We start from the raw sequence: 72,089 nt of genomic DNA, 5'->3' as shown, positions 1-72,089 counted from the left end.
CACTCACACTTCTTACACGCTACATACCACAGTCTCCAACACCACACTCACACTTCTTACACGTTACATACCACAGTCTCACACAACACACTCACACTTCTTACACGCTACATACCACAGTCTCCAACACCACACTCACACTTTCTTACACGCTACATACCACAGTCTCCCACACCACACTCACACAAATCTTACACACTACGACTTACCACATTTCACAGTCTCCCACAACACACTCACACTTCTTACACGCTACATACCACAGTCTCCCACAACACACTCACACTTCTTACACGCTACATACCACAGTCTCCCACAACACACTCACACTTCTTACACGCTACATACCACAGTCTCCCACAACACACTCACACTTCTTACACGCTACATACCACAGTCTCCCACAACACACTCACACTTCTTACACGCTACTTACCACAGTCTCCCACAACACACTCACACTTCTTACACGCTACATACCACAGTCTCCCACAACACACTCACACTTCTTACACGCTACTTACCACAGTCTCCAACAACACACTCACACTTCTTACACGCTACTTACCACAGTCTCCCACAACACACTCACACTTCTTACACGCTACTTACCACAGTCTCACACAGTACACTCACACTTCTTACCACGCTACTTACCACAGTCTCCACACACACTCACATCTTACACGCATACAGTCTCATACAACGCTAAGACTACACGCACATTACCACAGTCTCCAACACCAAAACTCACACTTCTTACACGCTACTTACCACATTCTCCAACCACAATCACACTCACCTCGACACTTTCTTACACGCTACAATACCACAGTCTCCAACACACACACTCACACTTCTTACACGCTACTTATACCACAGTCTCCAACACCACACTCACACTTCTTACACGCTTACATTCTCACACAGTACTCTTACATACTTCTTACACACTACTAACCACAGTCTCCCACAAACACACTCACACTTCTTACACGCTACATACCACAGTCTCCCACACCACACTCACACTTCTTACACGTACATACCACAGTCTCAAACACAACACTCACACTTCTTACACGCTACATACCACAGTCTCCCACACATACCTCCACTTATCTTATTACTTGCTACACTACACTCATCACACGATCTTACACCTACATACCAAACACACTCCCACACGATACACACTCCTACAACACACTTCTTACACGCTACTTACCACATTCTCCAACAACACACTCACACTTCTTACACGCTACATACCACAGTCTCCCACAACACACTCACACTTCTTACACACTACATACCACAGTCTCCCACAACACACTCACACTTCTTACACGCTACATACCACAGTCTCCCACACCACACTCACACTTCTTACACACGCTACATCCACACTCTCCCACACTCACACTCACACTTCTTACACGCTACATACCACAGTCTCACACATACCACACTCACACTTCACTTCTTACACACTACATACCCACAGTCTCCCACAACACACTCACACTTCTTACACGCTACATACCACAGTCTCCCAAACCACACTCACACTTCTTACACGTTACATACCACAGTCTCACACAACAAACTCACACTGCTTACACGCTACTTACCACAGTCTCCAACACCACACTCACACTTCTTACACGCTACTTACCACAGTCTCCCACAACACACTCACACTTCTTACACGTCTACATACCACAGTCTCCCACAACACACTCACACTCTTACACACGTACATACCACAGGTCTCCCCAACAACACTACTCACACTTCTTACACACTAAATTACCACAATTGCTCGCACAACACACTCACACTTCTTACACGCTACATACCACAGTCTCCCACACAACACACTCACACTTCTTACACGCTACATACCATAACAGTCCCCATCAACACACTCACACTTCTTACACCTACTTACCACAGTCTCCCACAAACACACTCACACTTCTTACACGATACAAGTACCACAGTCTCCACAACAATTACACTCACACTGCTTACACGCTACATACCACAGTCTCCAACACACACTCACACTTCTTACACGCTATACATACCACAGTCTCCCCACAATCACACTCACACTTTCTACACGCTACATACCACAGTCTCCTTCACTCCAAACCACACTCACACTTCTTACACGCTACTTACCACAGTCTCCCACCACACACACAGTCTCCAACACCACACTCACACTTCTTACACGCTACTTACCACAGTCTCCCACAACACACTCACACTTCTTACACGCTACATACCACAGTCTCCCAACAACACACTCACACACTTCTTACACGCTACTACATACACATCTCTCCAACACCACACTCACACATTCTTACACGCTACATACCACAGTCTCCCAAACACCACACTCACACTTCTTACACGCTACATACCACAGTCTCCCACACAACACTCACACCTCTTACACGTTACATACCACACAACGTAACACAGTCTCCCACAACACACTCACACTTACCACAGTCTACATTCACCACAGTCTACCAACAACACACTCACAATTCTTACACGATACAATACCACAGTCTTCTACAACACACTCGCACACTTTCTTACACGCTACATACCACAGTCTCACACACACACACTCACACTTCTTACACGCTACTTACCACAGTCTCCAACACCACACTCACACTTCTTACACGCTACATACCACAGTCTCCCACAACACACTCACACTTCTTACACGCTACATACCACAGTCTCCCACAACACACTCACACTTCTTACACGCTACATACCACAGTCTCCCACAACACACTCACACTTCTTACACGCTACATACCACAGTCTCCCACAACACACTCACACTTCTTACACGCTACATACCACAGTCTCCAACACAACACACTCACACTTCTTACACGCTACATACCACAGTCTCCCACAACACACTCACACTTCTTACACGCTACATACCACAGTCTCCCACAACACACTCACACTTCTTACACGCTACATACCACAGTCTCCCACAACACACTCACACTTCTTACACGCTACATACCACAGTCTCCCACACACACACACACTCACACTTACTTACACGCTCCTAACAACACGCTCACACAGTTACACGCTATACCACAGTCTCAACAGTACACTCACACTTCTTACACGCTACTTACCACACTTACCCACTCAACACGCACACTTCACACACTTACTCACGACTCACTACATACCACAGTCTCCAACAACACACTCACACTTCTTACACGCTACTTACCACAGTCTCCCACAACACACTCACACTTCTTACACGATACATACCACAGTCTCCTACAACACACTCACACTTCTTACACGCTACATACCACAGTCTCCAACACCACACTCACACTTCTTACACGCTACATACCACAGTCTCCCACAACACACTCACACTTCTTACACGCTACATACCACAGTCTTCCACAACACAACTCACCATTCTTACACGCTACATACCACAATCTCCAACACCACACTCACACTTCTTACACAGCTACATTCCCACAGTCTCCATACCACAGTCTACACTCACACTTCTTACACGCTACATACCACAGTCTCCCACAAACACACTCACACTTCTTACACGCTACATACCACAGTCTCCCACAACACACTCACACTTCTTACACGCTACTTACCACAGTCTCCCACAACACACTCACACTTCTTACACGATACATACCACAGTCTCCTACAACACGCTCACACTTCTTACACGCTAGATACCACAGTCTCCAACACCACACTCACACTTCTTACACGCTACTTACCACAGTCTCCAACACCACACTCACACTTCTTACACGCTACATACCACAGTCTCCAACACCACACTCACACTTCTTACACGCTACATACCACAGTCTCCAACACCACACTCACACTTCTTACACGCTACTTACCACAGTCTCCAACACCACACTCACACTTCTTACACGCTACATACCACAGTCTCCAACACCACACTCACACTTCTTACACGCTACTTACCACAGTCTCCAACACCACACTCACACTTCTTACACGCTACATACCACAGTCTCACACAGTACACTCACACTTCTTACACACTACATACCACAGTCTCCCACAACACACTCACACTTCTTACACGCTACATACCACAGTCTCCCACACCACACTCACACTTCTTACACGCTACATACCACAGTCTCCACACACACACTCACACTTCTTACACGCTACATACCACAGTCTCCACAACACACTCACACTTCTTACACGCTACTTACCACAATCTCCACAACACACTCACACTTCTTACACGCTACATACCACAGTCTCCCACAACACACTCACACTTCTTACACGCTACTTACCACAGTCTCCCACAACACACTCACACTTCTTACACGATACATACCACAGTCTCCTACAACAACACACTCACACTTCTTACACGCTAGATACCACAGTCTCCAACACCACACTCACAACACGCTCACACTTCTTACACGCTACTTACCACAGTCTCCAACACCACACTCACACTTCTTACACGCTACTTACCACAGTCTCCCACAACACACTCACACTTCTTACACGCTACATACCACAGTCTCCAACACCACACTCACACTTCTTACACGCTACTTTCCACAGTCTCCAACACCACACTCACACTTCTTACACGCTACATACCACATTCTCACACAGTACACTCACACTTCTTACACACTACATACCACAGTCTCCCACAACACACTCACACTTCTTACACGCTACATACCACAGTCTCCCACAACACACTCACACTTCTTACACGCTACATACCACAGTCTCCCACAACACACTCACACTTCTTACACGCTACTTACCACAGTCTCCCACAACACACTCACACTTCTTACACGCTACATACCACAGTCTCCCACAACACGCTCACACTTCTTACACGCTACATACCACAGTCTCCCACAACACACTCACACTTCTTACACGCTACTTACCACAGTCTCCCACAACACACTCACACTTCTTACACGCTACTTACCACAGTCTCCCACAACACACTCACACTTCTTACACGCTACATACCACAGTCTTCCACAACACACTCACACTTCTTACACGCTACATACCACAGTCTCCCACACAACACACTCACACTTCTTACACGCTACATACCACAGTCTCCACAAACACACTCACACTTCTTACACGCTACTACCACAGTCTCCAACACCACACTCACACTTCTTACACGCTACTTACCACAGTCTCCCACACACACACTCACACTTCTTACACGCTACATACCACAGTCTCCAACAACACACTCACACTTCTTACACGCTACTTACCACAGTTCTCCAACACCACACTCACACTTCTTACACGTCACATACCACACTCTCACACAGTACACTCACACTTCTTACACACTACATACCACAGTCTCCAACAACACACTCACACTTCTTACACGCTACTTACCACAGTCTCCCACAACACACTCACACTTCTTACACGCTACATACCACAGTCTCCCACACCACACACTCACACTTCTTACACGCTACTTACCACAGTCTCCCACAACACACTCACACTTCTTACACGCTACATTACCACAGTCTCCACAACACACACTCACACTTCTTACACGCTACAAACCACAGTCTCCACAACACCTCACACTTCTTACACGCTACATACCACAGTCTCCAACACACACTCACACTTCTTACACGCTACATACCACAGTCTCCCACAACACACTCACACTTCTTACACGATACATACCACAGTCTCCCACACCACACTCACACTTCTTACACGCTACATACCACAGTCTCCAACACCACACTCACACTTCTTACACGCTACTTACCACAGTCTCCACACACCACACTCACACTTCTTACACGATACATACCACAGTCTCCAACACCACACTCACACTTCTTACACGCTACTTACCACAGTCTCCAACACCACACTCACACTTCTTACACGCTACTTACCACAGTCTCCAACACCACACTCACACTTCTTACACGCTACATACCACAGTCTCCAACACCACACTCACACTTCTTACACGCTACTTACCACATCTCCACAGTACACTCACACTTCTTACACGCTACATACCACATTCTCACAACACACTCACACTTCTTACACGCTACTTACCACAGTCTCCCACAACACACTCACACTTCTTACACGCTACATACCACAGTCTCCACACACCACACTCACACTTCTTACACGCTACATACCACAGTCTCCCACAACACACTCACACTTCTTACACGCTACTTACCACAGTCTCCACAACACACTCACACTCACACGTTCTTACACACCTACATACCACAGTATACTCCCACAACACACTCACACTTCTTACACGCTACTTACCACAGTCTCCCAAACCACACTCACACTTCTTACACGCTACATACCACAGTCTCCCACACCACACTCACACTTCTTACACGCTACATACCACAGTCTCCAACAACACACTCACACTTCTTACACGCTACTACCACAATCTCCCACAACACACTCACACTTCTTACACGCTACATACCACAGTCTTCCACAACACACTCACACTTCTTTCACGCTACATACCGCAGTTTCCCACAACACACTCACACTTCTTACACGCTACATACCACAGTCTCCAACACCACACTCACACTTCTTACACGCTACATACCACATTCTCCAACACCACACACTCACACTTCTTACACGCTACATACCACAGTCTCCAACAACACACTCACACTTCTTACACGCTACATACTACAGTCTCCACACCACAGTCTCCACAACAACACACACTCACACACTCTTACACGCTACATACCACAGTCTCCAACACCACACTCACAACTTCTTACACGCTACATACCACAGTCTCCACACCACACTCACACTTCTTACACGCTACTTCAAACCACAGTCTCCACTACACACTCCACACACCTCACACTTCTTACACGCTACATACCACAGTCTCCACACAACACACTCACACTTCTTACACGCTACATACCACAGTCTCCCACAACACACTCACACTTCTTACACGCTACATACCACAGTCTCCAACAACACACTCACACTTCTTACACGCTACATACCACAGTCTCCCACAACACACTCACACTTCTTACACGCTACTTACCACAGTCTCCAACACCACACTCACACTTCTTACACGCTACTTACCACAGTCTCCAACACCACACTCACACACTTCTTACACGCTACACGTACTTACCACAGTCTCCCACAACACACTCACACTTCTTACACGCTACATACCACAGTCTCCCACAACACACTCACACTTCTTACACGCTACTTACCACAGTCTCCCACAACACACTCACACTTCTTACACGCTACATACCACAGTCTCCAACACCACACTCACACTTCTTACACGCTACTTACCACAGTCTCCCACACCACACTCACACTTCTTACACGCTACATACCACAGTCTCCCACAACACACTCACACTTCTTACACGCTACATACCACAGTCTCCCACAACACACTCACACTTCTTACACGCTACATACCACAGTCTCCAACACCACACTCACACTTCTTACACGCTACATACCACAGTCTCCCACACCACACTCACACTTCTTACACGCTACATACCACAGTCTCCCACAACACACTCACACTTCTTACACGCTACTTACCACAGTTCTCCAACACCACTCACACTTCTTACACGCTACATACCACAGTCTCCAACACCACACTCACACTTCTTACACGCTACATACCACAGTCTCCCACAACACACTCACACTTCTTACACGCTACATACCACAGTCTCCCACAACACACTCACACTTCTTACACGCTACATACCACAGTCTCCACACACACCTCCACTTCTTACACGCTACATACCACAGTCTCCAACACCACACTCACACTTTTACACGCTACTTACCACAGTCTCCACAACACACTCACACTTCTTACACGCTACATACCACAGTCTCCCACAACACACTCACACTTCTTACACGCTACATACCACAGTCTCCAACACCACACTCACACTTCTTACACGCTACTTACCACATTCTCCAACACCACACTCACACTCTTACACGCTACATACCACAGTCCCCAACACACACTCACACTTCTTACACGCTACATACCACAGTCTCCAAACCACACTCACACTCTCACACTCTTACACGCTACATACCACAGTCTCCAACACCACACTCACACTTCTTACACGCTACATACCACAGTCTCCCACAACACACTCACACTTCTTACACGCTACATACCACAGTCTCCCACAACACACTCACACTTCTTACACGCTACATACCACAGTCTCCCACAACACACTCACACTTCTTACACGCTACTTACCACAGTCTCCCACAACACACTCACACTTCTTACACGCTACATACCACAGTCTCCAACACCACACTCACACTTCTTACACGCTACTTACCACAGTCTCCAACACCACACTCACACTTCTTACACGCTACATACCACAGTCTCCAACACCACACTCACACTTCTTACACGCTACATACCACAGTCTCCCACAACACACTCACACTTCTTACACGCTACATACCACAGTCTCCTACAACACACTCACACTTCTTACACGCTACTTACCACAGTCTCCAACACCACACTCACACTTCTTACACGCTACATACCACAGTCTCCCACAACACACTCACACTTCTTACACGCTACATACCACAGTCTCCCACAACACACTCACACTTCTTACACGCTACATACCACAGTCTCCAACACCACACTCACACTTCTTACACGCTACTTACCACAGTCTCCAACACCACACTCACACTTCTTACACGCTACATACCACAGTCTCACACAGTACACTCACACTTCTTACACGCTACTTACCACAGTCTCCCACAACACACTCACACTTCTTACACGCTACATACCACAGTCTCCAACACCACACTCACACTTCTTACACGCTACTTACCACAGTCTCCAACACCACACTCACACTTCTTACACGTTACATACCACAGTCTCACACAACAAACTCACACTGCTTACACGCTACATACCACAGTCTCCCACTACACCCTCACACTTCTCTTCTTACATGCTACATACCACAGTCTCCCACAACACACTCACACTTCTTACACGCTACTTACCACAGTCTCCCACAACACACTCACACTTCTTACACATACATACCACAGTCTCCACAACACACTCACACTTCTTACACGCTAACAACCACAGTCTCCCACACACACACTCACACACCTTCTTACACGCTACATACCACAGTCTCCCACAACACACTCACACTTCTTACACGCTACTTACCACAGTCTCCCACAACACACTCACACTTCTTACACGCTACTTACCACAGTCTCCAACACCACACTCACACTTCTTACACGCTACTTACCACAGTCTCCACACACCACACACACTCACACTTCTTACACGCTACTTACCACAGTCAGTCTCCAACACCACACTCACACTTCTTACACGCTACTTTCCACAGTCTCCAACACAACACACTCACACTTCTTACACGCTACATACCACATTCTCCCAACACCACACTCACACTTCTTACACGCTACTTACCACAGTCTCCCACAACACACTCACACTTCTTACACGCTACATACCACAGTCTCCAACAACACACTCACACTTCTTACACGCTACTTACCACAGTCTCCAACACCACACTCACACTTCTTACACGCTACATACCACAGTCTCCAACACCACACTCACACTTCTTACACGCTACTTACCACAGTCTCCAACACCACACTCACACTTCTTACACGCTACATACCACAGTCTCCCACAACACACTCACACTTCTTACACACTACATACCACAGTCTCCCACAACACACTCACACTTCTTACACGCTACATACCACAGTCTCCCACAACACACTCACACTTCTTACACGCTACATACCACAGTCTCACACAACTTACACGCTACATACCGCAGTCTCCCACAACACACTCACACTTCTTACACGCTACTTACCACAGTCTCCCACAACACACTCACACTTCTTACACGATACATACCACAGTCTTCCACAACACACTCACACTGCTTACACGCTACTTACCACAGTCTCCCACAACACACTCACACTTCTTACACTTCTTACACGCTACATACCACAGTCTCCAACACCACACTCACACTTCTTACACGCTACTTACCACAGTCTCCAACACCACACTCACACTTCTTACACGCTACTTACCACAGTCTCCAACACCACACTCACACTTCTTACACGCTACTTACCACAGTCTCCAACACCACACTCACACTTCTTACACGCTACATACCACAGTCTCCAACAACACACTCACACTTCTTACACGCTACTTACCACATTCTCCCACAACACACTCACACTTCTTACACGCTACATACCACAGTCTCCCACAACACACTCACACTTCTTACACGCTACATACCACAGTCTCCCACACACACTCACACTTCTTACACGCTACATACCACAGTCTCCACAACACACTCACACTTCTTACACGCTACATACCACAGTCTCCCAAACACACTCACACTTCTTACACGCTACATACCACAGTCTCCCACACCACACTCACACTTCTTACACGCTACATACCACAGTCTCCCACAACACACTCACACTTCTTACACGCTACATACCACATTCTCCACAACACACTCACACTTCTTACACGCTACATACCACAGTCTCCCACAACACACTCACACTTCTTACACACACAACACACTCACACTTCTTACACGTCTACCACAGTCTCCACAACACACACACTTCTTACACGCTACATACCACAGTCTCCCACTACACACTCACACTTCTTACACGCTACATCCACATACATACACTCACAGTCTCCCACACATACCACACTCACACAACACTCACACTTCTTACACGCTACATACCACAGTCTCCAACAACACACTCACACTTCTTACACGCTACATACCACAGTCTCCAACACACACACTCACACTTCTTACACGCTTCTTACCACAGTCTCACACACACACTCACACACACGCTACTACCACAGTCTCCCACACACACTCACACTTCTTACACAGCTACATACCACAGTCTCCACAACACACTCACACCTTCTTACACGCTACTACCACAGTCTCCACACACACTCACACTTCTTACACGCTACATACCACAGTCTCCAACACCACACTCACACTTCTTACACGCTACTACCACAGTCTCCAACACCACACTCACACTTCTTACACGCTACTTACCACATCTCCACACACACACTCACACTTCTTACACGCTACATACCACATTCTCACACACACACACTTCTTACACTTTCTTACACACATCTACATACCACAACCATTTCTCCCACACACACACTCACACTTCTTAAACGCTACATACCACAGTCTCCCAAACACACACTCACACTTCTTAAACACGCTACTTTCCACATTCTCCCAACACCACACTCACACTTCTTACACGCTACATACCACATTCTCCACACAGTACACACTCACACTTCTTACACATACATACGTCTCCCCACACACACTCACACTTCTTACACACTACATACCAGTCTCCACACACACACTCACTTCTTACACGTACATACCACAGTCTCCCACAACACACTCACACTTCTTACACGCTACATACCACAGTCTCCCACTACACACCCACACACACTTCTTACACGCTACATACCACAGTCTCCCACACACACACTCACACTTCTTACACGCTACATACCACAGTCTCAACAACACACTCCCACACTCACACTCTTACACGCTACTTACCACAGTCTCCCACAACACACTCACACTTCTTACACGATACATACCACAGTCTCCTACAACACGCTCACACTTCTTACACGCTAGATACCACAGTCTCCAACACCACACTCACACTTCTTACACGCTATTTACCACAGTCTCCCACACACACTCACACTTCTTACACGATACTTACCACAGTCTCCTACAACACGCTCACACTTCTTACACGCTAGATACCACAGTCTCCAACACCACACTCACACTTCTTACACGCTACTTACCACATTCTCCCAACACCACACTCACACATCTTACACGCTACATATCACAGTCTCCAACACCACACTCACACTTCTTACACGTTACATACCACACTCTCACACAGTACACTCACACTTCTTACACACTACATACCACAGTCTCCAACAACACACTCACACTTCTCACGCTAAACACCACATACATGGGAGGTTGTACTTACTTAACCCTGGCTGTCAATAGGACGTTATTTTAATCAAACAATCAAACATTGATTACGCAAAATAAAATATCTTTTTATATAACTCAATGAACTCGTGGCATATCAATTTTTTGTTTGTCGGTTAAAACATTTTTAACTATCAACAAAATTTATTTCTTTGTATTAAGGTGTTAAGGGTCTAGGGGTCTATTGGACGGGCCTGGCCTACTCTAGTACACAATCAGCCTGGGTATGGAACGGAACTGCGAAAATTCTTCTGAACACCTCATACCATAAATTTGTGCCGACTATTCCGACTGAGCAAGATGACATGTGTATGGGTGTGCCGTATGACAATGGAAAATCCAACCGGACCTGGATCTCTTTCCCCTGTGATCACAAGGACATATTCGTGTGCCAGTACACGTAAGTCTTATAGTCATATCAATATTTCTACAACAGTTATATCAATTTATATATAACATATTATATACAATTATCGACCTATTTTCAGGTGGATAGGGTGAGTTATCAACCTAAGTAAGTGATATATCCCGAGGCCGGAGGCCGAGGGTTATATCGCTTTCGAGGGTTGATAACTCACCGTATCCACCTGAAAATAGGTCGATAACTGTTTTATTATATGACACTTACATGATATTAACCCGGCTCTTCAAAAAGACTTATCTACAAAAATGATGATATTTGCTAACTTTCTGTTTACAAAAGCAGTTACATGTAGCTTCTTGCTAACGGTGTAGACTGGTAGAACGGGAATATTGTATCAACTGCAGACCGTCGGGCATTCTTGAACGTTTTCCATGTATTGAAGTTTGCAGTTGATCACCGTTGATCGCAGTAAACTTGCTGCCTACCGCCATATATGTTGCCGACTATATAATGACGTCCCAATAGATTAATCCGACGTCATTGAATTAGGAAACTCCCGTTACGCTGTATTTGGGTACGATTCGACGTCAAAAGTGATTATGACGTCACAAATAAACGAAGTTTCCCTACATCTATTTTTGACACAGGTTACTGGACTCGCGAGAGGTATCTGAACTGAGTCCAGTAACCTCGCGTGCTTTTCGCCGCCGATTTCGGGTTTAATATCGCAGTTGATGAATACTTCTGAGAAACGATTCGGCCAATCAAAATACAGCAAAAGCACCAGTTATATAATAAATATAAATATCTCTATAACAGTTATATCAATATCTCTATAACATTATATCAATGTATATATAACAGGTATATCAATATCTCTATAACAGTTACATCAATGTATATATAATATTTTATCAATATCTCTATAACAGTTATATCAATATCTCTATAACTGTTACGTCAATGTATATATAGCATTATATCAATATCTCTATAACAGTTACATCAATGTATATATAACATGTATACTAATATATCTATAAAAGTTAAATCAATATCTCCATAACAGTTACATCAATGAATATATTACATTAGATCAATATCTTAAGTACAGTTCCATCAATGTATATATAGCATTATATCAATATCTCCATAACAGTTATATCAATATCTCTATAACAGTTACATCAATGTTTATTTAACATTATATCAATATCTCTATAACAATTACATCAATGTTTACATAACATTTTATCAATATCTCTATAACAGTTACATCAATGTATATATAACATTATATCAATATCTATAACCGTTACATCAATTTATATATAACATTATATCAATATCTATAACAGTTACATCAAAGCATATATAACATTATATCAATATCTTTATAACAGTTACATCAATGCATATATAACATTATATCAATATCTCTATAACAGTTACATCAATTTATATATAACATTATATCAATATCTCTTTAACAGTTACATCAATATATATATATAACATTATATCAATATCTCTTTAACAGTTACATCAATGTTTACATAACATTTTATCAATATTTCTGTAACAGTTATATCAATGTATATATATCAGTTATATCAATGTATATATAACATTGTATCAATATCTCTTTAACAGTTACATCAATATCTCTATAACAGTTATATCAATGTATATATAACAGCTATATCAATGTATATATGACATTGTATCAATATCTCTATAACAGTTACATCAACGTATATATAACATTATATATCTCTGTAACACGTATATCGATATTTATATAACAGGTATATCAATATATCTATAACAGTCATATCAATATCTCTTTAACTTTAATTATGTCAATTTGTCTGTAATCTTCATATCAATAAAACAGTTATATTATACAATTATTGACCTATTTTGAGATGGATACGACGATTTATCATCTGTACTTAATGATATAACCCAAGGCTGTAAGCCGAAGGCTATATCTCTATCGAGAGTTGATAACTCATCGCATCCACCACACAACAGGTCGATAACTGTTTCATTGTATGATATTTACATGATATTTATTTACATGATATGACCCCTGAAATTTTAAGTTAATGATTGTATCATCCTTTCACACAAGCTTTTCTTTATTGTCTTGGCAACAATTCAAAACGAAAATAAATAAATAAGTAGATATGATACAAATAATTATCAAAATGATAAAAAATATTAACTTGTCTTTTGCAGGTCACTAGACTTCTGGCCATGACTACAACAAAGGTTTCTGTTGTTACACAAGTCACAGCTCATTGCCATGACTACAACACCAGTCTCTAGGTGACAAAGTGACACAATTACTAGTAAACATATGACTTTGCATGGAGTAACAAAATATGACCAACATCTATGCTCAATAAAGTGCTTTTGTGGCAGATGATTGTCGACTTTGTGTTTTAAACAATTGATATGTGTTAATCAAAATTAGACACGACAAGCAATCGATATTTAGTAATCAAAATTAGTTATATGATTAGCAAACGATATTTATTAATCTAAAACAAATATATAATTAGCAAATGAATGCACAGATTAATCTGGAACAATTTTCAAAAGTTGGTGGTCAAGCTAATGTTAAAAGTCCTATTGAAACTGCCAACAGTCTTATTTCCTTATACTTTGCATATCGAAAGTACTACTAGTTGGCCCTTTAAAATAACACTACGTTTTTCCTTTTGTGATTTTCAAAAAGGCGCAAAGGGCCTGAAATAGTTTGTTGCCATGGTAACGAAATAAAGGCCCAGATTGGTCAAAATATAGATTGTAGCCTCTGTGGTCTTGGTATTAATTTTTATATCTTTTTTAGTTTAAACATAATTCATTTGATAATCAAATGTAATTCTGTTTCGCTCTTTAGTCTGTTTAATTCGATTTCAAATATTTGTTTATCTATGTAAGAGGGAAGGTAATATTAATTTGTATATTAGTTTGAGTTGCTTACGAGAATACATTTCCTTCCAATTATTATTTGATTTCTGGATATTCAAGAAAAAAGTATTTGTTTCATCTAAAGGCATACCTAGTTGTAAGACTTTGTTTTACTGTTAGGGAAAATGCAAGACTAAAACTGCAGTAATATTGTAGAATACAATGTATATGTTAGTTTATAAAATTCTATCACTAATTGTTGTTTTATCATGGTACCTATGGTAAATTTTAAATTCACAGTCACCAAAAGAAAATGGTGATTTTTCAGGAGACATTTCTCTGGTTATATTTAAGCCTTTCAAATGTTATTTTCCTGATTTCAATTGTTTGAAGAAGTGTCTGCTATAACATTATACCGACTGCATGTTTTAAAAACGACTTCAAAATAAGTCCAAATCTATAACATGCGAACTATTCCGAGTAAACCAAATACCATTAATTATATTCTGCTAAAAATTGAGATTTGTTTGCTTGAGAAATCAAATCAAAGTCAAAACACTTAGTAGATCTCATGATAAATGCGTATAAAATAAAGAATGAAGTTTATTTCATTAACAATGATAATTGAATAATGAAAAACATAATTTCAAAAAGTGGACACATACCAAGAGTATTATCAGAAAGCATCATATCAGTATTACTTGATTTCTGCAGGTATGTTTACATCTAAATGATAAAAATGCATAAGGCATAAAAATCAATAATTTTACATTAAAGAATTCTGTAATCAAATCAACGTTTCAAGGCATCAAACATGTTTATCTGTCCATTTGAATTATTTTCACGGCTTAATTTATCAAACCTAATATAAATTGTCATACTATTTATATTTATACTAATATCTCCTAAAAATAATAATTGAATAATAAAAAAACATTAAATTCAAAAGGTAGACACATACCAAGAGTATTATCAGAAAGCATCATATCAGTATTACTTGATTTCTGCAGGTATGTTTACATCTAAATGATAAAAATGCATAAGGCATAAAAATCAATAATTTTGCATTAAAGAATTCTGTAATCTAATCAACGTTTCAAGGCATCAAACATGTTTATCTGTCCATTTGAATGATTTTCACGGCTTCATTTATCAAACCTAATGGTTTCTAATACGTTAATGAAGCAAACAAAAATGTCAAACGTTTGTCCAGTTATCACACTTACTTTAAAATATGATCAACATCTATGCTTAATAAAGATTTTTTTTTTGCGGCAGATATTTGTCGACAAACGATATTTATTAATCACAATTAGATATTAAATTAGCAAACAAATTCACGGCTTAACTGATATATCACCATGAATTGAGTAAATCTATGTACATTATGTATTTAGCCTTGTTAAACCCATAAAATCGCCTGATTCTCTACTGAAGCTGTTGTTCGACGTCAGTCGCAATCCTAAACAGTCAGGCTCGGTACAAAAGCAATCATGGACAACCGCAACCACTGATATCAAACAGATATCGAATAAAATCCATCGACCGAAGCCGTTGACAAGTAAAATACATAGCTACTTACCTTGTAGTGCTGATTTTATCATGGTTGACGCTCTGTCAATAATATGTAACATAAGATAAAGGGCCTTCTTTATACTACATTTTATATACGACAATAGGAATGAAATGCATCGCTGGTCAAATTTTGTATGATCATAAAAGTTCGGAGTCAGATGGTTTCACTTCATTTGTTTGGTAGGTTTGTAGCACGCTCTTAAAATCGGGGTTTTCAGTAGGTCAATGTTCAGTTACCCAAAGACATGGAATTATTGGGAGATAATATCCAAGGGAGATAAGCCAAGCCACTTCATAAAAACTGAAGTCCAATTACACTCTTAAATATCACATATAAGATTACTTCATGGGTAATCTCACATAGAATTAAATACTTTAAGGTAAAACATTAATGAAGATTAGGCTGGCTTTTATCTGGTACATGTAGATTTATAGGGAAAAATATCCGCACAGTGTACGATGTGATGAAATATGATGAAAATTTGAATATTCCAGGTATGTTGATGTTAGCAGATTTCGAAAAGGCTTTTGACTCTTTCTCATGGAGCTTTATTGATAGAGTCTTGGACTATTTTACTTTGGAATAGACATACGTTATTTAGCAATAATATATATATCAATTATGGACTTTTGTGGAGGTCCATATAGTGTTTTATTATTTTTTCTGGATTTTTTGTCACTTCTCATCGGTCAAAAACACGCCATGTGATCACCGCTAAAAACTATATTGCACGATTTTTCCGGAAGTAGTTTATAAAAAAAGTATATTGCACGTTTATTTTTAGATAACGTTATTGTCTACTCTAACAAAACGCTTGGTGTTCCTGGCGCTTTGAAACAAAAGCTTTGATGACCTGAGTTTGAAGCGTACCACAAAATGTGACAGACGACGTTGATTGTTTCGGATTCTAACAAAGATGATGATGACTTCCAAATGATGACTACAGTTTAAGCTTTTAAATTTTTACATAAACACGGTAGGAGAGTAGAAAATAATTGAATAATATTAAATAAGCGTCTGGGGCCATTGAATAATGAATACGTTGGATGCTTATTTTCTTAAAATTCCACCTAGTACCAATATTTGGCCTAGGATAATCCTAGTGTGAAGTTATGTATACGATTTTTGTTTTACGGAATGAAGTACTAAGCATAAGAGAATGTATCTTAAAGTCAATCTGAATCTTTTGATATATGTTTGACGTCGAAGTGGATTATTTCAACGGAGAAGAAACTAAACATTTAACTGATTGTGTCCTTAAGACATCGAGCTACAGGTATATAATGTAGTACATGCACATGTATGCAACTTACAAACACGCATATACCGGGTGCATATAATAAAAGCGTAAAGTGCATAAATTGATACTGTTTTCGTATGTTGTTCTTAAATTAAACATGTTACAAAATCATAAGATTGCAACTGTCATAACAAAGCAGAATTTACAATGCGATGCTTATTTAGATTTGCACTCATTTCAAAATGTTAAAAATCCAGAAAAATAATAAAACAATTATAACATTTTGATTTCGGTCAATACATGATAATATCGACCACAGAAAAAATATCGCCCTCGGACTACGTCCTCGGTCAATATTTTTTCTTTGGTCGATATAACCATGTATCGACCTCATCAAAATGCTATATTTGTATAATATTCTCCGAGTAAAATAAATAATGACCGAGGGCGATATAACACCATATGGACCGACACAAAGGTCCTTAATTTTTATATCAGATATGTAGTTTTTTCAAAACATATATAACAATCTCTAAGATGCACAGTAATTATAAAAAAGCGTAAGTCAAAGAACGGCACCCTGAAGAATATGGCGTTTGTGCAATGAAGTTCACAAAGAAATATTGACTTTGTGTTTCTAAAAAAGGAAACACCTTAGTCAATATACTATATCCTCACGATATACGTAACGTAAACGTAGTTATAATAAGGATATGTATTTTAATCAGATTGTATTGAAAGAGGTTGTCGTCAAAGGATCCAATAGCTCCTTACATTTTTATTATATGTGCAGAAGTGTTAGTCGCAAGATTAAGAAATAATTCTGAAAGTGCAATATGCAGATGACACTGCTGCGAAACTGGATGGATTTGAGAGGTCACTTAATGAGTCTATATCTTAATAACTGTAGCATAATATGGAAATGTTAAAATTAAAAAAAAAATGTAATATATTATACCAATTTATATCAGTTAAAACAAGAATTAATAAGGTCATACGTTGTATTAATCTAAAAACAAACAACATACATGATAACAGAAAAAGTAACTCACACGAATTATACATAAAACTTAAAATAATAATACATTTACCTAAAAACTATTTGGCTTGAAGATTATCTCAAAAAAAGACTACCAATATGTCTGATCGATTCAAGAGGCTATGATATGGTAGCTATATATATAGAGAGTTATCTAAAAACTTTCAATGAGTTGAAAGTCTACGAAGGTAAACATCTTAGTAGTGTCTGACAATTAAGTACAGGTAAGTGCTGTCACAACGAAGGCTATGAAACTCAGTGAATCTTAGAAACCATCAATTATATTCATCTCAAAGAGTTATAACAGCTACGAGGGTAAAAGTTACTCAATATGCGAAAGACATATTGCTACAACGAGGGTTATGGAACTCTCTTAACGGATGTGTCTATAATAGTATAAACTTAACAAAATGATGAATCATGCTTCAAAGAGTTGTAACATCTACGAGGGTAAAAGTTACACAATATGTAGCCACATACTGCCACAACGAGGGCCGTGGAACTATCTGAAACAACAGGAATAGAAAAAAAACTTTAAATTTATATTGATTTGGGAAAATCATATATATATAATTAGGAGATGCCCAATGACAGATGTGTAAGATCTTATATATAGATATCTATATATATGTATATAGATATATGAACAGCTGGAAACCCCAAGTAATATAAAAAAAAATAATAAAAAAATGATCATCATACATCCATTGATTTCTTTTGCCATGATAATACTTACAGTTTACTGTTTACATAAGAATGGAGAATAAAAAGTAGCCGCCCCGATACGGAAAGAATGACAATTATACAGAAGATGATTGAAACCACACAAATTAAGTACCTGTCGAAGATGTTTTATGGAAGTAACACGCTTTAAAGGATTCCATTTTCCAACACGAAAACGGTATCCATGGGCATAGCACCTTCACGACGTCTAGACACAACATGCTTATCAAAAAGACACTTAGGACAAAGAAACTTGGAATTACAAAATAAATTAATATGAAAACTTTTACGGAAAGGATCTGTCTTGGATACCTTAAGTTACAGTACAGTCTGACTGTCTTCAACCTCAACATCCCCTATACAGAAATTTACATTAGGATCAAAGTTCTTTCTACGTGTGAACTCGCCACATCTAAAAAAACCGAATAAAGCTGCTACAGACACAGCTTCTAACATTTTATCTACGGTGGCATTTAGCACGTCTTTCTGCGGGCGCACACATATGGCATGTAGTACTGGAAAAGTCACTGGGTATCTGTCGATGCTTGTTAATTATCAATTTGCTTAATACCGTTCAAACCAACTGTAAACGTGCTAAATTTGCACTTCTTGAGTACACCGGACATGTTGTCGTCGATGATAAGAAGAAATATAGGACGCCGCGGAGGTATAATTTGATAGTAGAGTAATGTAATTTAAGTTGTTGATGACAGTAAACAGCAAACTGTATCAAAAGTTGTTCCGATACAGGGGGCATGAGGCTCCACTGAATATATATTGAGTAGAGTTAAAGTCCCATTATGCTTTCACCAAACTTTGCTAAAATATACATTCACATCCCTTATGAAAGGTTCTTCATTTGGTTTCTTTACAATGAAGATAATTACGCAATAATCAATTAGTAAAGAATTCTTAAAATAGAACGGGTTGATTTGCATAGTTAAAAATACCTCGTGTATACGTATATGTTCGATACCCGGATATAGTAAACAAAACAAGCATGGCCGAGACAGAGGGCAGTTTTGAGGAAACGGTGAGCAATACAATGTTCTATAATTGTTTTAGTATATGATACATATTAGATTTCACAGATTATAAATGTGTCCTGTCAAAGGTTACATATAGTTTATATAAAGCTTAATACAAAATACGTATTAATCGAAAAATAGTTGATGTAAATAGTGAAAATGCATACATGGGGCACCATATGGGGTATTTTATCGTACAAATATAAACACGTGGCCGTGTCAATTTTGGTGATGATCGGTTGATTTTCTTTCCTCTCCCGTGTAATAATTTGAGATAAATACAGTATTAATCCAAACTTATATATAGATAAATAAATACCATGATGCTACTAATCTATTCATAATTTGAGAGTAAGGAGAGCACAGTATATCTAAATACGTAGAACATACGTAAAGAGGTGGACTAATAGCTTACTATATACATGTATTATAACTGCTTTCTATTTATTCTTTGGGTATTTTATAACGATATTCGTCTATGAAATATGTGATAGTACATGCATGTACATATAGATGAAAGATCACTGGAATCGACGCTAGTCGAGATATATTAATCTGTATGTTGAGGGGGGCTATATACCGATACCTGTCGAGATTTCATTTCTGTATAATTAACTGATTAAATGTTTTTTCGATTACGTTTCGTGTATTTAGAAAAGGATCATTATATACATCAAGTAGTGATTACCAGGTGCATGAGTCTTAATTATCGTATGGGCATTTTAGCCCACCATCATCAGATGGTGGGCTATTCAAATCGCTTTTTGTCCGTGGTCCGTCGTCCGTCCTTCCGTCCGTCCGTCCGTCCGTTAACAATTCTTGTTATCGCTATTTCTCAGAAAGTATTGAAGGGATTTGTCTCAAAATTCATATGAAGGTTCCCCTAGGGCCCTAGTTGTGCATATTGCATTTTGGGACGGATCAGTCAACAAGATGGCTGCCTGGATTTTGATAGTTAAAGTTTGTTATCGCTATTTCTCAGAAAGTACTGAAGGGATCTGTCTCAAATTTCATATGTAGGTTCCCCTAGGGACCTTGTTTTGCATATTGCATTTTGGGACCGATCGGTGAACAAGATGGTCGCCAGGCAGCCATCTTGGATTTTGATAGCTTGAGTTTGTTATCGCTATTTCTCAGAAAGTACTGAAGGGACCTGTGTCAAATTTCATATGTAGGTTCCCCTAGGAACCTGGTTGTGCATATTGCATTTTGGGACCGATCAGTCAACAAGATGGCCGCCAGGCAGCCATCTTGGAATTTGACATTTAAAGTTTGTTATCGCTATTTCTCAGAAAGTACTGAAGGGATCTGTCTCAAATTTCATATGTAGGTTCTCCTAGGGACCTAGTTGTGCATATTGCATTTTGGGACCGACCGATCAACAAGATGGCCGCCAGGCAGCCATATTGGATTTTGATATTTAAAGTTTGTTATCGCTATTTCTCAAAAAGTATTGAATAGATCATTCTCAAATTTCACATGTAGGTTCCCCTAGGGCTCTTGATGTGCATATTGCGATTTGGGACCGATCATCAACAAGATGACCGCCAAGGAACCATCTTGGATTTTGATAGTTGAAGTTTGTTACTGCTATTTCTCAGAAAGTACTGAAGCGATCTGTCTCAAATTTAATTTGTAGTATATGTTTGAAAAAGTTTAAAAAGAAGAGAAAAGATCCATCTTTCCATTGTCAGACATAGATCATTCTTTGGTGGGCGCCAAGATCCCTCTGGATCTCTTGTTATATATAGGCCTACAATTTTATGTACACGGACCGAATTAAACTAATCAAAGACTCGCATTTATATTAGTACAAACGTCAGTATTGGAGTTAACTAAGGGGATATAAATATTGTCAGACTATTGGAGTTTCATCATTAAAAAGACACAACATATATGATTTTGACCCTTGATACTACCTGGTGGACTATCATTTGCCGTCGGTACGTAATTCTTACATGTAAGTAGTAAAAAGGAAAAGTGAATTGAAACTGAAATTTCTCTAATTTCACGAGTGTGCATTCCATTTTACGCTGAACGTGAATTATGTTTATTAGCATTCAGCCCATTTGTTTTCATAGGAAAAGTTCGATTTATGGAGCAAGTCTAAAAGTTTATGCGCATTTTCTCTTCTTTTAATGAAGGACTGATCCAGGTTTTCTTTAGCTTTTTTGTTAAACTTTTCCACCAGATCTTCTTCGCTTGATGAACTGTATAGAAATCATTAACGGACTGTTTTATACTCCATTTTTTAATTAGTACTATTCAATCAAACCAAACTATTCTACATTTTGTACATGCATTCCTTTTTCTGTCCCGTGCATGCAATGAATTATGAGATAAAAATGAATCACATTGGCCTACATATGTGGTTCATGCACTGGTGTTTGGCTCTATAGACATTTTTCTCTCTTTATATATTGACACAGTATTACATGCTGTATACATTTGTACATGTATATATACAACAACAAAAAGTCTTTAGAGCCAAACACATGTGGTTCATATCTTTACATGTGCATAAACATATATTATGTGTATATGTTTATGCATGTAGTAATTACCAAGTTCATAATAATGATCTTATGCTACAATGTGGATTGTACTCAGTTAGTAATATTCACGATCATGATCATTTGTCATTGATATATCCGATAATGCCGATATCGTCGTTGACCCTGTTGTCTCAAACACTGGTCTAAGTTTCATGTACATGTTCGCGATTGGTCTTCGATGGAGTAGAACATGTATGCTTTCCAGACTTCGTATGTATGTATACATCGCTGCATTATTATAAAAAGAAACAAAGTGTGATATCTATATAACAGGTAACGACATGGCGTGTTTGTGTTTACTTGTTTACGAGTTTGGCGAGTCATCCCGTGGGAGGCCTCATCAGGTAACACAAACGTACGTGTGTTCGGTTTCGATGTACACAAACGTGTGTTCGGTTTCGATGTACATTTCAATAAAGCTAGATTAGACACTATAAGCATCTATAAATCTTTATTACAAAATACATAAGATCAGCAAATACCATTGTAATTATAATTTTGTTCCATTCAAGAACAAACACATTTTGAATAGTTTTAGCCTAGTTTTATATAGAAACTACATGTAAATACATGCATGTACAACATGTATTTGTAGGTCCACGCGTGGAATGCGTGGGATCGTAACGTGCAGTCGATCGCGATCGAGCAATGCAACTTGAACGCTAAATTATCGTTGTTTGAAGGAACGTTCTCGTGGTGAAGAACGGAGCCATGTGTGTTCGCTGACACGTATTTGGCGAGTCTTCAGTGCGTTCGCCATGCACGATGTTGGAGTTTGTTAGGGAAATTCCACTTTTTTGTGCCTACGCATGCGTACTAGATTGTTTTGGCTCTGGGGCGGAACTACGGATTTCCCCCACTCCGAAGAGGGGTTTTCTATTGTTTTTTAAAAACATGGAAATGTTGGGCATTTCTTATTAGCGGATATTTTCATAAGGATATATGCTCTACTATTCAGCAAAGTTTGGTACTTTATGACGATATTTTTTTCACCCCAAAACATAATGGGGCTTACCGACAGTATGTATTATAAGACCCACCAGAAAAATATGTTCCTACCTTACCATAACCAAGAGAAAAATATGTCCCTCTCTTACCAAACCCACCAGAAAAATATGTCCCTACCTTACCATACCCACCAGGAAAATATGTCTCTACCTTACCATACCAACCAGAAAAATATGTCCCTACCTTATCAAACACACCAGAAAAATATGTCCCTACATAACCAAACCCCCCAGAAAAATATCTCCCTACCTTAATTTACCCACCAGAAAAATATGTCCCTACCTTACCATACCCAACAGAAAAATATGTCTCTACCTTACCAAACCCACCATAAAAATATCTCCCTACCTTACTTTACCCTCCAGAAAAATATGTCCCTACCTTACTTTACCCATCAGAAAAATATGTCCCTGCCTTTCCAAACCCACCAGAAAAATATGTCCCTACCTTACCAAACCCACCAGAAAAATATGTTCCTACCTTACCATACCCACCAGACCAGAAAAATATGTCCCACCTTACCAAACCCACCAGAAAAATATGTTCCTACCTTACCTTACCCACCAGACCAGAAAAATATGTCTCTACCTTACCAAACCCACCAGAAAAATGTGTTCCTACCTTACCATACCCACCAGAAAAAATATGTCTCTACCTTACCAAACCCATCAGACCAGAAAAATATGTCCCTACCTTACCAAACCCACCAGAAAAATATGTCCCTACCTTACCAAACCCACCAGAAAAATATGTTCCTACCTTACCGTACCCACCAGAAAAATATGTCTCTACCTTACCATACCCACCAGACCAGAAAAATATGTCCCTACCTTACCAAACCCACCAGAAAAATATGTTCCTACCTTACCATACCCACCAGACCAGAAAAATATGTCCCTAGCTTACCAAACCCATCAGAAAAATATGTCCCTACCTAACCAAACCCACCAGAAAAATATATTCCTACCTTACCATACCAACCAGAAAAATATGTCCCTACCTTACCAAACCTACCAGAAAAATATGTCTCTACCTTACCAAACCCACTAGAAAAATATGTTCCTACCATACTATACCCACCAGAAAAAATATGTTCCTACCTTACCATAACCAAAAGAAAAATATGTCCCTCTCTTACCAAACCCAACAGAAAAATATGTCCCTACCTTACCATACCCACCAGAAAAATATGTCCCTACCTTACTATACCCACCAGGAAAAATATGTCTCTACCTTACCAAACCCACCAGAAAAATATGTCCCTACCTTACCAAACCCACCAGAAAAATATGTCCCTACCTTACTATACCCACCAGGAAAAATATGTCTCTACCTTACCATACCCACCAGAAAAATATGTCCCTACCTTACCAAACCCACCAGAAAAATATGTCCCTACCTTACCAAACCCACCAGAAAAATATGTCCCTACCTTACTATACCCACCAGGAAAAATATATCTCTACCTTACCAAACCCACCAGAAAAATATGTTCCTACCTTACCAAACCCACCAGAAAAATATGTCCCTACCTTACTATACCCACCAGAAAAATATGTCCCTACCTTACCATACCCACCGGAAAAATATGTGTCCCTACCTTACCAAACCCACCAGAAAAATATGTCCCTACCTTACCAAACCCACCAGAAAAATATGTGTCCCTACCTTACCAAACCCACCAGAAAAATATGTCCCTACCTTACCAAACCCACTAGAAAAATATGTCCATACCTTATCAAACACACCAGAAAATATGTCCCAACATTACCATGCCCACCAGAAAAATATGTCCCTACATTACCATGCCAATCAGAAAAATATGTCCCTGCAATACCATACCCACCAGAACAATATGTCCCTACATTACCATGCCAATCAGAAAAATATGTCTCTACCTTACCATACCCACAAGAAAAATATGTCCCTACATTACCATGCCAATCAGAAAAATATGTCCCTACATTACCATACCCACTAGAAAAATATGTCCCTACCTTACCATAACCACCAGAAAAATATGTCCCTACATTACCATACCCACCAGAACAATATGTCCCTACATTACCATGCCAATCAGAAAAATATGTCTCTACCTTACCATACCCACAAGAAAAATATGTCCCTACATTACCATGCCAATCAGAAAAATATGTCCCTACATTACCATACCCACTAGAAAAATATGTCCCTACCTTACCATACCCACCAGAAAAATATGTCCCTACATTACCATGCCAATCAGAAAAATATGTCCCTACATTACCATACCCACCAGAACAATATCTCCGTACCTTACCAAACCTACTAGTAAAATCTGTCCCTACCTTACCATTCCCACCAGATAAATATGTCCCTACCTTACCAAACCCACCAGAAAAATATGTTTCTACCTTACCATACCGACAAGAAAAAATATGTCCCTACCTTACCAAACCCACCAGAAAAATATGTCCCTACCTTACCAAACCCACCAGAAAAATATGTCTCTACCTTACCATACCCACCAGAAAAATATGTCCATACCTTACCAAACACACCAGAAAAATATGTCCATACCTTATCAAACACACCAGAAAAATATGTCTCTACCTTACCATACCCACCAGAAAAAAATATTCCTACCTTACCATACCCACCAGAAATATATGTCCCTACCTTACCATACCCACCAGAAAAATATGTCCCTACATTACCATGCCAATCAGAAAAATATGTCCCTACATTACCATACCCACTAGAAAAATATGTCCCTACCTTACCATAACCACCAGAAAAATATGTCCCTACATTACCATGCCCACCAGAAAAATATGTCCCTACATTACCATGCCAATCAGAAAAATATGTCCCTGCATTACCATACCCACCAGAACAATATGTCCCTACATTACCATGCCAATCAGAAAAATATGTCTCTACCTTACCATACCCACAAGAAAAATATGTCCCTACATTACCATGCCAATCAGAAAAATATGTCCCTACATTACCATACCCACTAGAACAATATGTCCCTACCTTACCATACCCACCAGAAAAATATGTCCCTACATTACCATGCCAATCAGAAAAATATGTCCCTACATTACCATACCCACCAGAACAATATGTCCCTACCTTTTTACCAAACCCACCAGAAAAATATGTCCCTACATTACCATACCCACCAGAAAAATATCTCCGTACCTTACCAAACCTACTAGTAAAATATGTCCCTACCTTACCATTCCCACCAGATAAATATGTCCCTACCTTACCAAACCCACCAGAAAAATATGTCTCTACCTTACCATACCGACAAGAAAAAATATGTCCCTACCTTACCAAACCCACCAGAAAAATATGTCCCTACCTTACCAAACCCACCAGAAAAATATGTCTCTACCTTACCATACCCACCAGAAAAATATGTCCATACCTTACCAAACACACCAGAAAAATATGTCCATACCTTATTAAACACACCAGAAAAATATGTCTCTACCTTACCATACCCACCAGAAAAAATATATTCCTACCTTACCATACCCACCAGAAATATATGTCCCTACCTTACCATACCCACCAGAAAAATATGTCACTACCTTACCATACCGATTAGTAAAAATGTGTCTCTACCTACCAAACACACCAGAAAAATAGGTCTCTACCTTACCAAACCCACCAGAAAAATAGGTCTCTACCTTACCATACCGACCAGAAAAAATATGTCACTACCTTACCATACCCACCAGAAATATATGTCCCTACCTTACCATACCCACCAGAAAAAAATGTCACTACCTTACCATACCGACCAGTAAAAATATGTCCCTACCTTACCAAACCCACCAGAAAAATAGGTCTCTACCTTACCAAACCCACCAGAAAAATATGTCTCTACCTTACCATACCGACCAGAAAAAATATGTCCCTACCTTACCATACCCACCAGACCAGAAAAATATGTACATACCTTACCAAATCTATCAGTAAAATATATTCCCATGGTGAATGATTTTTTATGTGACTTTTTGTGGAATGGGAAATGCCATAAGATCAAAAGAGACGTTATAATTCAAGGATATTCAGACGCTGGGGTTATGATGATTAATTTGTGTGCTTTCATTCATTTATTAAAGTTAGGCTGGATTAATCTCTAGATTGAATCAGCTACAAGGTATATAATTGATTTGACTTTTGAAAAAAAATAAATGTCATATTTCAAGGTCATTATTTTCAAAGGCCAAGATTCTTGTTTGTACATTTCATTGTTTTATTTGTTTGGGGTTTGTGCGATATTATGAAGCAAATACTTGCAGAAATGAGAAAATAGTCGTCGGCCAAAGGTATTACTTAGTTTGGTTGGGTTAATTTTGTTTTACGTCCTACTAACAGTCAGGGTCATTTAAAGACGTGGCAGGTGTAAAAGGTATAGGAAAGCCGGAGTACTCGTGGAGAAAAAATACCGACCTCGGTCCAGTTCCTGGCCAATGCCCAACGTGGGACCAAGGCCAATATAATGGGGTCAAACTAAACATTTTATATTCATTGTGGCATTGATTAACTGACGTTGGCATTATGAGGATGTTTTAATTTCACAAAGTATACATCCAGGAAAAAGTAAAAGATAAAATGTATCGTTTAACGTTTTTGAATTATAACTGTTATTTGAAATGCATGTCCAATCTAAACGAAAATAGTAAATAGTATCTATACATTATGATTATGGGGTCACCGGACAGTTTCTGATCTACGAAAGTCGGATGGATTTATTTAAGTAGGACGAACATTCATTTCTCAAGTTATATGGTGATATTTGCACGTTAAATCGCTTAATTTACAAAAATCCGCGTGGGTACATCGGAAAATTAGTATTATCAATTTTTAAATCACTAATCGCTAGGTTGATATTTTCTATGTTGTAGGGCCCTCAGGTCTGATTATGTGCGACATAGTGCCAATGTATAGCAAATATCTTCCTTGCATTTCGCGAGCATTATTAATTACGTTTGTGGTAATTTTAATCTACGACACAAAGTATGCTATATTTGGTACAGATGGAAAGATTAGAGTACTTTCCTTAGAACCACCTATGAATTAAAAGAAAAAAATACTATTGATTTTTATTGATATTTATTGATAATTTTAATGATATTAGCATGTTTAAGTCTGGAAATTTCTCAAAGATCTCTGATCATGCACCGATCACTTTAAGAATGTAACGTATACCAATAAAAAGAGAGATGAAATCTATACCCATTTAAAAACAACTTGAATAATGATGCCTACATAACAAGTACTGGAGATCCAATATTTGAAGAATTAGACATAAAGATAGGCAAAGATAAAATAGTAGCTGCGATAAGAAATCTGGGGTAAATAAGGGGTTAAAGCTGTAGTGAAGACACTATTTTGAATTTTGTTTTTCACTATGTTTTCAATAATATAAGACCAAAAAATATATTTGTCTGTTTAGGGTTACATTGGCAAAAAATAGAGTCGGTATTTCGGCACATTTTATAGTGTCTTTCACTCTAAAATAATGGCCGGAACCAGAGTATGAGATCGAAATCTCGACCTTTATTTTTTTGTAATTAGGGTCGGTCGAGTGACCCTAAACAGACATATATCTTTTTTTGTCTAATCCCTATCTGGTTTTTCCCCAGAGTCTGTTCCAAGGCGAAATATTGTCACTGCTGTTGTACTGTAAAAGTTCATATGTCTATGATTGTGAAATGGAATTTAAAAGAGAGAACTCTCCATACTAATAGAAATTGGTTCATTTGTTTATATTTACATTTCCGTTTGCACCTTCTGTATAACCTTACTAACCGGGCAATCGTTTACACTTGCGTAAACGCAGAGGGGCTGCTGCACAAGAACACAAACCGAAACACTGACTTCCGCCCTTATGTGAATGCGCATCCGGTTAGGCCAAAATATATGCCATGACAAAGGTTCGATATCAACATCAGTTTGAATGCAATGGAAAGCATTGTGTCAATATTAAAACATAGAAAATGAAAACATATGGAATAAATGGATTAAAAACGCTACAGTTATTGTGGAACTATATTTTATTTACTCCCGGAACTTGACACATTTTCCCGCCAAATTGGAGCCAGCTGTTTCGCGATTCCATCAATTACTCAGCTGTTCCATCAATCGTATAACGTTGAAAAAACGAAGTTTTATTTCACCGGAACACTAAATTTAAATGAAATGGTCGGTCGAAATGTAAATATAAGGAATGTTTTTTATTTTGTGTTGTTTACTGGTGTTTAAACTGCATTTTTGTACAATTATTTCAACATGACGCGCGTCATTTAAAATATCTGTACAAAAAATGCAGTTTACACACCAGTAAACAACAAAAAATGGAAATCATTCCTTAATTAACCTTAATTAATTATGTATGTATATGATATAGTTCTACTTGCTGAGTCGCCCTAGTATATGCAAGAAATGATTTATACGTTTGATATATATATAACCAGGAGTGTTAGTTGACTTTAAATATTGATAAGACAAACATAATGATTTTAGACTTGGGGGTAGACTGCAGGATAATTAGCACTGGACATATGATAATACTACTGTTAATGCAATCGACGAATTCAATTATTTTAGAATGTTATATAATTACAATGGTAAATTCAGATTCATTTTGCAAATCAAGGTAGAAAAGCTTATTTTCCATAAGTGGAAAGTTGAAAACCATGCTTTTAATATTTAGACACAGTGCTTTAAACATATATAAATAGTATATTGGGATATGCAGGTGAAGTTTGGAGGATATTATACAGCTCCTGAAGTAGAAAAGGTGCAATCTAATTGCAAAAATGTACTTGTAATCAATAAGACGGCATGTAATGATTTTGTTTGTAATCAGAAAAAATGAGAATTTCGGAGTATAGGTATCATATGTCCAGTGCTAAAAGGTACCTTTAACTGCATTTCAAAATTGATGTGTAGATAATATAATTAAAACTAATGATTAGTTGATTATCTACATTAAACATGCACCAGAAAACTAGAAAAATGGATTAGCATACCTCTGGTATGAAAGTTACGCTGACTGTTATACATAAATTACTATTGAGAATAGAATTAATGATGTATATAAAAGAGAGGTTATTAACAACGTAATGAATACAACACGATGTATATTTCAAAAACATTTAGTAGATAATTTTCGTTAACAATTTCATTTATCAAAGCCTATTGACACTTAATTTAAAAGATATTTAACAAAAATAAGACTTTCGTCACAAAATTCAAATATTGAAAATGGAGGAAAACAAAATATTTCACTGTAGAGTATATTGTGGTAATGTTTTGCTTTAAGTGAACTTGAGGATGAATATTATTTTCAACTACAATGTTCATATTATGCAGATTTACGGCAAAAGTATTAAGAAATAGTATTAGAGAAGACCACGTTTTTAATTAGTAAATTGTTCAGCTTTAACAACGATTACAAAATGCGGTAAATTTATTAATTTTGCTTTTAAGAAAAGGTCGAAACTGTTAAATAGTTGAGCGCTATTTCTCCTAAGATCTATGGTATGAATCACATCCCCATCTCTTTTGATTTGTGTGTTTTGTTACTACTTAGGGATAGGACGTGTATAGGCATGTTGCAAGTTGTCCAATTCCATATGAGATAAAAATATTCTGAAATAAATTGTGCAATGGCGTATGTACTACGCTCATTTTTCAACAGACCATCGATTTAGAGTTTTCTGCGATCATTTTTTCAACGGTCATTTTTCAGCAGACCTGCCGATGATGATTGGCCCTCGAATCTATCAATTTTCAACAGCACGTTCCATTTTCAACGGCATTCGGGTCTGTTTCCAACGTTGTAAAATGACCCGAGGACAATTTTCAACTGAGGTCAATTCTCAACGTTCCACCGGCATTAACGTCTCTCCACTTTGAATAAGAGTATTAGGCGGAAACTGTCGCTACATTCTTCTAATGACTCTTAGATTAAAGAATCAAAGATCTTTTCTTATTTCTGGTTTTTTGTTTCTGTAGTTTTTCTTGATGAATCTGATGCCTCTTTTTCGTTCCAGTTGGTCTATATATATATATAGTATGCCACTTTGGTTCTTGGTTACCTAGAGGAAATGCTTTACACAAACATCGGGAAAATAGACAATGAACAAGCTGATTATTTAAGAAGGAATTTCATCAGATTTTTAGACGATTGTTTTATAATCTGGCAATCAGATAAAGATGTAAATACATTATTTCAAGAACTTAATAAGCTACATCCTGATATACAGTACACAATGGATTCTAGTACAGTAAAACTACCGTTTTTGGATATATCTGTACATAGTAAAAATGGTGAAATCACTACTGACTTGTATTGTAAACCGACGGATTCGCATAACTATCTTGATTTTTATTCAAATCATGCAAGGCATGTAAAGCTAAATATCCCATTTAATTTAGCGTCCCGTCTAATCACAATCGTAAGTGATAAAACTATTTTAGCTGAACGCTTAGAGAACTTAGTTTTTTATCTGCGCAAACAGCATTATCCGCAAGAAGTTATAGATTATGGAGTTGAAAGAGCAAAAAAAGAAGGACCTATTCATTTAAGGAAATCGAATAAAGTGGAATCCAAAAGCAATATAATACCTTTTGTCAGTACTTTTAATCCAAACAACTACAATATTTTTCCAATTGTAAAAGGTTGTGAAGATTACATGAAAAATAGCGACAGAATGAAATTGATTTTATCTAACAAGAAAATAATAAATTGCAAGCGTCAGCCTAAAAACCTTAAACGTATTTTATGTGCGTCAAAATTTGATTCGAAAATGCAAAATACTTCTGTCACTAAATGTATGCAAAAGCGTTGCAAAACATGTGATATTATTATAGAGTGTAAAAATTATACATTCAAAAATGGTTTTAATTTCAAAATTAAAACTAATATGAATTGTACATCCAAAAATGTCATATACGCACTTATTTGTAGCAAATCCTCAGATTTTTTATATTGGTCAGACAGGAATGGAATTGAGAAAGAGCGTTACATTACACCGACAACAAACCAAAACAGACCATCTCAGATATTTAACAGTAAACGAACATTGTCATATGTGTGCTAATGATAATTTTTTTATTTTACCAATATATCAAATGTCCAATTCAGATCTTTTAAAAAGAGAAAATAAAGAAATGTATTTCATTCAACTTATGAAACCTGTGCTAAATTCAGAACGGGACAAAGGAACTTCATATTAGTTTTTATTTCGTCCTCATGTTTTTGTTATTTTCTTCCAGAACCATTCACAATATCTTTATGTACCATGTCATGACGTAATCTTACTATGACGTCATTGTACTATGACGTCATTGTACTATGACGTCATGTTTTACAAATAAAAGAATTCAAACCCCTGAAGACCGGCATGAGCCGAGAAAGCGCTAGGGAGAAAAAACTGTTTTATAGTTGTGTTTTTTTATGTATATATATATATATATATATATATGTGTGTGTGTGTGTGTGTGTGTGTGTGTGTGTATAATAGTATCAAGGGTATGAACTCACCGGTAGAGAAAAACGGACAGAGATTTTTAAACTAGTATTGTTTATGAATTACGTATCGTTAATTCCTGGTTATTATATATCAACGTAAAGAGAAATGATTTATCTTTTCAACGAGTGTTCACACAAACAAATTGGCCAAGTATTGAGCAAGTTATGACATAATGAATTCGAAAAAATAGGTAGATTAAGCTAGGTCGACATTATTTTTCGTTATCTAGTCTTCGAATATAATCAATCTAACCCAAAAGTTAAAAACACAGAATGTAGACTTCGTGTCAACAGGAGCAGACTGCGACGTCAACTTCGGTTTGTTGTTTTAGTGGTCCACACCTAAACTATTTTACATGACTTTGGAATTTTTTGTTAAAAAGTTTCCTTATAGTTACCACCCATCTTTACCTCGTTTTAGTCTTATTAACTAGAATTTTTGAAAGATGTTTTTCTGAATCATGACAAAAATACGATAGTTACGTATATTTGGACTTAAGAATATAAGACTGATAGGAGCAGTAATGCCTTTGCTAAGTGTAGCGTGTGAAAGTTGAGGTAGATTGATATAATAATTAGCGGCTGACACAAAATATGTTTTTATTAAGATACTGTGACGATTTTTCCTTTCCTTCTCCTACCGAGGTGTGTAATTACCGGAGTGAATAATAACCTCTCTACTAATTCAAACAAAGTGCAAAATCAAGATTGTCTATATCCTTAATCAATTATAATACAACGTTTGATTCCGAAAAAAAAGTTTTATTACATAATATACGGAATTCCCTCTCCGATATAAATCGTCAAGGATTTTATATGATACAAATTAGGCTCCCATATAAGGTTTTCCTATCCCGTAATGCAGTGCGAAAGCTGATGTTCTGATATATGTTATCAAGACTTGATATAATCCACATCAGACAGATGAAATGACTATAACATAGGCAGCATCCCAAAATATGTTTATAAAGAAAGAAAAGATTTGGAAATGTCATCAAGCAACAACGAAGAAGCCAGTACCCTACTTGATATCGTCCGTGCGAGATGCAGGCATGTCAACGACTACGTTTGTACGCTATGTCCTCTCTCGTACCACCTGCGTTTACTTGAACCAATAATATAACTTTATGCTATCTAACCTCATAAACGGCTTTATCAATTAAAAAATCTTTCAAACGAAACTAAATCATACTTTCGATTCCCGATAAAGCCTTGTGTCGAAAGTGTCAGTGAGGAGGATACTTAAAGAATAGGTGGTCCTTTTTGTCCGGGGACCGGCGTATATTTTGGTTTCAAACCATTTAATTTTTAGACATCATCACGTCACGAACGGAAATATAGCATTTAGACGGGTAAACAGGAAAGTATTACTTGGGCGATTACTACCTTTAAATGATGATCTACAGGCCATGTGTACCATAGAATAAATATCAAATTTTAATCTGAGAATATAATCTTCCATTAATTTTGATAAAAGTTATTCCAAATGACATAAATTCTAATAATTATTGAATTACCATTGAAACCAATTAAAAGCTAACACAATTTACTTAAGAGTGGATGTCAGCAAGCATCAAGCATTTTTGGCAAAATATGGAAAGTGGCAAAATCACCAAAATCATTCATAATTACACATATTGGTCTAAATGTAAAATAATGTAATAAAAATAGGCACTAAGTATCAAAGCGAACACCGTTGCCATGGAAACCACGTATCTTTAAAATAGGCAATCAGACTCGGAGTGAAATTGATTCTTGAAGACATAACTTATTATTTTTGGCATTTAAAGAACAATAAAAGAAATTTTCAGTTTTTTACTAACTTTATGCATCCTGTTTAATCATTTCAGGTCGAAAGTTATTACTTCTATCAATATTTTTGCCCTGTTTGATAAAGGAATATCCCTTCAAATGCATATTCTAGCATGAATTTCAGTGATAAAAAGTCTTTTTATTTTTTTCTTTATCACTTGCCAGCCAATTTTTCTTTTGTTTATTATTAAACATCTATTACAGAAAAGTTTCTGTATATTCACTAACTTCATCGGGGTTGCAGATTAAAAATACAGTGGATTTAAGATCGCTACCATTGAAAACCATCCTTTTCACTGGAATGAGTTACCTCCCCTGTCGGAACTCTTCTTTGGAAGGAAGAAAAAGGTCCATTGATTACAAAAAGCAGACAGATTTCACTTAGACTGCAAAATGGATTCGTGGTAATGTTGACATTGTTAGATACTTCCTGAACATGACAACTGATGTAAACAATATCTGTAAAGAATTTACATTACATTTAACACAAGGATCACAGTGTAAGTGTAAGTAGATTAGTTGTATGAAGTGCAAGCTGTAACTCCCTAGCTAATACAGACATGACAGAGCCCTGTTGATCTTCATTGTCTATGATCAGTAAAATAATAAATTTTACCCAGTAAAATGTCAGGGTTTGAAAGATTATTAATATATGCTGCAATGATCCCTGATACTTGATTCAACAATATTTCAGTTTATATACTTGTTAATGGAAATCTGTTGGCTCAATAGTAAATTAAATGAAATAAATAAAAAAAAAAAAAAAAAGACCACCCGGATCACCTGCAATGTTTCTAGTGAGCAGAGATATCAAGATATTCCATTTTATGCTGTAAAATTTAAAAGAAATTGAACTTTGAAATTAACCAGCCTACATTGGAAGAAATTAATTAGTTTATTCAGCAAAATGGTAAACAATGAATAAACAGATTGATTTTCAATTTTCAGAAATTACAGACTGATATACATTTACATGTACATTGTACTTCCTCAAATGAATCTGAAATTAACATTTTGATATAGGAATTTTTAATGTATTATGACTGAACATGTATCAAAAGAGTAGGATATTATGCACATTGATAAAAATCAACCTTTCACATGATCTTAATTAATTAACAAGTGTTTATATCAGAATGATAGAGAGTTTGTTGAATTGTTATAATTTCCTAGAAATAAAAAAATAATAATAATAAAAAATGAATTTTGAAGAAATCTCACTTAAATTAATTTTATAAATCTAGAAGAATTCATTACTTGAATTAAAAGTTTTTTTTCTTTAAGACAGATACTCTTAACTTGTACACTGCATTATATTTGAAAAATAATTAATTTACAATTATACCCACATTCACCTCATAGGCAAACCCTATTGGAATCAGAGGAGCCATATCTACAGGATAATAAAAAATTTCAAATAAACTATTTGTTTACTAAATATATATAACGTATGCAGCCATATTACACACAATATCAACATTCACTTATTTATAAATTTACTGTATATGGTCACATACCATAAATAGGTTACTGCGACTCATATTTTGACCTTGACCAACATTGAAGAAGAAAAATTTCTAAACTTTGTCTTTTACATGTATATTATAAGGTACTAGCCTTCAGTCATCTCATATGGGTCTGTCAAGATAAATCAATGTGTCACATTCCATAAACATCTCAAAGTGACCTATATTTTGACCTTTGACAATAACTAATTAGACATGTACTGCCTGTTGCAATGTGTTATCTAAACTCCTTCAATTACATGTACATCTTCCTTTTTATTCATATGACTGGCCTAACTGACCAGTATTTCAATTTGTATTGCCAAATTGGTACAGAAAATCATAGTGAAATTAAAGTTTATCCATTCACCACATTCACTGACATAGTTTCATGTATTTAATTGCCTTTTTTCCGTGGTCCATCTGTCCGTCATCACGCACTCAGACATACTTATGGGGTGATTTCATAGTTTTATTTAATTGCCTTTTTTCCGTGGTCCATCTGTCCGTCATCACGCACTCAGACATACTTATGGGGTGATTTCATAGTTTCATTCCATCAAAAGTATCTTTGTCCCCTGTAGGAGATGAGATTTGTCATAATTTAGTTAAAATTTCTACCCACAATTCGTCATTTAATCTTATTGTGTAAGTGCTTTATCTTAACGATGGAATGAACGGAAATAGGTGATTTTTAGCTCACATGACAAGAAGTGCCAGTGAGCTTTTGTTACGTAGTGTAGGGAAAAGTGTCGTCCGTCATCTGTCCGTCCGTCAACTTTCATCTTTTTCTAGAAAACTATTGGCAACCGGGAACTTATATTTGACCAGGAGGTATATTGGAAAGAGTACATTCAGTTTTCCTCATATCAATGACCTTGACCAATTTTCAAGGTCACATGGGTCAAATATGTTAAAAACTTTAGCAATCTTCTCAAATTTCAGATGGCTCAGAGGGCTGATATTTCACGTGCAGGTACCTAAAGCAGAGTGTTAAAAGTTTCCTCATATAAATGACCTTGACCTATTTCCAAGGTCACACTGGCAAATTAAATAAAAATTCATTTGTGAATCTTCTTCTCAAGTTCTAAAAGATCCAGGACACTCATCTTTGACCACCTCATTGTAGGTCCCTGCTCTTGAGTGCTATAAAATGTCCTCATATAAATGACCTCGACCTATTTTCAAGGTCAAATAAGTTAAAAACTTCAAGAATATTCTTCTCAACTCAAGTTCCAAAAGACCTAGGGGCCTGATATTTTGGCAGTCGGTACATAAAGCAAAGTGTTATAAAGTTTCCTCATATAAATGACCTTGACCTATTTTCAATGATTAATTAATTGGACATAGTAATGTTAAATTAGAGAATCATATCGCTTCCGTTGGAGGTTTCGTATATCATTTTCTTCAACATCACTTAGAATTTATGGCCAACATGAAAGTTCTAAATAGTAATTTTGCTATAATTTCCAACTGGCCATGTGAGTGAATCAGGCCCTCTGGGCCTCTTGTTTATTTCAATTTAACTTGTGTATTGCACCCCACAAGAATGTGGAAAAAAATGCACCCCTCTTAAGAACCCCTGTTATTGCTTTTCTCAGAAAGTACAAAAGAGATAGTTACATATGCATATTTGCTTTTGTAACCAAATGTAAAGCAGCATGCATGGCAGACAGCTGGCCATCATGGATGTTTTAAAATTGAAAATTGTTTGAAGCATACTTTTGGCTCAATATTTGAACTTGGGCTCCCTTGGCTACTGAAAAATCATTCTTTCTAGATGTTATTCCTATTTGACTCCTGTGACCTTGGATGTCAGGTCAAGGTCATTCATTTTAAACAACTTGGTAGCCCTTCACCTATGCATGCTACAGGCCCAATATTTAGTCACTCTGCCTTCTTGGTGCTCTTGGTTATTGAGAAGAAGTCAATCAAAGATTTGCCTTGTCTTTGTCATTTGTGAGGCTGTTGCCATGGTAATAAAATTCAAATTAAGCATTTCTTTTTTAATTTCATGAATGTTTTCACAAATGTGTATAATTATCACCTTTTTTTAGGAAATGTATTAATGTTTTTGTAAAATTGCATTAATTTATGAATATATACATTGTTTATTTTGATAACAAAACGCGGAAACATGGATATGCAATGCTTTAAAAGTCTAAAAATAAGAAAACTTGAGGCATTATACCAACCTCATCTCTGTGTTGCCAGCCAATTTTATTTTTCTAACTTATCATATAGATATCCAATAAAAAGAAAATAGTATGCAATAGTCTGTACATGGTTGCAGATTTAAGCGAAGGCCAATCAAACTTTGTCATATTTTGACAATTTTTCAGTTCAAATTCCTTGCTGTATTCAGGTTACCATGGTAACGGATTGACAACAATATTTTTTTCCTTATCTTAGGCAAATGACAAGACCAAGTCACCTATATACAATATTTGAAGCAGATTCTTTAATCTCATTATTATCCAACATTCAGAGATACTCAAAATTCTGAAAAAATGATGTGGTCTGTGTGTTATTTTGAATCCGTAACTAAGGAACTCATTTTGCTTGGATACGGAGCCAATAACAAATTTGAAATTCATTTTTTTTTGTTTATATCAACTAATTGTAACATTATCAATCATTAAAGCTACTTTTTTATAAAATCTATTTTTTTCACTTTCCATCAAATGCTTGATGCTTGCTGACATCCACTCTTAATAATAAAAGACGAATTTCATTATCATTCTTCTCCATACTACGGACCTCGATCAATCTTCACCACTGAACTAGCCATACGCATTAAAACCACTCGCATAACTGAACTTGTTTTGTTTTAATGCGTGAAATAAATCATTTGTTATGGTGTTGCTAGTTGTTATATAATATGTCAATTTGCTGCTTTATGAATAAGAAACGTGTTTTGTTTCGCATAGGAAGCATTCGTATGTAGTGTTGTAAATTATGCTTAAGAAATATGGGGCCAGATGTTTAGAAATTACTCATCAGTGTTTTGTAAAAAAAAATATACTAGGTGTTAAAAAGTACATGTAACCACTTTGTCTACAGGGAATTAGGACGATACCCTTTAAGTATTATTAGAAAATTTAGAATTTTTAGATATTGGATAAAATTGAGGCATACAAACAACTGCATTCTAAAATCATGTTACATTGTACATTTTGTGTAATGATATGATGGAGAATGCCGATACCTGGATAATGAATGTCAGACAAGAGTTATATGATATTGGTCTTGGATATATCTTGGGAGTCGAACGTAGTTGACAACTCTTCATTTATCATACATAAATTAATTAAAAATATTTTCCAACATAAATGTCAAGAAACTATATCATCGTCACCAAAAGGTAGTATTTTTCAATGCTTAACCTACGATTTTACTTTACAAAAGTATTTAATGCAAGTAAATAATATAAATTTCAAAAAGAACTTACCAAAATTAGAATGTCTTCACATAAACTCAACGCAGAAAGTGGTAGATTCAGGAACATTCAACGAAATTAGAGAAAATGTACTAAGTGCAATATCGATGAGATGGAAGACGAATACCACTTTGTAATTGTATGTCCGTATTATCAAGATATTCGACAAAAACTAATAAAACCACATTAAAGAAGAAACCCAAGTGTATACAAATTCATACAACTCCTATGTTCTGATAATTCTGAAATAACAGCTTCGGGAAATATTTACTACTGGCTAACAAACGAAGAGAAAGTGTAATTAATGCAACTATGATATCTAATCATCTAATAAAATGTATTCTGTTTGCAATGGTTGTGATATTTCGATTGCCTTCTGTATAGATATACATGTAAGATGAGAAAATAACTATATATATAAATTGTTTTCTATTAATGACCACAAAAATTACATCTCATTTCGATGTATGTATGTATGTATGTATGTATGTATGTATGTATGTATGTATGTATGTATGTATGTATGTATGTATGTATGTACATGGTTACATATGTGTATACTTGCAACGTATTGTTCAGAATCGAGGGTTTACCGCATATAGTACTATGTATATATAATTCATATTCCAAGGGTACGATGGCCGACAAGAGCCTGGCAAAATGAAGTGAAAAAATTGTACCACTTTTTTCATGGTACAGTTTTTTCACATCTTTTTGTACCACAGATTGTACAGAAACATATGAAAAAACTGTCCCTTTTTTTTCTCGTGGTACAGTTTTTTCATATCTTTTTGTACCATCTGTGTTACAGAAAGATTATAAACAACTTTGGAAAATTGCAGCTTACATTCACACGTTTCTGTATCAATGGCCGGTATCAGCCGGCAAAAAGATGTGAAAAACTGTACCGTAAAAAAAAAAGCGTTACAGTTTTTTCATATCTTTCTGTACCATCTGTGGTACAAAAAGATGTTCAAAAACTGTACCATCTGAGCATCGGAATGTTGTTATCAAACACCATGACCAGAGCTGAGCCTGAATAGCAAAGGTTTGATTACTCTGTCACAACAAGCCGCAAAGTTCATTAATCACCTCTGAGGACAAACAGAGGAGTCAGAACTATTTATATAACATGTATACAGATGTAATAGGGGTAGATGCGTCGTCTTAGAATAACGGTTTATTCATGAATAAGGGATAATTACATCTAAATAAAAAGTATGGCTAGCCAACTTAACATTTATTCAAGGAGCAATGTTGATCCTGTATTTTAATATGTATATGAGATATCTTATATACTGTATAACATATCTGATATACTTAAATAAGATATCTTATTTATTTTCTATATAAGATATATCATAAACTATATAATATAACTTATATAACATATAAGATATCTTATATCCTATATAAGATATATAAGGTATCTTATATAATTCGTTAAAATACAGGATCAAGGTAAGTTGGCTTGGCATAAAAAAAATCATCTGTGTGTGTAAACATTTGTTGTAGCCAAAGACACATTTGGCAATTAATCGGCAGTCTATGTGATGACAGCTTTATCGGGGAGTAATTTGTCAGACTCGGTAACATTTGTGTCTGGAGGTTTCATATGTTTCTGTACCATGGCTGTTTTCGGCCGATATTTTGGTACAGAAAGATATAAAAGCAATTGGTTCATTTCAACTCTGCATTCACATCTTTTTGTACCGCACCATGGTACAAAAAGATATGAAAAAAATGTACCATGAAAAAAATGGTACAATTTTTTCACTTCATTTTGCCAGGCTCTTGTCGGCCATCGTACAAGGGTGTACGATGGTCTGTTACTTAAATCTGATTGGCCGAAAGGCCAAAGGAATAAATATAAATGAAATAAATGGAATGAAATAAATGTTTTCGCGTAGGAATGTGTTTGATAGAAGTTGAACTGCATCTGAATCTAGGCGTTCTACGGTATTTAATACATATGTAAATTGGGTCAACCCCGTCACCTGTTGCGACACTTTTACAGATAATATATTTGACTCGTACCTTTGAAATTTAATTTCTTCTGAACAAATGATTAGTTTTGGGTCAACTCCGTCAGAGGCAATTATGTGTATACAAGCATCCCCAACCGCACGTGTTTACCTGCCGGTATACAAACGTTTGATTGAAGTCTGAATTTTTCAAGACTGGTGCTTATGTCGATGTCAATTTCAAATTATTGAAGGCTTTGACAGGTTGTTTGTCCTTTAACTATCTGTATGTGTGACGAATTTTGCCCTGGTCACATTACGATACGGATTGAATCCTCTCTACTAAAATTTTAATAGTAATGGTGTCAACTTTCTACTTGCCGACAAGGTATTACCGTGTCCCCGCGTTATCGGTGTTGATGACTGACTTGACTACCTTATGCTAGATACAAGCTACTTAGCTCATATGATACGGTGTTATGCATCAGAGTGGGAGCGCTTATATGGGTCTCGCGAATGAAACACACAGATGAAATGATAAACACTCAGCAGCATCCCTTCTCCGTTCCTACCTTCAGGCTCCCAACACACTCTCTGTCCCACAATTTTTACATCCTCCCTAAAGCAAAGGTTCCATCGCTCCACCGAACATAACTTTCACGGGACGGAGTGCTGATAAGGGGCAGACATCATTCGCCCTCCCCCTCCCCACAGCATACACAATCACAATGACCCCACAGTGCACTCGACCTCTCTCATCCCACTGTCAGCTGCAATACACGCACACACACTCACCATCAAACACACACCTGTTACATACCACAGTCCAGGCCGAGCCATGACAGCACTGAACTCATGCATATTAAAGGGTTTTAGACACAAAACATGATAAGTTGTCTATAGATTGGTTTTCTGAAAAGCTGGTGAAAATGGCCCACACTCTGTGGGTTGTGTATACACACACTGAGATACAGAGCAAGACATGGGTCCATCTGGACAGCTGACCTATATGCAAAATTTCATTGCGATAACGAGGTCGGTCAGCTTCCTACGTCACAGGTTCAGTAATAGTAAACAGACATTATGGGCATCCCAGTAGTGTCATATAAAAACACTTTGATACACTCTCTACGATTGTAACAGTTTTCTAATTCATCGTGGTACTATGTGACCTTAAAGTTGGGTGCAACAATAACCACATATGTAAAACAAAAGTTATTTTTTTCCATTTAAAAGGACAAAAATCTTCAGAAAATGGCTTCACAATATCAGACGGAGCCAGTCTAAATGGCAACAGAAAGTCATCGTTTGTGTGAGATATATTTGTTTTAATAGACACCAAAAGAAATTCCTTACCTGAATAAGTGTTAACCATGTATACGGATGCTTTCCCCGACATACCGTTTCAAATAAGACCTGTATACACCCAAACATACGTAACAGGTAATCTGCATGATTATTGATACCAATTGTGTGTCAGAAAGCAGAGGTGCAATGTAGATTTTTATAGAAAATTACATTTTCATCAATGATGGCTTTTAATTTGTTTATTGTGCTCAATGGACAAATGACCGATAAAAATACAAATATATGTATTTATTATTCATATTTTTATACAGTTTTCAAGTTTCCCTGTGTAAAATGGCAAGCTCGTATAGAAATAGGCAAATCCTGGCACAGGTATTAAATCACCATCAGATACCGAAAACAAGTTAGCACTGGTCCATTGTCATTTGTCAGAATAGTTTACATTAAAAACAACTTGGCTACACCAATGTATTAGATAAGGGTTTGTTTAGGATGTTGTTACATGTTCTCCAGTAATGACCACGTAATTCATTATACAAATATAGTCTTAATTAATATTCAATTCAACTATGGGTTTATATTTATTTCCTAAATCATAGCACAAGAAGAAAACAATATCTCACACTATAACATGTTTACCATACCTTTCATGTAATATTGAGTTTTGATTAATTTTCATGGCTTTGTTTTTCAGCCAATATTTGGTTTAAATACTGATGAACTATGTTTAAATCATTCTATCACTTGATGTTTATGTTTAGATATTCCTTGTTTTCATTTAAGGACAATCACATGTTGAATAATATTTTGTGGGCATACATCTATGACCGTATTGGTTCGTGGTCTTTTGGTTGTTAATAATTGTGGACTTCATTTTATGTGTGAGAGGGAGGAAAGATTCCAAAACCGCTTTGTCCAGTTCCACTTCTTTTTATTTACTCTAAACGTGTATCAATTATACTTAACATAGATTTCCACCTTTTCCATTCTTGTCTATTAATTGGTTCTATATCCACAGTCCTGATGTTTCATATACACTATAACTCCATTCTTCCATGTTCATAACCTTCAATCTCCTGGACTGCTGTACCAACTCTCCCAGATGTCTCTTGTACCTTTTACCAACACATGACCACTCTTGGTCACTCCCGGTCACTCTCTCTACTTGTACTCCCTATACAGGTACTCTCTCTACTAGTACTGACCCTCAACATAAAGGTCTTTTCCTATATAAGATCTATCTTTATTCTAATTAACTAATTCTCTAATTCTATTGGCTAATTTCATCTTTAAGAGGTGTGGCTATCTTTCAGTTTCAGAAGTCTTTGTTACCATCTTCCCTGTCTCAGGACCTTGATTAAAGCTATCAATGCCTTTAACTAAATTGACCTTGCTTCCCCACACCATTGTCCTCCATCTGTCCAGCATCCTTTCTCACCCACTCTCTCTCCTTTGAAATCTATCCCTGTGTGTGGCCTGGTCCTTTCACTTTTGTTAACAGTTAAACTAATTGTTTTATTACTCTCTCTAAACTCTTCTGATGATACTCATTCCCATTTTTCAACTGTCATACATCCTTCAATTGTCAACCCCAAAAACAGAATCACAAAAACTGTTTAAATAGCATTATATTACATATGTAAAACCTAAAAATTGGTAATTTTATGCTTATGTTATGTGAGAAGTGGTTAAAACATGTTCGAAAATGGCGAAAATTTTACCTACACATGTATTATATCTCTGTCGACCCTCTTGAGTTAGGGTCATCATCTATGTCTGGGTCAGCTGATGATGTAACCTCCATATGTTAACCATGTGTGGATTTTCATTGCTTATCATAGGCTCAAACTGGTAAAGAAGTATGTAAGGAATCGAGCCTACATCATGAAAGAAATTGTCATTGTTTTCCATGGTAAATATTTACAAAAAAAAAGTATCAAACTCTTTGTAGTTTACCCTCTATAAATGCATACGGAGCAGACGCTGGTTATCACGAGGTGAACCAGATGACGCGTCTGACCACGTGACCACCTACCTAATTAAATTTATTTCAGCCAGCAGCAATGACCCCCACTGGCCTAAAATAGATAAACAGCTTTGGAATGCGAGGGGGAGACCTTTGTTTTTCAACATTTATGGGGCCGGGATACCAGAAAATGGAAAATATCTGGTGTGTCTAAAACACTTTAATCTGAATTTACATGTACAAATATAATGGTTTGTAACGTATGCATTTGTACAAAATGTACATGCATACATATACATTTGAAGATTGTGGTCTGAAATGAATGAATGTCTTCCTTTTAGTAGAAATATATGTATAGCAAAGTCATTGAAATTCTTGTTTCTCTTTAAAATTTAGTATTTTGCCATATTAATCCTTGCAATATACAGGTGAGCGATACAGGCCCTCTGGGCTTCCTATTATATTAATATAGCTTACCGCGGCTAATACACCATATCGCGTCCAGAGGTTACTATATTCCTGTCGTTATATCCACCCCTGGACTATCTCATAGCAAAAGTTGAGGCTCTTTGTTTGCCACCAAATGGGCAGGCATTTTGGTCCTTTGATGTACTTCAAAAGAAGCGAATAACGGTACATTGTGGTTGACTGTGTTGCTTTGAAGTTGGGCGTCGCTCTCCCTGTAATCTTCAGAGGAAATCTCTGCAGGTCTGTGATTGGTCAGTTTTTTCTCCTGAACTGCCTTCGATTTTGCTATGAGATAGTCCAGGAGTGGCTATAACGACAGTAATCATCGAGGATGGAGAGATAGATGCTTCATTTTAGAAAGAACCTAGATCACGAGTTGTTTATTTCTGTTTCAGTGTTTTACTTCCTGAACTTTACCGTGAAAATAAAGATTGATGAATGCATGGACTTAGCAGACAAATCATAAACTCATATTATATAATAAATATATAACAAAATATGAAATAAAAAAAAATGTTCAAATTTTGAGGCACGTTTCAAGGTATGTCGATATTTTACTGAAGTTATACACCCACGTCCGGTTCTAGTACCCCAAACATAATTGTTTTTTTTATAGTCATTGTTAAATGTCAATGTAGATATTGAGCTCAACTGTGTAGCTAAAAGTTGTAAAATTATTTAAGTTATATAAACTCAATAATGGACATTTCAGTATTCTTTTTGTCATATTTTCAACCCCTTGAAGCATTAATTAATGGGCGTGTTACACCAACTTCCGGTTTCAGTTCAATAATTCAACATGCCATGAACCATCATGTTCAACCTGAACAAATGAAAAAATAACATGCCCTTGTTAATATCGCCAAATTGGATTAATAATTTAGGAACACATGTTTACATGTTTTTAAGTTGCCTGACTGTCACGAATCTAAATGCAATATTTATTAATGATTTTCACTATTAATATAAGTATAATTTGATTAATTCTTTGTGAATACAAGAGTGAATTTTGAAGCTACTTTGTATTGTCTTGCATGGATCTATTTTACCTAAATATTATAACATCTGGATTTCAACTGCAAACCTAATATCCCGCCAAACTCGTTAACGGGGTTTTTACTGTGAATCAATGTAATTGTCTTTTGATGAAAATTTTTAGCTCGCCTGAACGTCGTAAACATTTCTCATTAGTTGGTCCTGGCTAAATATGTGTCTGTTTAAGTGAAAATAAAGTTCATGGGCACCATCTTTAACATGTATTTGTCCTTATTACTTAAATATTGTTAGCTTCAGAGTGACAATACTTTGTCTTAATGTTCACGTGACATTTCTGAACTAAAGTTGCTATTTTAAAAGTTTGTTGCATTTACAAAATGGCCTCTATAGCAATTATCACTTGATGAACTACGTACAAATACATATACAAAATGTTGTATGTATTATTAGGTCATATGACCCGAATGGTCAGGATGACCTATAGCCATCGTGCTTCGTCCGTTGTCGTGCACCGTCCGCCGTCCGTAAACTTTTCACATTTCAAACTTCGTCTGAAGTTCTACCAGTAGGAATGAGCTGAAACTTGCCTGAACGAGTACCGAACTAAGGGTTATCTGTATCAATACAAATATCAGACGCCATTGCCTGAAGACAGAAATAAAACAAAGGTGAACATAATACTCCAATGTAGCAGAAAAAATAGCTTGTTTCCAAAAAAGTCTCCTTAAGTACGGCGTTTTTCCGGTAAGAAGGGGTTTGTTGAATAACCCCTACAGAAATGTTTTACTCATTGTAACACATGTAATGCGGGATAATACATACCTTTCTTAATACAAAACCAATATTGATGCTAAAGCGGTGTAGTAATGGTATACATATAGTATGTAGTTAACAAAATCGGCAGAGTTCTCCCTTAGTGCGATTTTTAACCAAGTAAAGAAGAGATAATGAAAGGTCTCAGTTTTGGTATTGTGAGACCATTCATCAACTTCAATATCATTTCTTTCACTTCGGTATTTTCCTTATACTTCACTTTTAAATGAAACTGTGTACAAGAAGCTAAAACATTAAGATGAATGTTCCATCTTTAGACTGCTATCATATGGGTCCTAAGTACGGTGATTTATTGACAAACCAGTATATTGGAAATATGCAATACTTATGAATATAATGGTTATCCAGACGTAACAGAAGTCATAAAGCACGGAAAAGGATTAATCAAGAATCTACTACAAGTAGTAATGTTTTCACGTTTTTTTTTTGGTTTTTTTTTCCTTCTTTTTAATGAAATAACGAATGTTCTCCTTAAGTGTGGTTAATAACCAAACGAGCCAATGTGCGCATAAGGGCATCAACTGCAAGTATGCATGCTTCAGTTAAACATTATTATTGTCTCCTTAAGTACGGTGTTTTTTCCGAAAGGTACTTGCCTGTCAAAAGTGGAATATCTTTGAAAATGTAATCATCCAAGCCAGCATATATTTCATGGCATAAAATTTACTAAAACCACGAATATTAACAGAAGCAGCAGTTCTTACAGGTTTTAACTCGTTATTCGATAAAGTCAACATTTCTTTAAAATAAATTCACCTCTTTTCTCTATAATGGTATTAAATAATGTGATGTGGACGAATGAATAATGTCACATTCCTGACGATTCGGAACGAGTACCGAACTAAGGGTTATCTGCATCAATACAAATATCAGACGCCATTGCCTGAAGACAGAAATAAAACAAAGGTGAACATAAAACTCCAATGTAGCTGAAAAATGGCTTGTTTCCAAAAAGGTCTCCTTAAGTACGGCGTTTTGCCGGTAAGACAGGCTTTGTCTAATAACCATGAATTGAATATTTTACTCATTGTGTAACTATGAGGACACGATCCTGATGTGACAGGGTTAAAGTGTACATCCATTTTTATTGTCACGTCAAGAGATATGTAGTTATAATCTGCAATTATTGTGATAGAATTTAAGCATTATATACAATGTATATATAGTAAAAATTTGATCAGTTTTAATAATTTGATTTGAATTGATTGATGACGCCAAAAATACGTTATTTTTTCAAAATTTTCAGAATTTTTTATTCAAATAAGCGGAGTCCAGTGTAAAAGTTTATGCAAATACACGAAATTAAAATACATAAACAAAGACGGAAAAATTGGGGACTTCAGAATTTTATGCAAATAAGTGGTTTATTCAAATAACCGATATGCAAATAAGTGGATTCCTCTGTATTACTGGAATATACAAACATGGTATACATTACTGGAGTATACAATCATGGTATACTGTACTGGAGTATAAAACAACGTATATATTACTGGAGTTTACAAACATGGTATACATTAGTAGTGACCACCACCTGCACTTGTACCGAGTTCTTGATAACTGCTTCAAAAGTTTCTTTGGACAAAGGCTCAGCGGAACCCAATGGGATATCCATTTTTTATAAAAACATCATGTATTTTTTAAAGCGTCCAGCCATTAACATTTGATAAATCACAGCACCCATGACACCTACCCTTACAAAGGCCTCAATTGACTGGGAAGAGACCTTGAAATTAGATCAGTCACCAGTCAGCCAGTCGTCTCAACTGTGGTGTACATAACATCAAGCATAGTCATCTTAACTGCCTGTGATTGTCTTTTGAGTCAGGTTACTATATCTTATGACAATACCTATCATAAATCTGCCCATTTGCATCTAACAACAACTTTACAGATGATAGTATATATTTTGTGAACCTGGCAATTTTACAATCAGGTTAATTCATTTAGCTGACATAGGCTCAACATCACACCGGGGTACCAATGGGGAGATGGGGTTCCCAATGGGACATTTAAACATAATACGGATGCGCTAATCTACATGGGACTGTTCCCCCAGCTCCACAATCTGTCCAATACATAGTGTGTGTAGCATGATTATTATAAGCATCCAGAAATACACTAATAAAAATATTCATTTGAATAGCAGTTCAGAATCTCTTTGAATAACACTTACAGAGTACTCACATCAAATGAAATTATTCTAAATATTGTTGTTTTAGGAAATGTATACAACATATAAATACACAATTGCATATATTCGGATTCGAACCCGAGACCTCTGGCTTACTAGTTTACGCTCAACCGATTTATCTAAAGAGAAGTTCTCTCTAGCCGGTTGGTGTATTGCGAATATTATTCATGTATTCTGATCGATAACCCTATAAAAGATTTGCTGTAAGATAATGAACAGCATAAGTCCCAATATACGTAACTAGCGGCAAATATTTTAGTAAAATACAGCCCGGATATTTATAACATTTATAGAAATTATCTAAATTAAGATATATAATCTATATTTATGATGAGTATTGATATAGCAGCATCTGAAACTCGCTCCGCTATTTTGAAACTCTTATGTGTTCTTGCGTAATAAAATGAGAGTAAATCTTCTGAAAGTAGACTTCTAGCTCGAAATTTACCTTTTTTTCGTAAAAATTATGTTCCTATCAGTGCTAGATTATGTTACCTTTTCATCATCTTATCTACGAATACAACAAATCTAACGTAAACGTCAAAAACACAAAATGTCCACTTCATGTCAACCGGTGCAGACTGGTACGTCAACTTCGGTTTGTTGTTTTAGTGGTCCACACCTAAACTATTTTGCATGAATTTTAGGATTTTTTGTTCGAAGTCTCCTTATAGTTACCACCCATCTTTACCCCGTTTTAGTCTAATTTCTGCATGGTTATTCACTGGAATTTTTGAAAGATGTTTTCTCAATCATTACAAAATCTTGATTACTTCATCACTCCTAAATAATTTCTACCAACTCAAAAACAAACTTGCCAATCTTCTCACATGGTCTGAAATTCTTCTGGTCCTATCACCAGAAAATAACAGTAGATCACTATTATGCCTCAAATCACTATTATGTCTCATACAAGACAAATATCAAATAGTCGAATGTCCTATCAAATAGTCCAATGCTTGGTTTTGAGGTCAGAAGAAACCTGGGTTTCTCTTCTCCAGCTACAAATATACATGTATATGTGACTCATAGTCCCAAATTAATCAAAGTGGCGAGGCCACTCACAGGTGCTGTTCAAGATCAATAAAGGCAAGAAGCAAATAGTTATAGGCATTTTTTTTCATATTTTCATTCTTTTATTCAGGAAGAGGGGGCGAAAGTGTATTTTCTGGATATCTTACCGATATTTAAAAGGCTGTTAAATCTGCTCTGTTGAAGGAAACACAAATATTTTTTCTAAAGCCCAATGACTATGGTCAAGGTTATTCTAAGATCGGTGAGCATCAAATGATGAGAATATTAATGTGGTTTCATCATCGTCATCGTTAATTGATCGTTCTGAATATAGAACGAATCTATAAGTTTATTTTAAGGGGCCGATAATACCAGACGGCCGAAAATATTCATATTTATTGTAGTTTATTTCCCGATAAAACACGTTCGTGATTCGATCTCTGCACGTTTCCGGTAAATTACTGTCCCACATTTTCTTCGATGTTTACACTGCCATTGAATCAATTTACTGCATTTTCCTTCAAACATATTAGTTGACAAAGACCCTGATTATAAATTTAATTTTTGATAACTTTCGTTAGGCTACACTTGTCTCGGGCATACATTGTTGGTTACCGATGAATCGGCCTACCTTATCGGTTTCGGTGATTTGTTGAATTGCATTATTCATGTGACATATTAAACAACCAAGCAAACCAAGCAACATCTTTATTGCTATTGATATCAACAGCTAGATTTCACCCCACTTCGTCCGACTCAAACAGCGCGGCAATGGGCCTAGGCCAATCAGAATTATTCTACTTTCATTTTAACTTAGGTAACAACCGGATATTACACTTGTTGATTGCTAAATGAAAATATTTGTCCAAAAACTGTTAATCGACAGGTCAGAGTAATTTATTTTTATCGAAATAGGATGTTATTTTACAATGTCACAAAGTACACTAATCAACGAGAGTATATTTACATAGTTTTATGGGGTTTTCAGATATGCAAATGAAAAGTATACCTCATAGATAAGAAATAAATACCGATTCGACCTGTGGCCTTGTTTAAGGTATTGAGCAATAATTACCCGGTCATGTGAGCGTTTAGGCCTATATGGCTCTTGTTCAACGACATGGTCAAGCAAAATAATATAGAGTGAAGGCAACTGACCAACGCTCAAAGTAATCGGGGTCAAAAGTAAGGTCAAAGTTTGTTTTATTTTACTTATGAAGATTTTGGTATGCCATTGTATAATGTGAAGCAAAATTGATCAGAATTAAGTCAACACAGATATAGTTTCTCATGACGGGTGGCATTTATGTCTGACATTTTCTGGTGTTTTATATGCTCTTTGTTCTGTGTTTATGTATCATAACTCAGATGATCGTTAAGGTAAATGGGCTTATTGTTTTTTTTAAATATTACGTTTGGAGTGTTTTTCAAATCACGTTGTACAAATGTAGATCCAGGAAAGTGAAAAGGGGCCTTTGGGCCTTTTGTTTTTAATACTACATTACCCCAGTGCTGCTCTTTTTTGATAGATTGGAAAATGGGTCGCACTAGGAAATTATTGAAAACATGGGAAGAGCCTAAATTTCAAAGAGGCGTCGCAAGGGAATTCATGTCCACTGACGCGGATGTTGAAGGACTCGAAGTGAAGAGAGTAAACAAAGTAATAGGTAATTATTCTGGGTTTTTTTCCTGATCTATACTTTTCTTTGTACTCTTTTCAAGGGGTATCAGTGCAAATCTACATTTTGTGTTTATTATTTCTTTGAAATATCGATCTTGAATTTGACTGATATTAATACCATTCTTCACCAATTAGCTTTAAGATCGTAATTAACGTTCGCAACTAGTATCTATTACAATGGTTCCACCTTTTCGAACATGAACCAATTATACTTTCTTATTTTAACGTGCCCTTTATATGAAATGCTTCATTTTCTAGGAAAAGGCTTGTTTGCGACAAAAACGTTTCAATCTGGTGATTTTTTGTGCGAATATGCCGGCGACCTCATTACGGAGAAAGAGGGGAAAAGGAGAGAAACGAGTTATCCGATGAAGCTTGGCAGCTTTTTGTTTTTTTTTCGTTGGAAAGGGAAGCGCTACTGGTAAGTTTAATAAGCTTACCCGAGATGAAGTCTCAAATAAGCTATTCTAATCGCCTGTTGTCCGTCATCGAGCGTCGTTCGTCCGTAAACAATTCACATTTTCGACTTCCTCTCCAAAACCCCTAGAACTGATTTCAATGAAATTTTGCAGAAACCTTACCCATACAAATATCATGCCTGCCCGAATGAAGTAAACGAACATGTTCTACAAAGTAACACGTAAATGTTATATTTCAGTGTGGACGCTACTTTAAAGAAAAACAGAAAGTGCAGATACGCAAATGATGCAGCTGGTCCACAGAAAAATGGTGTAATGCTACTAGATGTTTTTAATGAAACGCCTCATCTCTGTCTATACGCAGCAAAACAAATAACACCAGGAGAGGAGATAAGATATGACTACGGCGTGACAAATTTACCTTGGAGACTGGTAAGGAATGAATTATATGAAGTAAGACAAAAACAAGCGTTGTTTAAGCACATACATGTATTTTGTATAAACAACAAATTTGGACGCATATTATCGTTATCAACCTTCGTTCCTTTTGTCGATGGTTCGTTTTAAATTCAAAGAAAGAATCACAAGTAATGTATTTCAGCGTGTTGTAATATACGTTGATTGACTACCAAATTATTCCTAACTTCCCTCCCGACCTCGTTTAACCTAGTGGATTGTTATTACTTTGCGATATTTATGCCATGCTCCCTTCCCTTGACACATAAATTAATATTAACGATATAAACCTTGAAATCTTGCTCCCCGTGGCTTCTTGGAAATGTCGATAAAAATTTAAAAAAAAAAAAAGATCTTAAACATAATGTTGAAATTGACCTCCAACATGAATTAAAATCCTTAAGCTATAAACGAACGAAAGAGATGGATAGCATTATGGATACTTTCATTCATTTTTTGTAGCATTATTAATATCATTACAATATTTGTTAATTCATTTTTGTAGCATGATTAATATAATTACAATATTTGTTTCTCTTTGTTAAAACAGACACGCATGATATTCTGCTGAGGACAATAACACGGCTAAATTATATTTCTGTGTATAAATATGAGGTATAAACCTATTCATAACTCTATATTATACGTTTATATCACATTAATACGTTTTTAATACAATAACGTCATTAATGATTACATTATATTTTTATAAGGACAACAGCTCTCGGAAGAAAAACAGGGACAGTCGAAACAAAAAGCATCTCAGGTGTTCAATTCTAAACCATCTGCCATACTCTGCAACATTTACGCGGTCAAAGTCATCTAACAGACAAAGGAAATACTACACACAATACAGAAAACTCCGGGTCTGTTCACCTCATCCCGACATCCGCAGACCTAAAAAAGAGGCTAACAGCAAACAATCCATGGGGAAGACTCTATCAGGAAAACGCTGTCCTGAAGGTTTGGAGTTTTTTTTTTTTTTTTTTTGTTTTTTTTTTTTTATATTTAGATACTTGGTCAAAGATATTCTTATCTGCTGTCATTTTTATGCTCCGAAATCTAGGAATTACAAAGAAAATAAGTTTCCGTTAATACTCAGATAAAAACAAGGATACGACAAGAATATCATATGAATGTCATGAAAAAAACTTCTTTCGGACAATTAGAAAGTGTGAGGAAATCATTCGCCATTCAACGTTCTTCATGACCTGTACATATATATGTACTTGTTTAAATGTATTTTCCAGATAACATCCCAAAGCTGAAAAGGGTCGAAATTGTGCTAACACCATTGTCGTTGGTAAGTTTTAGCTCACTGCATTTCTGGGAATGGTAGGTTCAATTGAGCGAGTTACCCTGTAAACAATAGAAATTACCTTATATCGGAGAAGTAGCATCATAATAACAAACTGTCGTACAATATTCTGAAATGTAACCTTTCTCAACCTTCACATATGTCTACAGATTGATTATTAGATTAGCATAATTCAGCTTTTCAGGTTAAATTAATCAATCACTCTTTTTATTCCATTGTTTAAGATGGACTTTTATTTATCAACTTACCACTTAAATAGCAGAAACGATCGAAATAATTCGTATGAAGACTTGTGAGAGGGTAACGTTCAAACTACACAAAAATCACACATCAATTGATTATTGACACCCTGTTCCCGTTGTGATGACTTTATGTGCAGGATCAAAATACTTTGATTGTTCAGAAGTTAAATAATAATAGATTGAGTGTCCTCACGTACGAGGGGATTCATTAAACATTTATCTCATTTTTCATTCATTCATTCATTCATTCATTCATTCATTCATTCATTCATTCATTCATTCATTCATTTATAATTTTAAAATTAATTAAAAAAATTATTTTGAACATTCTATATCAAGTAAGCATTTTATATCAAAGTAAATATTCTCCTCGCAACTTGTTTTCTAAATTTAGCCTTAAAGTTAATATCTGGAAGTAATAAGCAAATATTGATACTGAAGTAAAGAAGTACAGAAATGGCGAAAATTAAAACGTGTTCTTACCTTTACAGCAAATGATAAGGGATATGGGCTACGAGACGATCTATACACCAGGCATCAATGAAAAAAACGAACCGGACGAAAATAATGGAATTTGCAATAATTCGAATGAGATGCAGACACAACCGAACAATGGGTATCAATCAAATCTAAACAAGTCTTACTCTAACATGGACAAAATTTTTTCGGATTTGAGTATCAACTCTCACTCAGCGATCGAAGAAGCTGACACCGAGTCTAACACGATGCCCTCTCCTACAAAAGTGACAAAACATTCAAAACCACAGAACAAATATGGACGAAAGCGTTCACCCACCGACACTGTCTCCGATGCAAGATGGCTGTGAGTTGCCTCTCTCTACCATGACATAAATTTTCGATTCAAGGATCAACTTTAACCCTACATGTGAGACACAGAGTCTAACAAAACGAAACATTCAAAACGACAGAACAAATATGGACGAAAGCGTTCACCCGAACCGACACTGTCTCCGATGCAAGATGGCTGTGAGTTGCCTAATGTTGATTCTAACTCTACCATGGACATAAATTCTTCGGATTCAAGGATCAACTTTAACCCTACATGTGATGACACAGAGTCTAACAGCGATGGTCCGTCTACTACAAAAGTGACGAAACATTCAAAACGACAGAACAAATATGGACGAAAGCGTTCACGCGAACCGACACTGTCTCCGATGCAAGATGGCCGTGAGTTGCCTAATGTTGATTCTAACTCTAGCATGGACATAAATTCTTCGGATTCAAGGATCAACTTTAACCCTACCTGTGATGAAGCCGACACAGAGTCTAACAGCGATGGTCCGTCTAGTACAAAAGGGACGAAACATTCAAAACCACAGAACAAATATGGACGAAAGCGTTCACGCGAACCGACACTGTCTCCAGAGCAACAAGACTGTGATAGTACGGACATAAATGCTTCGGATAGTAACAATTCTAACCCTGAAAGTGCAGAATCTGGCACCGAAGCTAACGACGATGGTGAATCTACAAATGTGACAAAACATTCAGATCAGATTGCACAATTACAAAAATCAGGTACGAGTGGCGTCAAAACATCAACGAAAAAGCCTTATCGTCCTTGCTTTTTTTGTGGAAAATTACAGTCAAAATTAAGTCTACACTTAAAACGAAAGCATTCTGAAGAGGAGAGTGTTAAGAACGCATTGTCGTTACCAATGTCTTTACAGCAGAGGGCATTTGACAAAATTCGAAAGGATGGGATTTTCAAAGCCAACCAATTACTCATGTCAGACAAAACCTTAACAGAGGCCAAACGACAGACACTATATCACAAAGAACGACGACAAGGCGAGAAAAAACATTTTAATTTGCTCCCTGTGTAAAGGTTTTTATGATGCAAGTAGCATTTATAAGCACAAAGCAAAATGTTTGCAAGCCGAAAGTACCACAACTCCTCCAATATCATTAACTCTCTCTATGATCGAAGAATATGAAGAATCAGACGACTTCAAATTACGGATTCTGTCAAAATTTAGACAAGACGTTGTTGGGCAACTGTGTCAAAAGGACGAATTTATCAAGTTACTAGGTCGACAGAATTTTAAACGGGTTATGAACAGAAAAGAAAAAACGGCAGAACTGAGGGAAAAAATAATGAGTGATATGAGGCGTTTTGGAACGCTGTTTCTTGAATTCAAATCAATAGCAGATACCCACAAACAAGACATTTCATCAAGTGCAGATATGCTGTCGCGAAGGCATTTCAAATATCTACAGGAAGCCATTGAAAATGTCACAAAATGTGATGAGGGCAAAATCAAATCAGGACTAAAAACAGGTATCGGATATCTCCTTAAGAGGGCGGCCAAAACTTTGAAGGGGTATTGCTTATTAAATCACGATGACAAATCAGCGAACGAAGTGGATAACTTCTCTACCATATTGTCATATTTTTGGCCGTCGATGTTTGGCGACGCAGAATATGCAAACGTGAAAGCACGCCAGTTGGATTTGAGAAGACCAAAACGCTTACCGGAAGAACTTCAAGTGCAACAACTGCGGTCTCATGTTGTAAACGGGATCTCCGAACTCTTAGATCCATATAAAATGCTTTCTAAACATGATTTTAAAACATTGCGCGACTTGCTCGTTTGTCGTCTGACATTATTTAATGCTAGAAGGGGAGGTGAGCCAAGTCGGCTACTTCTAAAGGAATGGGAAGATGCAGAAAAAGAAGAGTGGATACCCCGTACTGCTGTTGAATCTATCGCAGATCCACTTGAGAAACAACTTGTTGGAAAATTTAAAATTGCGTATCAGTGTGGGAAAAACATATCACAGATGGTGCCTCTGTTGATTCCGAATGATTGTACGAACGGATTACGTGTATTGGCTGACACAGACGTTAGGAAAAGTGTGGGTATAGATCCGAAAAACCATTTCTTATTTCCAAATATGCAAAGTTCATCTGAACATATTAAAGGATGGCATGCTGTTCAAAGTGTTTGTAACTCTGCTGGGCTCCAATCTATGATAACAGCGACGTCAATGAGACACAGAGCTGCAACTATCTATGCATCTCTTGATATACCAGAAAACGAAAGACAAGCTTTTTACAGACATATGGGGCATTCTGAGGAAATAAACAAGAACGTGTATCAGTGTCCTTTAGCCATTCAAGAGATGACCAAAGTCGGCAGGTTCCTTGACAACATTGATAAGCAATCTGGTAAGTTTTTACATCAATCACAAAACGTTAAGAAAAATATTTACATAAAATATTGCATACTTGCTATAGATTTACAAAATGGCAGAATCCAATAGTGAAAAGCTTTTCCGTGTCATATCTGTCAATGTTCAAATACGATAATAGGGTCTTGTATATAGGATCTTAGATGAGTTTTCATTTCATATGAGATTTTATGAAACAAGTCTTAGAAGTTTTTATTTTTGCGAGCCCTGGCGAGCAAAAGTTAAAACTTCGAGACGAGTTTCATAAAATCTCATATGAAATGAAAACAAATTTAAGATACTTTTTATCACATAACTCAGAAATTTTACTTTTTGACGGGTTTTAAAGTCAAAATGACGATGACTGAATCAAGCGGTGGCAGCCATTTTGTACCGCCATTCACACTTCCTGACGTCATGTCATTGTCTAGATCATGACGTCACAATCGATTCCTGAATGGGAAAGCCAATGAAAAATGCTCTAGGTTATATTACACTAGTGTAATATGCAAAAAATATTACACGGGCGACTTCACTGGATAACAGGCGGATTATGTGATAAAAATATATTATGACCTTGATATCAAGAATCAGACATGTTAAAATATCTTATGTAAATTAACGGTATCTCGATTTATCATTGTTTACTGAGAAGTGTTATTATATTATTATGAATTCAAGCTCGAGATGACAATACGACAGAGGAGGAAAGTACAGGACAGGTGACCAATGCACTATCGCCAAATGTACACAGTCGATCCGGGGTAAGAATTGAGTTCATTCGTATAAATCATCAAGCTTAATCGTGAAGAGTTAAGTGGTAATCCAAAAACAAAGACGTGTTTGCTTCAAAAATGAACATAAAAAATTGCATTAACTAAGTCTTCGACAATGACAAATGTCGACATTAACAATCATGTGTCAATTTTAGGAGCTGTCCAAAGCAGGAGGTACCCTACAAGCGACTCGTAAAAATGCAACTATAAGTAGTTCTGTGACTAAAACACACAAAATGGATTGCAGCATCAAAGGTAAATAGAAAATATGAGATGGAAACACGATAAATTTCTGAGAAACATCAAGCGCAATCCAGTCGCCATATTCAATTTCCCAGTTAACCTTAACTAAGATCTAATGAAAGCTACCTGACTTGCATCATTTTATTGAGGCGTAGCGCCTCTCTGCTATCATCCTTCTCTGGAGTATCTATTTTACAGTTGTCTCCCTTTTTTGGTTGGATGTATTGTACAGACTAATTTACTTCTAAATTCATTCGCTGATAAAAGATAGTTCCTATGTTGCTTCTGCTGTAACATTTTTTTAAATGCAGACGACATTTAACAGTTCACAACAGTGATATTTTTTGCAGCTAAGGGCCCTAGACGGTATATTACCACTAATATTTTATTTATATAAAAGGAACTTGGAGCATACGACATTTAAAACGGCCAGGGATGGAAAATTGTCCCTCAATGTATAAATACTCGTAATGTGGAAGTGAACTTTGTATTTCAAATAGAAAATGAATGATTTATATTGTGCTGGATTTCATACAAAATGTTAATAGAAGTCTATTATTTTGTTGTTAATCAACAATTATGTAAATGAATAAATTAAAACTATACAAAAGCCAATACTATAACTCTGCTAATATGTTCCATATCTTATCTTTTGACAAAAAATTACCAAAGGATATTGATCCATAATTTCCCATGTAATATCATATCCACAAAAGCGCTACGCCTCTCAGGCCCTTCAGGCCTTTGATTTAATAAAATAGATCTTTGATATTACTAGTATGGTTACATTCATAGAAATGTATACAATAGAGCCGAATCATTATCTTTATCTACCTCACGCAGCTCTAGGAAGCACAATGTCAGGAGAATACCCTAAATATACTTTGGAAAAACAATTGAAATCTGATAAAAGCAAAGAAATTTCAACATTTTGCGTTTGTAGATTTCTGTATTATTTATTAACGCAAAATAAAAAATATCGTCTTTTGTAGTCTCTTTTTTGACGATTTTCACTTTTTTTTTCAGCAAACATCAACGTGTCTAAAAATGGAAAGACAAATACAAAAACAAAATCAACACTGCGACGAAACTACAATGTTCGAACGGTCAGTATAAGAACTTGCTAAAAACCAATTCTTCCAATATTGTTTGTTGAAATTAATTTAAATATTGGCAGCAATTATTGCAATCTTAACTATTGTATTCTGTCCGATAGCTTGTACTCTAATTTTCAATTTAATACGTAAAATGATATTTTTGATAATTGGTTTTGTAGCCCGAAATATCAAGAACAGGGAAAATTTTACATTATATCCATAAACATTAAGTTTCGATAGAATTACATGTACATTGAGCTTTTAATTTGAATGAACTACCCATTGTATAATGATATACTAACACGTGTCACGATACAACAAAGACTATCGACATATCAACGAAATCGTAATAGAAAAACCGAAGCTAAAACAAGAACAAAATATTCAAATATGCATGGAGACCCCTAAAAAACGAGGAGAATCGGACCAGGTACCCCGAAAGAGTAAATGTCTTCTGCCTCGAGATCGTCACCCGCCATACCAATGTATTTCAAAACCGGGTCAATAATGTACCTAAAAGAGTTTAGTCTCTGGGTCGACTTATTATATTGATGACATCAAGTTTCCGTCTTATTTTCTGGAAGTTGTGCTAATGATCAGTATAATTCACTCGCCATTTGATAGAACTTTACATGTACATTGTTGTAGTTTTGCTGCAACATGCCTTTTGTATGCCTTTGGGTAAGTTGAGATAAAACAAAATGGAATTTTATTAACTTACTTTGCTGTTGATGTCTCTATTTGTTTATGCAATTTCAGGTTCCGACAGCACAGAGTTATCCCACTTCTATTCCTGACAGTGACAGTGAAGATACGGAGATTAGTTTCCGCAAAGGTAAACCCTTTATTGGTTTTTGAGTGATCTATTGCCAATATTATATTATTATCTATCATATCCGACGATTCCGACATAAGGCGAACTCAATCCGTTTATAAAACGAGTTTGGGCGAACATTGACATAGGGAGAACAAATGCTGTTCGCCCTAATGTTTGAGAAGTTAGAAATCATTGAAAGCGATGCTGAATTGGCTTGTCAACTCTTTGATCCACATATTGTTTAAATTAAATGTAGACTAATAATTTTATTTGTTACACTCATTTCATTGGTTAGAAGTTTCAGGTTATTTTTGCATAGACTGAAAAAAATGAACGTCGAGTATTATGACGTCATACACGAAGGACGTTTTTAAAGCGGCACAGTCATTGGCCAAATGGCTAAAATACTGTTTAAGATATCAATGAACTATCTCAATTTGTTTCATTGTAAAAATACGCAAAAGCATGAATATTAATGCCTAATTAGTACCTCACTGAGTTGTTTAAATAATAACTTATTTCATCATCTTTATTTAACAACAATCCAATGCAGTGTCAAAGGAGAATACAGCAACAGTAACGAAAGAAACACCAGTAATTCGACAAAAACGAAGTGTCCGGTCGGTAAGTATTCTTTCCAAAGATCACTTATAACGTTTATGAAGTTATCCTGGTCAATTAACGACCATGCGTGTAGAAAAATGACGGGTGACGGTTGGAGAAATCGATAATTTATCGATCAATTACGTCCTATGAGCCTGTACATCACATTCTCATAAAGTCGAAGGCACCTTCGTTTCATCGAAAACGTCCTATAAGCATTACATTAGTCATATTAGTCACAAGGTCATGTAGTGTAATACAATAGTGACAATAGTCACAAGGTTATGTTGTGTTTTACAAGTCACATTAGTCACATGGTCACGTATTGTGATACAATCGTCACTTTAGTCACATGGTCATGTATTGTGATACAATAGTCACATTAGTCACAAGGTCATGTAGTGTGAGACAATAGTCACATTAGTCACAAGGTCATGTAGTGTGAGACAATAGTCACATTAGTCACATTGTCATGTAGTGTGAGACAATAGTCACATTAGTCACATGGTCGTGTAGTGTGATATAATAGTCACATTAGTCAGTGGTCATGCAGTGTGATACAACAGTCACATTAGTCACATTGTCATGTAGTCTGAGACAATAGTCACATTAGTCACATGGCCATGTTGTGTGATACAACATTCACATAAGTCACAGTAGTGAAAATAAATCTTTGGATGAAATACAAAAGACCAAATGGGATGAAAGTTGAAGATAAAGTTGTTAAGATTCTAATACATTTAACTATATTCATTATAACCTAGAAAGTAGATCAACGTCATTCAAGAGAACAAACCTGGAAACTCTTATATAAAACTCTAGAATGCTACTGGCCAAATATCTGAGTACTTAAAGCCTATCGTTTGAGATTTCATTTGAAGATTTTCACATATTTCTTCCTTATCACCTTGAAAAAAGGTCAATCATTTTGAACAATGGCCTTGAATGAGGGTTAAGGTTATTCGTACAAATAATATTGTCAGCCCTTCACCTGAGCATGCTACAGGCCTAATATCAAGGTTCCTGCACCTCTTGGTCATTCAGAATTTTTCAGAAAATTTTAGCCTATTTGACAAATGTAACCTAGAATGGAGGTCAAGGTCATTCGTTTGAACAAACATGGTAGCCCTTCATCAAAGCATGCCACAGGCCCAATGTCAAGTCCCTGGGCCTCTTGGTTATTGAGAAGAAATCCTAAGTTATGCTTCAGTAATCACTCTATTTGACAGAGATGATTTTGAGTTTATACACAGTGCAATTTTCAATAAATCAAGTCCAGGTGACATTATTTTGGAACACCCCTTGTACCTTGGAACACCACTCGTACCATAATTCATTCATTGACAAATTAATCCCCATACTTCAATCTACTATACATTGTGTAATACATGTATCTTCAAAATTCCAAATCAATCATTATATCATCAGCTAATCAGAAGTGACGTTACAAACAGCGATGCCATTTTTCACCTTTATGGACTGATAAAAATAATTTTTTAAGCCAATGAAAAAACTCTTTACAAGCAAGAATGCATTATATATATGTATATTTACATAAGTCACAAGGTCATGCAGTGTGATATAATAGTCACAAGGCCGTGTAGTGTGATACAGCAGTCACATTAGTCACATTGTCACGTATTGCGATACAATAGTCACATTAGTCACATGGTCATGTTGTGTGATACAACATTCACTTTAGTCACAAGGTCGTGTAGTGTGATATAATAGTCACATTTGTCACAGGGTCGTGAAGTGTGATATAATAGTCACATTAGCCACAAGGTCATGTTGTGTTTTACAATAGTCACATTAGTCAATTAGTCACGTATTGTGATACTATAGTCACATTAGTCACATGGTCGTGTAGTGGGAGACAATAGTCACAGAAGTCACATGGTCGTTTAGTGTGATATAATAGTCACATTAGTCAGTGGTCAGGCAGTGTGATACAACAGTCACATTAGTCACATTATCATGTAGTCTGAGACAATAGTCAGATTAGTCACACAGTCACGTATTGCGATACAATAGTCGCATTAGTCACATGGTCATGTTGTGTGATACAACATTCACATAAGTCACAAGGTCGTGTAGTGTGATATAATAATCACATTAGTCACATGGTCACGTATTGTGATACAATAGTCACATTAGTTACATGGTTATGTTATGTGATACAACAGTCACATTAGTCAGATGGTCATGTAGTGTGAGACAACAGTCACATTAGTCACATGGTCGTGAAATGTGATACAATAGTCACATTAGTCACATGGTCATGTAGAGTGAGACAATAGTCACATTAGTCAAAAGGTCATGTAGTGATACCACAGTCACATGGTCGTGTAGTGTGAGACAATAGTCACATTAGTCACATGGTCATGTAGTGTGATATAATAGTCACATTAGTCACATGGTCATGTAGTGTGATACAACAGTCACATTAGTCACACGGTCACGTATTGCGATACAATAGTCACATTAGTCACATGGTCATGTTGTGTGATACAACATTCACATTAGTTAAAAGGTCATATTGTGTGATACGACAGTCACATTAGTCACATGGTCGTGTAGAGTGAGACAATAGACACATGAGTCATATGGTCATATAGTGTGATATAATAGTCACATTAGTCACATGGTCATGTAGTGTGATATAATAGTTACATTAGTCACATGATCATGTAGTGTGATATAATAGTTACATTAGTCACATGGTCATATTGTGTGATACAACATTCACATTAGTCAAAAGGTCATGTTGTGTGATACGACAGCACATTAATCACATGGTCGTGTAGAGTGAGACAATAGTCACATGAGTCATATTGTCATGTAGTGTGATACAATAGTCACATTAGTCACACAGTCGTGTAGTGTGATACAATAGTCACATTAGTCACAAGGTCATGTTATGTGATACAACAGTCACATTAGTCACAAGGTCATTTTGTGTTTTACAAGTCACTTTAGTCACATAGTCATTTAGTGTGATACAATAGTCACATTAGTCACATGGTCGTGTTGTGTGATACAACAGTCACATAAGTCACAAGGTCATATTGTGTATTACATTAGTCACATTAGTCACATGGTCATGTAGTGTGATACAACAGTCACATTAGTCACATGGTCGTGTAGTGTGATCTAATAGTCACATTAGTCACAAGGTCATTTTGTGTTTTACAAGTCACATTAGTCACATAGTCATTTAGTGTGGTACAATAGTGACATTAGTCACACAGTCGTGTAGTGTGAGACAATAGTCACATGAGTCATATGGTCATGTAGTGTGATATAATAGTCACATTAGTCACATGGTCATGTAGTGTGATACAACAGTCACATAAGTCACATTGTCATGTAGTGTGATACAATAGTCAGATTAGTCACTTGGTCCTGTTGTGTGATACAAATATCACATTAGTCACAAGGTCACGTATTGTGATACAATAGTCACATGGCCATGTTATGTGATACAACAGTCACATTAGTCACATGGTCGTGTAGTGTGATGTAATAGTCACATTAGTCACATGGTCGTGTAGTGTGATACAATAGTCACATTAGTCACAAGGTCATGTAGTGTGATACAATAGTCACATTAGTCACAAGGTCATTTTGTGTTTTACAAGTCACATTAGTCACATAGTCATTTAGTGTGATACAATAGTGACATTAGTCAAACAGTCGTGTAATGTGATATTATAGTCACATTAGTCACAAGGTCATGTTGTGTGATACAACAGTCACATTAGTCACATGGTCACGTATTGTGATACAATAGTCACATTAGTTACATGATCATGTTGTGTGATACAACAGTCACATTAGTCAGATGGTCATGTAGTGTGAGACAATAGTCACATTAGTCACATGGTCGTGTTGTGTGATACAACAGTCACATAAGTCACAAGGTCATATTGTGTATTACATAAATCACATTAGTCACATGGTCATGTAGTGTGATACAACAGTCACATTAGTCACATGGTCATGTAGTGTGATACAACAGTCACATAAGTCACATGGTCGTGTTGTGTGATACAACAGTCACATTAGTCACATGGTCGTGTTGTGTGATACAATAGTCACATTAGTCACATGGTCATGTTATGTGATACAACAGTCACATTAGTCACAATGTCACGTATTGTGATACAATAGTCACATTAGTCACATGGTCATGTAGTGTAATACAATAGTCACATTAGTGACATGGTCATGTAGTGTGATATAATAGTCACATTAGTCACATGGTCACGTAATGCGATACAATAGTCACATTAGTCACATGGTCATGTTGTGTGATACAACATTCACATTAGTCAAAAGGTCATGTTGTGTGATACGACAGTCACATTAGTCACATGGTCGTGTAGAGTGAGACAATAGTCACAAGAGTCATATTGTCATGTAGTGTGATACAATAGTCACATTAGTCACACAGTCGTGTAGTGTGATACAACAGTCATATTAGTCACAAGGTCATTTTGTGTTTTACAAGTCACATTAGTCACATAGTCATTTAGTGTGATACAATAGTCACATTAGTCACATGGTCGTGTTGTGTGATACAACAGTCACATAAGTCACAAGGTCATATTGTGTATTACATTAGTCACATTAGTCACATGGTCATGTAGTGTGATACAACAGTCACATTAGTCACATGGTCGTGTAGTGTGATCTAATAGTCACATTAGTCACAAGGTCATTTTGTGTTTTACAAGTCACATTAGTCACATAGTCATTTAGTGTGGTACAATAGTGACATTAGTCACACAGTCGTGTAGTGTGAGACAATAGTCACTTGAGTCATATGGTCATGTAGTGTGATATAATAGTCACATTAGTCACATGGTCATGTAGTGTGATACAACAGTCACATAAGTCACATTGTCATGTAGTGTGATACAAATATCACATTAGTCACAAGGTCACGTATTGTGATACAATAGTCACATGGCCATGTTATGTGATACAACAGTCACATTAGTCACATGGTCGTGTAGTGTGATGTAATAGTCACATTAGTCACATGGTCGTGTAGTGAGATACAATAGTCACATTAGTCACTTGGTCATGTTGTGTGATACAAATATCACATTAGTCACAAGGTCACGTATTGTGATACAATAGTCACATGGCCATGTTATGTGATACAACAGTCACATTAGCCACATGATGGTGTAGTGTGATGTTATAGTCACATTAGTCACATGGTCGTGTAGTGTGATCCAATAGTCACATTAGTCACAAGGTCATTTTGTGTTTTACAAGTCACATTAGTCACAGTCGTTTAGTGTGATACAATAGTGACATTGGTCACACAGTCGTGTAATGTGATACTATAGTCATATTAGTCACAAGGTCATATTGTGTGATACAACAGTCACATAAGTCAGATGGTCATGCAGTGTGAGACAATAGTCACATTAGTCACATGGTCATGTTGTGTGATACAACAGTCACATAAGTCACAAGGTCATATTGTGTATTACATTTGTCACATTAGTCACATGGTCATGTAGTGTGATACAACAGTCACATTAGTCACAGGGTCATGTAGTGTGATACAACAGTCACATTAGTCACATAGTCATTTAGTGTGATACAATAGTGACATTAGTCACACAGTCATGTAATGTGATACTATAGTCACATTAGTTACAAGGTCACGTATTGTGATGCAATAGTCACATTAGTCACATGGTCATGTTGTGTGATACAACAGTCACATAAGTCACAAGGTCATATTGTGTATTACATTTGTCACATTAGTCACATGGTCATGTAGTGTGATACAACAGTCACATTAGTCACATGGTCATGTAGTGTGATACAATAGTGACATTAGTCGCACAGTCGTGTAATGTGATACTATATTCACATTAGTCACAAGGTCAAGTCGTGTTTTACAATAGTCACATTAGTGACAAGGTCACGTATTGTGATACAAATAGTCACATTAGTCACATGGTCATGTTGTGTGATCCAACAGTCACATTAGTCACAAATTGTGATGCAATAGTCACATTAGTCACATGGTCGTGTAGTGTGATATAATAGTCACATTAGTCACAAGGTCATTTTGTGTAATACAATAGTCACATCAAACACAAGGTCATTTTGTGTTTTACAAGTCACATTAGTCTCATAGTCATTTAGTGTGATACAATAGTGACATTAGTCACACAGTCATGTAATGTGATACTATAGTCACATTAGTTACAAGGTCATGTAGTGTAATACAATAGTCACATCAAACACAAGGTCATTTTGTGTTTTACAAGTCACATTAGTCACATAGTCATTTAGTGTGATACAATAGCGACATTAGTCACACAGTCATGTAATGTGATACTATAGTCACATTAGTTACAAGGTCATGTAGTGTAATACAATAGTCACATCAAACACAAGGTCATTTTGTGTTTTACAAGTCACATTAGTCACATAGTCATTTAGTGTGATACAATAGTGACATTAGTCACACAGTCATGTAATGTGATACTATAGTCACATTAGTTACAAGGTCATGTAGTGTAATACAATAGTCACATCAAACACAAGGTCATTTTGTGTTTTACAAGTCACATTAGTCACATAGTCATTTAGTGTGATACAATAGCGACATTAGTAACACAGTCGTGTAATGTGATACTATAGTCACATTAGTCACAAGGTCATGTTGTGTTTTTCAATAGTCACATTAGTGACAAGGTTACGTATTGTGATACAAATAGTCACATTAGTCACATGGTCATGTTGTGTGATCCAACAGTCACATTGGTTACATGGTCATGTTGTGTGATACAACAGTCACATTAGTCAGATGGTCATGTAGTGTGAGACAATAGTCACATTAGTCACATGGTCGTGTTGTGTGATACAACAGTCACATAAGTCACAAGGTTATATTGTGTATTACATTAGTCACATTAGTCACATGGTCATGTAGTGTGATACAACAGTCACAACAACAGTTTTTTTCTTTTTTTTTCGGTATTTAATATCAATAAGGGACAACTCATTCTAATCTCATTCAATATGGTTTGCAATTTTCAGTTTCAATCCTCAATAATAAGTTCCTCTGAAGGTGACGATAGCGATAACGATAAAGACTGGAATTATCCCGGTAGCGAAAACGACGATGAAAGTAGCGAAGACGACAATACAGAAGAAACTCTGACATCGCAAAATGATTTGAAGTCGCCTATTTTCAATTCTCTGCAACGTGTCAAGGGTAAAAATGTGTTTATTCCTAAAGTCCCAATATACGAAACTATTGTATTTTTGTCACTATTCAGAAAACAAAAAATGCAGTAACAATAATTGTAACGAAAAACGGTAAATTACGAACAAGAAGTCTACTTTCACAAGATTCACTTTCACTTCACGCAACAACACAGAAGAGTTCCAGATAGCGGAGCGGCTTTCAGATGCTGCTATATCAATACTCTTGAAACCTATCATCCTAAGTATGGATTATATATCTTAATTTAGAAAATATCTTTAAATTTTATCAATATCCGGGCTGTATTTCACTAAACTTTTTTTTTTTTGCCGCTAGTTACGTATATTAGGACGTTAATGTGCAGGCTTATTTGTTTCGGAGAACCCTTTACTTTATTGTCGTCAACTGACTTTGTTTGCCATTTATTTTGATACAAAAGTCACATTAGTCACCTCATGCAATACCTTAACATTTGAAATTTTATATTCCGAAGTTTTTTTTCAGGTGTCCGTTTTCGATGGACAGCAGAAGCCACCAGAAAAACTTTGAAATATTTTCCCAACACTGTCGAAGACACATCGTCATATGATAGAAAAGGTTCACTTCCAGGTTAGTTTCGTATACATGCTGTAAGTATTGTTTTTGTCGCTCACATGTTGTGCCATTAACATCGGCCAGTTATTGCGAAGGGCCGGTATGCTTATAACGTCGTCCATCAGCGGAAACACCGTCTGTCAGTCTCACCATCCGTCCATTTAGCGTCCGGCATGCGTCAACAATTCCTGTAAAACGCTACTAGCCATATAGTAGTTATCAAATAAATTTAACCAAATTTGACAGAAATATCCATGAAGGGAGAGAAACAGATTTTGTATAAATAGTACCGGGGCATGAGGGGCGGCATCTAATAGGGTGAAAAGAGGTAATTCCTTTAAAAAAGCTACTAGTCGTAAAGTTCTAAAAAGGAATTTAACCAAATTTGGCCAGAATCATTATAATGGGAAGAGGAACATATTTTGTATAAATGGTAATTTTGATCCCCTAGGGCAGAATAAGTGGTGCCTAATAGGGTCAATAAAGGTAATTCCTTAAAAACATCACTTATCATTAGGTTTTCAATGGATTTCAACCAAATTTAGTCAGAAACATTCTTGGAGAAAGGGAAACAGACTCTAGGGCAGGAGGGGCTGAGCCTAATAAGGGAAATACAGATAAGTTCTTCAATTAATTATCCTTAGATAAAGAGGACCAATGATAGCTCAAAGGTTATCCAGATGAATGGCATCCTTATAGGAGTAATATATATAAAGCAAATAGCAGTAATATATACAAGGGAAATAATATACAATTATCTCATGTTGATGAGGTCAATACATGGTTTTATCGACCCGGGGTCAGCGATATGGACCGAGGCCGTCAGGCCGAGGTGGATATCGCTGACCCCGGGTCGATAAAACCATGTATTAACCGAATTCAACATGCGATCATTGTGTGCAAACAGATATTTCAGTTCTGAATTTCTATGATTTTTTTAATATAACCCAGACAACAAAACGTCATTTAAACTATTTTTATTGATATATTGACTACATGTAATTCTACTACTTTAATATACATTATATCGATGCAGGTTTTTTTTTATAATATGCTCCTTGTCTGTTTCTCATTTCTATTTAAAAGTCTCTCAGTACTTCAACAAGTTTTTCGTTTGCGTTTTTTCCAAAATCATTCGCATTACCTGTAGCATCCCAATAGCAGCCAAACAACTGCGGGAGTTGAACTGGTAGTGTTGTAGAATCAATGTTAATTATACTAAGATCTGATTTCTCATGTTTTGTCAACATTGAAAACAGCAGACAACCGTCCATTTCTGTTGTTGGCTTCATGCTTAGAATCTATGCAAGTAAGGGAAGCTGCAGTTTGTTTTTTTTTTTTTTGTTTTTTTTTTTTTTTTTTTTTTTGTAAGCGTCCTGTTCAAATTACGATACTACAGCCAACTAAGTGATACTATTACTTTAAAACAGCAAATGATCAAGTCGTCTTAA

At 36.6% G+C, this 72,089-nt stretch overlaps 3 protein-coding genes and 1 long non-coding RNA gene across 4 annotated transcripts; all 4 read left to right on the top strand.

Annotated features, from left to right (window-relative positions):
- Window positions 1-53,485: 53,485 nt before the first annotated feature.
- Window positions 53,486-54,817, top strand: LOC138308643 (N-lysine methyltransferase KMT5A-like). The gene is made up of 3 exons (XM_069249682.1): window positions 53,486-53,615; window positions 53,888-54,050; window positions 54,288-54,817. The coding sequence occupies exons 1-3, from the start codon at window positions 53,486-53,488 to the stop codon at window positions 54,613-54,615; spliced, it is 621 nt and encodes a 206-aa protein (XP_069105783.1). The 3' UTR covers window positions 54,616-54,817.
- A 2,221-nt stretch (window positions 54,818-57,038) lies between these two features.
- Window positions 57,039-57,914, top strand: LOC138308642 (dentin sialophosphoprotein-like). Its single transcript, XM_069249681.1, has one exon. The coding sequence runs from the start codon at window positions 57,039-57,041 to the stop codon at window positions 57,912-57,914; it is 876 nt and encodes a 291-aa protein (XP_069105782.1).
- LOC138308641 (uncharacterized) lies at window positions 57,689-60,065 on the top strand. The gene is made up of 2 exons (XM_069249680.1): window positions 57,689-59,260; window positions 59,944-60,065. The coding sequence occupies exons 1-2, from the start codon at window positions 58,009-58,011 to the stop codon at window positions 60,063-60,065; spliced, it is 1,374 nt and encodes a 457-aa protein (XP_069105781.1). The 5' UTR covers window positions 57,689-58,008.
- A 140-nt stretch (window positions 60,066-60,205) lies between these two features.
- LOC138309309 (uncharacterized) lies at window positions 60,206-62,213 on the top strand. Its single transcript, XR_011206240.1, has 3 exons — window positions 60,206-60,293; window positions 61,308-61,387; window positions 62,138-62,213. It is a non-coding gene; the product is annotated as an uncharacterized lncRNA (long non-coding RNA).
- The last annotated feature ends 9,876 nt before the right edge of the window (window positions 62,214-72,089 follow it).

Source organism: Argopecten irradians, chromosome 15 (assembly GCF_041381155.1).
Source record: "Argopecten irradians isolate NY chromosome 15, Ai_NY, whole genome shotgun sequence".
Lineage (NCBI taxonomy): Eukaryota > Metazoa > Mollusca > Bivalvia > Pectinida > Pectinidae > Argopecten > Argopecten irradians.
This window is presented reverse-complemented; position numbering and strand designations above follow the sequence as displayed.

What these genes read in the sequence shown, in the direction of transcription:
- LOC138308643 (XM_069249682.1), top strand. Translation starts at nt 53,486, where the DNA reads ATGGGTCGCACTAGGAAATTATTGAAAACATGGGAAGAGCCTAAATTT. An exon ending in GAGAGTAAACAAAGTAATAG is followed by an intron (nt 53,616 to 53,887) that starts GTAATTATTCTG and finishes TTCATTTTCTAG; the next exon opens with GAAAAGGCTTGTTTGCGACA. An exon ending in TGGAAAGGGAAGCGCTACTG is followed by an intron (nt 54,051 to 54,287) that starts GTAAGTTTAATA and finishes GTTATATTTCAG; the next exon opens with TGTGGACGCTACTTTAAAGA.
- LOC138308642 (XM_069249681.1), top strand. Translation starts at nt 57,039, where the DNA reads ATGCAAGATGGCTGTGAGTTGCCTAATGTTGATTCTAACTCTACCATG.
- LOC138308641 (XM_069249680.1), top strand. Translation starts at nt 58,009, where the DNA reads ATGATCGAAGAATATGAAGAATCAGACGACTTCAAATTACGGATTCTG. An exon ending in CAACATTGATAAGCAATCTG is followed by an intron (nt 59,261 to 59,943) that starts GTAAGTTTTTAC and finishes TATGAATTCAAG; the next exon opens with CTCGAGATGACAATACGACA.